The following is a 72089-nucleotide window of genomic DNA, read 5'->3' as shown; positions in this document are numbered from 1 at the left end:
TATCCTGAGACTGGCAGATTGTGGAGGCATCCTGGGTAAACTTGCTCCAGCAGCATCCAGCACCTAGTCAGCTATGAATCCCCCGTAACCCCCTGTCTTGGTAAGTTGTGACCGTGTTAAGTACCTGTGTTGCTCCCTGTTGGCTTTGGCCAAAATAAACCTTGTTTTATTTAACACTTATGTTCTCTCTGATGATTGCAATCTTGGTGTAATAGACTGGTTTTCTGTGACACCCAACTATTGTATTTTTGAGACATAATATTTACAATTACAAGGTACAGCAATGGGCATGACATGAGCCCCCACCTACGCAATTTATTTTTAGGATGATGGGAATCAACCGTTGTATTTTCTGATTAGAATTCCTATTGTACCAACAACATATTCATTCGGGTGCATTTCATAGATGATTGATTTATTTGATTTAGGATGGACATAATTCTCTATTGAAAAATTTATTGACGACCTCAATAAAAATGTTTTGGATTTAAAACGTACCTGTAATTTTTTTTAGATGACTTTTTGGATATCCTTATTAAAATAACTGGAGAATGATTAACCATAGATATATTTCTGAAAAAGACCTGCAACAAACAGTTTATTAGTATTATCACATGCTAAAAGTCAACATATGTCCTCTTTAACTAGAGCTATACCAGTTGAACAATTTTTAATACATAAGAAAAATTGCAGGTGGGACTAAGTTTTTGAAGCAAGATCACGTGAAATTAAGCAGTGATTTAAGATGGGGTTATTCCAATTAATCAATTAACAAAGGTTATCTACGAACTAAACATGCCTCACATTCTGACATTCTATATTCAGCTAGGTCTACTAAATCAAATTTCTCTATTAGATTAATCACTGTCTGTTGAACACATTGGTATATTCTACGTACTATATTAAATAAACATTGGGATATTTTATTACAGTTTCAGGTGACGTTCCACAAGTGACAAGTAGACACTGCTCAAATTTGAGAAATATCTTGGTTAGAAGCAATTTTATTAAAGTGTCTTAAGGTCGTTAGTCTAAAAGTATATTTCAAGGTAACTTCTCCTCTGGTACATGTAAAGCATGTCGATACTGTATATTAAACTAACGATAAGGAATTCAACACGTACAAAAAAGTCATCAAATCCCTTATAAATTGTAAGACAATAGGGATCATTTATGCTGCAGTTTGCAGTACAGTATGTTGGCAAAACTGCAGTACCATACAATTTAAATTCAAATTAATGCAATCTTAAAAAATTACCTGCGAAATTCTATTGCAAAATATTTTAATAAGATTCATCAATGGGTATTTAAGAGGGCAATCGTGATTGTACAGTACTTTGCTGCAAAAAGAATCCAAATGGATCTATATGTTAAACACATGATCTCAAAGGGGCACTCTGTTTTTCTATGTTTTAATTATTTCATTGTATTTAACGCTGTTTTTCTATGTTTTAATGATTTCATTGTATCTAACATAATTCATATATTGCTCACGCTATTTAATAATGTACTTTTGCTTACTTGAATGTTTATCCTCCGGCTTTGTTAATACTGTGTGCCTTGAGTAAATTTGAAATGAATGTATAGGATTGAATGAATCCTGTGTGAACACAAAATCATGTCCGATCTAGGAACCGAGGCAAGGTGCACAGAACCAGGACTGTGAGTAACAAAACGTATGGTATGACCTTGTTGTATGGAGGCTGAGAAACATAAGACATAGGACATAGGATCCATGCAAATGTATGACCCATAAAGTGAAGTTTTTGTGGTGAAATTGAATGCATCTAAAAAAGAAAAATGCAAATAAGTGTAAGCCTTGACACACGAAATCTGGAAACATTGACTGTTCACATCACTAACTCCATCAATTTTGGAACCAGAGAAGCGAGCACGGAACCAGGATTGGGCGTTACAGACAGAACTGTCTAATGCTGATCAATTCAAATGTAATACTCTGAACATCAAAACAATCTATCTCCATTTGGCACATTCAGGTTGTGGTAAGACAGCTGTGGACCAGGACTGTGAGTAACAAAACGTATGGTATGACCTTGTTGCATGGGGGCCGATAAACATAGGACAATATACTGTAGTGTAGAGCCATGCGAATGTATGACCCATAAAGTGAAGTTTTTGTGGTGGAATTTAATGCATCTAAAAAAGAAAAATGCAAAAGAGTGTAAGCCTTGACACGAAATCTGGAAACATTGATTGTTCGCATCACTAACTGTATCCAATTTTGGAACTAGGATTGGGCGTTACAAACGGAACTGTCTAATGCTGATCAATTCAAATTTAATACTCTGAACATTAAAACAATCTATCTCCATTTGGCACATTCAGGTTGTGGTAAGACAGCTGATATAAGAATTTGACAAATGTATGCGTAAAACAAAAGCATTACTGTATTATACGGTGCAGAAGCAAGATTTAAAACTTGGGTTTGGTCTCTCCCTCATGTATTTTTTACTTTTATTCTGTCTCTGCCTCCGGTACGGTAGTGGATATATTTTTTGTTTTCTTTTTTTTATATACAATCTAAATATTAATATGTTCATGCAGGTGTTTCTTAGCACAAGAAGAGGATCGTGGGTAATGAGCCGTATCCTGGATAAAGGTTATCCTTGGGATATCTGCTTTGACACACGGCTTCAGAACTGGTTGAGGAATACTCTTCCATCATCTGTTATCATGTGGATGACCGAGAAAAAAATGAATGAGTGGTTTGACCATGCTAATTTTGGCCTACAGCCCTGTGACAGGTACAGTAGAATCAGTGATACTCATTTCAGTGAGGGGAATGTCATAAAGGTGCTGTTCATAAGCCCAAAATATTACCTTTACTGAAAGTGATCTCGGTATCATACCCTTTAAAAGCAGATTGTTAACCTTATTTCTGTTTCAATTTATTCTTTAAAAGGGCAACTAAAGAAAAACATTCATGCACGGAACAAAATGTTATTATTGTAGGTATTTACTCAGCACACACCCTTTTTAGGGTTTTTAAGCTAAAAATGACTGTATTAATTGTGCTCCGAAAATGCCATAGCCCACAAAGGCCCAGAAACACTAAGCACCGTTAGGCTATTTAACGCAACAATAACCTAAATTAAATTAATCATAATGCTTATCCACTAAAGGGAATAACATTACCCCAGTTTCACTCCTTCAAGTGGCGTAAGGTTTAATAGCATAGCATTTAAATAATAATAATAATAGCATGTTCTTGTATAGCGCTGCTAGTTTTACTTAGCGCTTTACAGAGACATTTGGCAGACATAGTCCCTGCCCCGTGGAGCTTACAATCTATGTTTTCGGTGCCTGAGGCACAGGGAGATAAAGTCTCTTGACCAAGGTCACAAGGAATTCACCAGGTTCCCCTGCTTCAAACTCAGTGCCAGTCAGTGTCTTTACTCACTGAGACGCTCCTTCACAAAGAGTTTCAACAAAGTACTGGAGGAAAGCGTGTTTCAGAGAAAAATAACTACTAGAACTGGAGAGTGGCTGAGGGGAAATGTGCTGAAGTACTTCTTCACGGAAAGAGTGGTGGATTATGCTTCCAACGGAGGTGGTAGGCGGTGATACTGTACAGGGAATACAAACATGCTTGGGATAGGCGTAATGCTTTCTTTAATATAAAAGAGTGCCCGGGATCAAGTAGAGACTAGAGGTGGGTGGAACAGTCCAAATCTGTGTCCTGGAATTCCCCAGATAGTTGAAGCACACACACTGCTGCCCCTCCAAACACACACAGTTTTACTCTCCTCCCTCCTCAGTCTCTTCTTGCGCGGCAGTCTCTTTCACACAGGGAGGAGTCAGTCTAGCTGCTGCTTAAACAATGGCCTAAAATCAGCTTTCAGAACTGAAGGGATTGCCAGTCTTTGCCTATAATAGATGTTAAAGCACCTTAAAAGTGGCTGATTTTTGTTGACACAGGGTAAAGAGAAAAAAAAGTGACATGCATAGGCGCACAATTTGATGCATCTCATTGAATTCTGTGCATCATGTAACTCCTCCCTATCTCCTCCTTATGACATTCCCCAAGGCACAGAGACATACTGTATGACCCAAAAGTGGAAAAAGGCCTTGATACATATTCACATATGTGCAAGCTGAAAACGATGCTCCAAGTGTAGACCCCATTATTTGAAGAAAAAAAAAACAATCCAACTGTGCACACAAAAATTGGGCAGGTCATCAACACTCTCTGCTCTACAGATTAACCTTTCACAAAAGTTTGTGAATCTTGCGAAATTGGCCCTTTTGTAGTCGCAAAGAGCACAGCAGCTAAGTCGAAGTTCGTAGAAGATTCGCCATGCATTACTGTAAGTCACTGTACATTGCAATTTTTTTAAATTTGCTAATTGGCAAAAATCTCTAAAATTGCTAGATTAGCTCGAGAAATTCTGTAAAATCGCTAGATGCTGAGACTCTAAATAGGACACACACATCATGTTTCTCTCACTGTCAGGCAATATATAGCTGAAAGCTTACTACAGTATTTAGCAACTTTTTAAGTTCTCTGAGAATTGGTGAAACATTTAGAGGGAGTTACATTTTCACGACTCCTTAGTGTATAGTGTATGATCAAGTGGCCCTTTTTTTAATATGTTACTATACCACCTTACTACTTTATCCATTTTTGTATAGAACTAAATTTAAGGAGCCGTTGTTTAATGATGAACTGCCAAGCCGTATAACCTGTGGTTTTGTGGTGGTGAAGCCAAACGTGACAGAGTTCACCGAAAATTCTGTGCGATTTGATGATGGAACTGTAGAGGAAAACATTGATGTTATCATCTTTTCCACCGGATATCTCTACTCCTTCCCCTTCCTGGATGAATGCATTATTAAAGTTGAAGGCAATAAAACAAATCTGTACAGAAACATCTTTCCTCCGAGCCTGGAGAAGCCCACACTGGGTGTCATTGGCCTTCTACAACCTCTTGGTCCTGTTATGTCAGCTGTAGAAGTCCAAGCTCGGTGGGTCACTAGAGTCTTCAAAGGTACGGTGAATGGATGACATGACATATTGGAATTGGAATAGAAAGCTGATTACACTGATTACATGAATGTCCATGAGACTTGCATATAATATAGAAAAGGGTCACTTTGTGTCTAATAATTTGAACCCCATCTTGCTTTTTCACTAATAGAACTTGCCCTAACAAAGCAAAAACAATATGTTACTAGTAAGCTAAATAATGTGTATTATATGTACAATATGGTAAAATAGACCACATAATCAATACCAAATAAATGTGCATACAATAGCATACTGTATACTGTATAATATTAAAAGTCCACAATGGTTATCTTTTAAATACATAATAAAATGTATGAAAAATACTCCCCAGTTAAAAAAGAATCCAGAATTCCATATAATGTACTGTAAAATCAACAAAACAAGAGAACAAAAACCAAGTAGCACAAGCTTAAACAATTACTGTACATTTAAATTAATTTGGGTAATAAATTATTAAACAAATATATGTGGCAAAATGTGGCAGTTTAGAATGACCTTATCTTCACCTACAAAGGGATTAGCCTTTTATTCAAGTAAAATACTTCAATAATAATAATAATAATTTCTTCATATATGTTTTGTCAATGGGATGTAGTATTGGGCACTCCCTGTCTCTTGTTGTATACAATTGCCACGCTCAGTAGCTCTCTGGTTGACATAAATATATATTCATCATGTGGTGGGTGTGGGAGTTTGAGCTAGCTGGGAATGTGTGTTAATCAATGTCTGACTGGTAGCAGTCAATTGGAGACTGTGGCACCTCCCCCCAGAGCTCACTCCTCCTCCTTCACCTTTTTAACTTGGGAGGTCATTTCACTTGCTGCAGGAACAAGACCTATAATGGTTCTTCCCCTCTTACAGAGGTAAAAGGAAGGGTTCACAATGTAGTGTAGTGTAGGACCTGCATTATTTTGGTTATACCTTGACGTTGGTATGCAGGCTTATGACGCCTTTGGCCAAAGGGTTAACTAAATAACCAAGTATTTAATATTATTATTATTATTATTGAATTATTTTACTTTATACTTTTCATCATATATGTTTTGTCAATTGGATGTAGCATTGGGCACCCCCTGTCTCTTGTTTTATTCAAGTAGCCTAAGGTGTCATATAAGTACTGTACATTTTCTGATGGTAACTTTACTCCTGTCCTGTTACCCATTAGGTTTTTATTTTGAGGTAACACAATAAGAGATAAATGCATGGAAAACCACAATGCCACCAAACACTACCACAGAACTACCCTCATTTAGTGGCATCTGGAGTTCCTTGTATCATGACTGCTATAAGCGGTACTCTTTTTCACTGTAGGTTTGTGCAAGTTCCCGCCACCAAATGAGGTTGTGGATGATATTGCAAAGAAAAGAGAAATCTTGATAAAAAGGTATTTACTTTTATTACTTATTACTTTTTTGCTTCACTTTCTGCACTGATACTGTGGAGTAGATACACTGGTCCAGATCCACAAAAGGGTGCTGAGTTTTATCACGCTTTTACTCCCATGTATATGAATGGGAGCTGAAGCGTGCTTAAGCTTAGCACCCTTTTGTCGATCTAGGCCCAAGATGTGATCATCATTATCAGGTGAATGAACATTAATGAATGATTTAGGCACTGAAAGGGAGGTCTCTGTTCAAAATCACAGGCCAACTATAAACAATAGTGTTATAGGTGCACACCTGGACAAATGAAAACATAACTTTTAATACGGTAGATTAAATTAAAATGGGATGGTAATCATAAAATAAACAGGCGCAGTGTAATACTTGTGCAGTGAACTTTAATAAGTGTCAAAATAAGTTTAAAAACCCAGGTTAGAGCATTAGCATTAGAGCACAACAGCTTTAACTATTCCAATCACCGGGCATTCTGGATATGGACATGAAAATAGTAACATACAATATAGAATTCTATTGTAGTTGTTTGAAAAAGGCATATTGAGTTAAACCATTTGTTTATTGCTAAAGTAAATACAAAATATCACTTGTGGTGCATTGCATGTACCAGACAGGTCTGCAACAGTCTTTCCCCATTATCACTTGGCAAACAATGCTTCCATTGCAGCCAGGGATTCTGGGTAATGACATGCAAATGAGCACTCACAGTGAGTCACTGAGTTTTTACCCACTATAACTTTTTTTTAATGTCTGTTTATTGTTAAACTAATTTTCTGTGAATTACAACTAATTTTGTTGAAAATAGAATGAAGTTTGCATTAAGTTTCACTGTCAATAAGTTCTTCTTTAAATGTTTAGAACAGATATACTATTCTCTCATATAACAGTAACATTTTTGTATACAGCAGGGCCCCTGGTATACGGCGGGTTCCGTTCCAGAGGCCCGCCTATAGTGAAAATCGCCGGAAAGCGGATCCGGCGATTTTCACTTCTACGCATGCGCAAACCGGCATTTTTGCCGTTCTGCGCATGTGCAACCTAAGGTATGCGTGCGCAACCTATGGTATGCGCGCAACCTGCGGTCTGTGCATGCACGCCGGGCGCGCCCGCCCGTTCTGCGCATGCGCGATTTAGAAACAAAGATGGCGGCCCCCTTCTCGGTGCCGCCGTATCAGCGGATCGCTGAGAAGTGAAGCGCCGAGAAGCGGGGCCCTGCTGTACTCCATTTGCTACTCAACACAGAATGCCATTAATGACTACATGATCTCTTCCTTATATTAATAAATATAGATGTTCAACCCTACTGTTAAAATTCAGAAATTGATGGCTTCTGCTATTATGCCAGACTTCAGATTAACATTTATTGGCCTATAACTGTACATTCCCCTGCTCCTTTCAGGGTTAGTGAACTAGAGTGTTATATCTGATTGATCAGCTTTCATTTACTTTCATTGTAAACTTTGTGTTACCCTGGTTCTCACTTTATTGAATATGGGAGTTTGTTAGATATATTTCTTTGATCTTCTCCTTCTTGTTGATAACAGTTTTGGTACAGAATTAGACAACAGTTTACGGCTGGATTACATTGAATATCTGGATGAGCTGGCCTCTGATATGGGTGTTAAGCCCAATATATTGGGACTGTTTCTGACGGACCCCGTCCTAGCTCTGACACTCTTCTTCGGACCCTGCACACCAGCCCAATATCGTCTGTCCGGGCCTGGGAAATGGCCTCAAGCCAGGAAACAAATCATGACCACTTGGGATCGTATTGTGAAGACAACTAAGACTCGGGTTGTGAAAAGTCATGAACCCAAATCATTGTCAATAACACTTGTAGTAGGTGCTCTGTGTGTTCTGGCTCTGCTGATAGCTGCAGTTATGTACAGGTATTAACAGTATGTGGACCAAAGAGAACACATCTATCGTACTAAGCTTACATTTTAAAACATCGAGACCTGAGCGTCAAATGCATAGCAGAGTTTATATATAATGTAATGTAAACCACATTTTACTTTCATGTGATATCTTTGAGTTCACAAGATTCCAAACATCTCTCTCATCGTATACTTACTGTTAATTTGATAGTCTATATATACACATTAAAAAAATAAAAATATATACTACAGAACGTGGAATTCTTTATTAATATTTATAAAGTATTTTGAAAGAGTGATAAAATATGCATTAAATAAAATGATATATGTATGTATGTATGTCTTTATTTATATTGCACCATTAATGTACAGTGCGCTTCTCAGCAGTAATACACATGACAATCATATAAATAAAAAATAATACAGATAACACTTAATGGGGAAGAAGTACTTCAGACATAAAAGTAACATTTAGGAAGGAGTCCCTGCTCCGAAGAGCTTACAATCTAACAGTTCATCTATTCATCCCTACCCTCACTCCTGCAATCCAGTCCAAAGTCTCTGATTGCCTCCTGCCTATATCCTCATGGATGGTGCCTGCCACCTTAAACTTAATATGTCTAAAACTGAGCTCCTCATATTTCCCCCTAAATCTTGCCTAATATCATAATTTTCTATCGTAGTGAACAATCTATCCCAGAGGTGACCAACCTTTTTCTCAGGCTGGCCAATAAATGGGCAAAAGAATTCTGTCCTCTGGGTCACTTCCGTAGGGGGGAAGTAGAATTGCAGTGTTGGGGACAATGGTAGACTGTGTGGAGAGTGCAGGGTGGCCGACAGCTTTTCCGCGGTCCAGGACTAGACTTTCTACTTTCTAGACTTTCTACTTGGGCTTGCCCCATTTGTCAGTGGCCCAGTCAACCCCCCTCTCTTTATCTTACACCCGCCCTTCTCTTTCTCTCACCTCTTCTCTCTTACCCTTCTTTATTTATCTCTCACCCTCCCCACATGTATTTCTCTTCTCCCACTCATTGTCTCCCTCTCTCCTCCCCTCTGTTGCTCACTCCTCCCGTCTCTCTTCCCCCTCCTCTCAATCTCTCATTGCCATGCAATTCTTTACTAACTGCTATAGTAACAAAGGGGTTAACCCCTCCCGCCAACTGTCCAGGAGGCCTAACCACCCTCCCCTGGGCAATAAACCCCATCTCCCACCCCCCTACCTCCAAAAAAACAACACCCTCCCACAGTAATGGGCAATAGCCCTTTTAGCCAAATGTGGCTAATAGGGATATTGCTCATAGAAAAGCATTAAAAAAAAATACATTTAACAACATACTGTATACATTACAATAAAATGAGAATATACTGTAATCACACATTAACCTTTTAATCTATTGATTGCCACTGTGGCTACCTAAGCCCTCCAATGGGGCCTAGATAGCCACATTGGCAATCATTGAACACCCTAAATACATAAAGATATTACTTATCGATGCTGGGATGAAGACCATTCTTCTCATCCTCAGGGGAACCAGCAGATAATTCTAATAAAGGGCCAAGTCCCAACCATTACATTTTTTTTAAAACAAATCGTAGCCAATGGCCAATAACATAAATTAACATAAAATAAAAAATAAAAAAATATGAAAAACTCATCCCTGCCAAATGGAACAAAAAGAAAGAAATAAAAAAATATCAAGCAGAAACAATAACTCCAATCAGGAAGCAATGGATCCAGTGTTGATTTAAGAGCAGTCTCCGGTGAGTAGTTCTTCTTTATTGCTTTAAAGATATCTTCTTGATTTCTTTCTTTCTTCCTATCTCGCAAACGTTGACTCGACATCTTCCAGTCAAATGAGACGTAACAGCCCATATATAAGCCATGAAATGCTTTACTAACCCCATAGATGTCACATTTGATCAGTCACATGTGATCCCCTAATTTTTCCCTGAAAATTACATCTCAGGTAAAAATTGAGCAATCACATGGTATATCGAGCAACCTGATTGGCTGATGTACAATGTGATTCTTTCCCTTTAAAGGTAACCTCACACACAGCACCAAAAACTGGAAGGAATCATATGGTACAATGAAACAACCTGAATGATTGATGTGCTATGTGACCCCTTCCCTTTTTTAGTGCGATGTGACGTCACATTTAAAGGGTAGAAATCACATGGTACAGTACATCAAACAATCAGGTTGCTTGATGTACCATGTAATTGCTTCATTTTTGTCTGAGATGTTAATTTCAAGCAAAAATGATGGGATCACATGTGACACGTAAAATGTGACGTTATAGGCCTTCTAGAAGGCCTGTTATGTCTCATTTGACCGGAAGAAGATGACAAGTCAACATTTGGAAGAAAAGAAAGAAGAAAAGAAAAGCAAGAAGCCCACTTTAAAGCAGCAAAGAAGAACTTTCCCTTGGGCTTCCCGCTTTCTTTCTCTAACCTCTTCTTTTGGCCTTCAACAGTGGACTGAAGCCAGCACCCACAAGGATGGACACTACCTAGACCTGGTTTTCACTAAAAACTTCTCTCTCTCCGATTTCTCCATTTCCCCTTTTCCTCTCTCTGACCATCACCTCATCTCATTTTCGCTCTCTCGCTTCTCTCCATCTCCACCTCGCCCTCGTTTTTGCAGAAACCTGTGCTCTATTAACCTACCAGCTCTTGATTCCACTTTATGCTCCTCCCTCTCCTCTCTCAGTTCTGCTTCAGACCCTGACAACCTGGTCAGGGACTACAACTCTGCCTTATCTTCCTCTCTTGATCTTCATGCCCCGCTTTCTCTCTGCCGTCCTCGCCCTTCTAACCCCAGACCCTGGCTAAACTCCCACACATGAAAAGTTCAGTCCGCGCTCTGGCTCTTTAAACTTGGAGTGTTGGTCCCTCTCAGTTCTCTTGCTGCTTCTGTGTTTATGAGGTGTCTCCCCCACCTCCAAATGTGGTCTCCACCGGAACCCAGATGGTGATACCAATATCAGCAAAACAAGAAAAAACACAAAAGCGCACCAAGATGAGAGATAGATATTGTATTAGCAACAAATAATAAAATTAGTAACTTACATATAAAATTTCTTTAATAATCCCCGATCTGGTGTCTATCACAGGAGTAGGGCATCACATAGGAAGTATGAAGGGTAATCTCAGTTCTGAGAGATCAGACCCGCGCGCAGTCGACTGTTGTGGCTGGCGGTTTTACTACCCACCACCAGTACACACTCAAGTGTACCGTTCCTGCTTATTTCCGATCGTTTCTATGCTATCAAAAACGGACAGGCATCCTAAGGACACCTATTGAAGGCCCCGGTTCCTGCACATGTGTGCTACACTCTGCACCACGCTACCACACGTGGAGGACAGGAGAGTGAACAGAGACAGCCCCAGCGCGCGGGTCTGATCTCTCAGAACTGAGATTACCCTTCATACTTCCTATGTGATGCCCTACTCCTGTGATAGACACCAGATCGGGGATTATTAAAGAAATTTTATATGTAAGTTACTAATTTTATTATTTGTTGCTAATACAATATCTATCTCTCATCTTGGTGCGCTTTTGTGTTTTTTCTTGTTAAACTCCCACACATGCATGCTGCGTTCCTCCACTCGTTCCTCTGAACGCCTCTGGAGGAAATCTCATACGCTCGCAGACTTCATGCACTACAAATTTATGCTATCCTGTTTCAACTCTGCCGTCTCTCAGGCTGAACAAACCTACTTTTCATCACTAATCAACACACACAAGTCTAACCCACGCTGTCTCTTTTCTGTCTTTGACTCTCTACTCAGACCACCCTCAGCTGCCTCCTCTTCTTCCTCCATCTCACCTCAGGACTTTGCTGACTCTTTTAAGGAAAAGGTGGAATCCATACGGCAGAACATCCCATCTGTTGCCTCCTCCCATCCCACAATGCTTCCCAACTCGCCTCCTGCCTTTCTTGACTCTTTTTCCGCTATCTCGGAGAAGGATATGTCACTGCTGATCTCCTCTACTCCCTCTACCACTTGCCCTCTTGATCCCATTCCCTCCCGTCTCCTAAAACATCTTGCTCCTTCTATAATCCCTATGCTCACACAGATCTTTAACTCTTCCCTCTACTCTGGTACCTTTCCATCCTCCTTCAAGCATGCAACCGTTATACCATTACTCAAAAACAGCAAGCTTGACCCTACCTGTCCTTCTAACTATCGACCTGTCTCCCTCCTGCCTTTTGCCTCCAAACTCCTTGAACGTCTTGTATTCTCTCAATTGCTACACTTTCTCAACACCTATTCTCTCCTAGACCCTCTACATTCTGGCTTCCGCAATGCTCACTCTACAGAAACAGCCCTCACTAAAATAACTGACGACCTCCATGCTGCCAAAGACTGAGGTCATTAAACTCTGCTCATATTACTCGACCTCTCTGCAGCATTCGACACCGTGGACCACCCTCTTCTCCTTCACATTCTCCATACTCTTGGTATTCGGAATAAAGCTTTATCCTGGATCTCCTCTTACCTCTCCCATCGTACTTTCAGTGTCTCTTTTGCCAACACCTCCTCCTCTATTGATCTCTCTATGGGGGTACCCCAGGGCTCTGTCCTGGGACCCCTTCTCTTTTCTCTTTACACACTCTCTCTAGGTGACCTAATCACATCTTTTGGGTTTAAATATCACCTCTATGCTGACGACACACAAATTTACCTTTCAACCCCTGACCTTACACCTGCTATACAGGCCAAAGTTTCTGAATGCCTCTCTGGAATATAATCCTGGATGGCCATCCGCCGACTGAAACTTAACATGGCAAAAACAGAGCTCCTTATACAGTACTTCCTCCCAAACCTGGCCCTACTACCTCCTTCCACATTGCTATTGGAAATACGATCATTCACCCAGTAGCCCAAGCACGCTGCCTAGGGGTTACACTTGATTCCTCTCTCTCATTCTCCTCTCATATTCAAAACGTTTCTAAAACTTGTCGCTTTTTCCTCCGCAATATCACAAAGATACGCCCTTTCCTCTGTTACTCAACTGCTAAAACTCTGACTTAGGCCCTCATTCTCTCACGTCTCGATTACTGCAACCTCCTGCTGTCCGGCCTTCCTGCCTCTCACCTGTCTCCCCTACAATCTATCCTAAACGCTGCGGCCAGAATCACTCTACTCTTTCCTAAATCTGTCTCCGCATCTCCCCTCCTGAAATCCCTCTCCTGGCTTCCGATTAAATCCCGTATCTCACACTCAATTCTCCTGCTCACTTTTAAAGCTTTACATTCTTCTGCCCCTCCTTACATCTCAGCCCTAATTTCTCGCTATGCCCCATCCTGACTCTTGCGTTCTTCTCAAGGATGTCTTCTTTCTACCCCCTTTGTATCTAAAGCTCTCTCCCGCCTTAAACCTTTTTCACTTTCTACCCCACACCTCTGGAATGCCCTTCTCCTCAATACCCGACTAGCCCCCTCACTATCCACCTTTAAGACTCACCTTAAGACACATCTGCTTAAAGAAGCATATGAATAGCACTGGATAATCATGGACACATGATACATAAAGCTTGGCCCCCTGCTGACGCACTTACTAGAATTCCCTCCTACTGTCTCTGTACGTTCTCCCTACCTACTGCACCGACACACTTTATCCGAGCAAATACCCGGTATGTACCTGGCAGATACCTGGAATGCGCCGCTCCTCACCTCTGACAAGCCCCGTTGCATTTGCCTTCCCAGCCTGGGTTCATGCCTGGCTGATGGGCGGCTGATCTGTTAAATGATAATGATTAGGATTTAATAGGCTGCAATGCTTCGCGTGTCTACCAGATGGCATAAATTCATGAATTGTAATGCAGTATATATATATGTAGTGTGCAGTATTGCAGCCAACGGGAATAAAATGCTTCAATCCCTGCCGGAAAATAACTCAATGCACTCGGGCAGAAAACAGTCACAAACCTCAATACACCCGGGTATACCCGAATTCGTGGGACTAGCCGAGCTCGAATAAAGTGTGTCGCCAGTGTACCAATTAGATTGTAAGCTCCTTGGAGCAGGGACTCCTTCCTTAATGTTACTTTTACAGTATGTCTGAAGCACTTATTCCCATGATCTGTTATTTATATTATTTGTTATTTATATGATATGTATTACTACTGTGAAGCGCTATGTACATTTATGGCGCTATATAAATAAAGTCATACAATACATACAATACAATACAACTACTCAGTGTAGTGTCTACTGACTGTCTTTAATCAATGGAGGATCCATTGCTTCTGGATTGGATTTATTGATCCTGCTTGATATTTTTTCTGTTTATTTTTGTGCCATCGGGCAAGAGTGATTTTTTTTCATGTTTTTTTGTATTTTAAATTTTTAATGGAGGATTGTTTCTTTTTTTCTTTTTGGGCATCAGCCCTTTATTGGAACTATCTGCTGAGGATGAGGAGGATAGCCTAGTCATTGTATTAGCCAAATGGTGTATTCAGTGACACAATGGGAGAATAGGGAGCAATGCACCCTCTTGCTGGAAGAGTACACATTCCAAGGCTGTAGTATTGTTCTCCCCAGAAGCACAGTGTCATAGCCCCATCGGCATGGTTCCTATCGGTCAGTTCTAATTTCCGACGCTCCAAGGCCCTTTCTCCGAGATGGGCTGCCCTCATCGCTTGTGTTTGGCTCATCGGTTAAAGGGACACAGCTGATTGGTTGGCACCCGGTCCTCCATGATTCTGAATGGAGGCTGGGAAACTATACAAGTCGAAGACAATCTGAGCTCCACAGTTGTTTCAGGCTAGTCTAGGTGACTAGAATCTATTCTACACCAGGAATGTACAGACCTTGGAGTGGTCCCCTTTGCTACTGTTGTGGGATAGTGTCCTGGTTTGTCACTTATAACCTACTGTTAGCTTCAGCTAAATAAACTTAAGTTTATTAACCTGTTTTCTGCATGGTACTTGTTATCCCAAGTTAGTCTGGTCAACCCCAGTGACAACAACAATGATTTGTTACTGAAAAGTTATCATGCTGTGATATCAAACAATAGTATTGTCACGGTAGCTTATGACAAGATATAATGAACACCAAATATCTGGGTTGAACTGAACGAGGCTTAGATATAATAAAATATAATTTATTCCTTAAAAAAGGTGAACACAGCAATATAGTACAATTAACAGACAAGAAGGTAATACTTACTTAGGGTTGGGGGATAGTGAAGTATCAGCTAGCAATTCTCCAGCAATCCGGTGACATTCAAGATGGTATCAGAAGAAGAACTAAAAACTGTAGGGTTGACACAGTTTATATACCTGTGTAACCCTATTCTTAACATTGAATACAGACTATTGGTGAACAATTATCTGTATCCAATCCCTAACGTGGAGACACAGATTAACCCATGCCCTCCAGCTAGTTAGCCCATGTGTACTGGGACTCTGAGTGTCTTATTTCTGTAGCCCCATAATTAAATCAGGGGCGACTATCGGTCTACAAAATGAAGTAGCTGGCAGGAGCTTCATTGTTTGTAGGTGTAGACATAACACTTACAAACCACTCCAGTTTGATGTTCCTCCGCCCTCAGGTAACAATTAGAGTGGCAGAGTCGTTTGACCAATACTTGGTTCCTAGACTTTGGGTATACAATCAGGGCAGTTAACTTTTTGATCACAGTGCTTAGGCTCAATCAGCCGGCTGCTCTTCATGACCTATTAGCCTAGCAGATGGCGTCTGCATTTTCAGAACAGATCCAAAATACCATACATATACACTTTAATATCTACACATATTAATAAGTTCCATTCTGGTGGGCTCAGAGGGTCGAACTTTGCCAGTTTTTAATGCCTACAGTGACTCCACATATTGGCCAAATATCAACTCTCTGCGACCTCCAGAACTGGAGATACAGAAATGCACTTTAAAACATTAAAATACAGGCTTATAATGAAACATGGGAACAGGAGAACATACATTTTCATGACATGACAGGGTGTAAACCACATTCCTGGACCGCAGTCCAGTTAACCCCTTGCCTCCCTGGTGAGGTCTGGGGGTGGCCATATGGGGTGCAACCCCATTAATACTGGGCCAACCCCCTTTCCCTCTACACCTCCCCTTCTTAATGGGTGACCTGTGGCTCACTGGCCCTAACGGGGAGTGGGGCACTGCTGGCACCATTAATTAACTCAGTCTCAGAGTGATAGTCCTGACGTGAAAGTCCATCAGCATTGCTGTTTTCACTACCCTTTTTGTGCTGAATGGTAAATTCAAACTCTTGCAAGGCCAAGCTCCACCTTAGCAACTTGGCATTCTCCCCTCATGCCCTCTGCAGCCAACTCAGGGGGTTGTGGTCTGTGAGGACTGTGAAAGCCCTTCCATACACATAGGGCTGGAGTTTTTTGAGTGCCCACACAATGGCCAAGCACTCTTTCTCAATGGTGGCATAGGCCACCTCTCTGGGAAGTAGTTTTTGGCTGGGGTACACCACAGGGTGCTCTCTACCATCGTCCCCCACTTGGCTCAACACAGCCCCAATGCCATAGTCCGAGGCATCAGTCTGTATAAGGAAATGTTTGGTATAGTCTGGGGCAGCCAGTATGGGGGCCCCAGCAAGCGCAGTTTTCAGTGTCTGGAAAGCAGTTTCACAGGCAGGAGTCCAGGTGATAAGCACAGGCAGTTGCTTCTTAGTCAAATCAGTCAGGGGTTTGGCCACGGCGCTGTACTGTGGGACAAACTTCCTATAGTACCCTGCGGTGCCCAAAAATGCCATGACCTGTTTCTTGGTTTTTGGAACAGGCACTGAACTATGGCTTCTAACTTGGCTGGCTCTGGTTTGAGGTGCCCTCCACCCACCCTGTGCCCTAAGTACAGGACCTCTGCCATCCCTACCATACACTTAGTGGGTTTCAAGGTAAGCCCAGCCTCCCTGATCCTATCCAGCACTGCAGCTACATGTCCTAAATGGGAGTCCCAGGAATTACTAAAGACAGCAATGTCATTTAAGTAAGCCCTGGCATAGCTCTGCATCCCTTCCAGTAACCTATTGACCAGGCGTTGGAAGGTAGCCGGGGCATTCTTCATCCCAAATGGCATCACCAAAACTCATAGAGGCCACTTGGAGTGATGAATGCTGACTTCTCCCTAGCCTCCAGGGTCAGTGGGATTTGCCAATAGCCTTTGCTCAAATCCTTAGTGGTCAGATACCTTGCCCCCGCGAGTTCATCCAGTAACTCATCCATGCAGGGCATGGGGTAGGCATCTGACACCGTCCCAGCGTTGAGCAAGCGGTAGTCCACACAAAACCGGGTGGTCTTGTCCTTCTTAGGGACTAGAACTACCGGGCTTGCCCAAGGACTCTGGGACGGAGTAATTACCCCTAGGGTCAGCATCTCCTCTGTCTCCCTTTCCATACTGGTCTTGACCTCTGCTGACACTCTATAAGCGTGCTTATGCAGAGGCTGCAGATCCCCTGTGTGCACTGGGTGTTTTGTGAGATGTGTGGTCCCTGGCATGTCAGTGAAGAGGGCCCTAAACTTAGCTAGCATGTCCCTGGCTTCTCCCTTTTGCCTAGCACTCAACTGTGCCCCTATCTCTACCTGCTCCACAGTGTTTCCCTGCCTTGCCTCGCCTAGGAGATCAGGCATGAGCATTGCTCGCCGGATCCTCCAGCAGTGGGCTACAAATGGCCATTACTGCTCCCATACTCGGTGCTCTGTATTCTTTCAGCATGTTAACATGATATGTCTTGTGCCTCTCAGGCTCTACCTGTACAACGTAGTTGTACTCATTCACCTTTCGGATGACCGGGTACGTTCCCGACCAGGCAGCCATCAACTTGTTCTCCCGAGTGGGTTTGAGAACAAGCACCTGCTGTCCTGGGATGAATTTTCTACTACGGACATGCCGGTCATAACATTGCTTTTGCTTGTTCTGCGCGGACCTGAGGTGGTCCTGGGCCACCCCCATGAGCATCTCTAACCGCTCTCGGAGATCTACTACATACTGGATCACTGAAGCATCAGTAGCAGTAGCCTCCCCTTCCCATCCCTCATGGAATAGGTCCAGAGGTCCACTTACCCTGCCGCCATATAGTAGCTCAAAGGGGGAGAAGCCTGTAGATTCCTGCAGTACCTCTCGGTAGGCAAACAGCAAGTGCTGTAAATGAATCTCCCAGTCTTTCCCTCCGCCTCTATAAAGGTCCGAAGCATCTGCTTCAGGGTACCGTTAAACCTCTCACATAATAATAATAATAATAATAATTTGTCTAAGGATGGTAAGGGGTAGTGCGCCGGTGCTGTACACCGCATGCATCCCAGAGACAATGTAACAGTTCACTCATGATCTGTGACCCCTGATCGGTTAGGATCTCACTAGGGAAACCTACCCTAGAAAAAATGTTCAGCAAAGCTGCTGCCACTGTCTTAGCATCTATGGTACCAAGCGCTACCGCCTCAGGGTACCGGGTGACAAAATCCACCACCGTGAGGATGTAGCGCTTCCTTGACCTGCTAGGAATCATAAGGGGTCCTACAAGGTCCATCGCTACTTTCTGGAAGGGTTCCTCTATTATCGGTAGGGGTTTCAGTGGCGCCTTCACACGGTCGCCCGCCTTACCCACTCGCTGGCAGGCATCACAAGAGCGGCAGAAATTGCCCACATCTCGAGATGCCCCCGGCCAGTAGTAACGCTGTAATAACCGGGCTCACGTTCTGTTGACCATCTGATGTCCCGCTAACGGAATAGAGTGAGCTACTCGTAACAATTGCTGTCAGTACCCCTGGGGCACTACTAGCTGTCGCTTACCGGTCAATCCCTCCTCTATCCCTGGGTTCCCTTCTTCTCTATACAGGAGTTCCTTATACCATAGGCAGTGCTCAGTGCCTTCCCCTGCCTGAGATTCGGACGCCCGAAGTCTCATGCCGGCCAGGGTAGGGTCTGTCTTCACTGCCTCCCTAAACTGGGCTCCTAATTCTGGCCACCCCCCAGTCATGTAATTGTCTGGAGAATGGGGAAGGGTGAGGGGAAACAGTAAGTCAGTCTGTGGTTGCAACTGATCCTGGCTTACCTCCCCGGGCTCCTCTGCGCCCTCCGCTAACGTTGGTCCCAAAGGCTGGGGGACTGGCGCCGCCGCCATTGATGTCTGTCTGGCTCCGGGTAACCGCCGCCACTGCAGCGGGCTTGGGCACTCTGTCATAGGTGCAGGTCATTGGTCCCAGGTCGTTGCCAAGAAGAACATCGGCATCCAAACCGGGTAAAACCCCCACCTCCCGCACACTCTGGCCCTCCCCCCAATCCAAAAAGATTCTGGCCACTTGCAGGAAATGTGGCTCTCCGTCGGCCACAGTGATCTGTATCCCAGGGCCTGGGATCAATTCCTCTGGCCGGACCATATCAGGTCGGACCAGGGTCACTGCAGCTCCTGAATCCAGCAAGCCGACTGCTTGCCGGTCACCGACTGTGACCGGAGTGAGATGTCTGCTCCGGCCGTCCGTCTGCTACAGGTCCGCGCTGAGATGTCCTCCGCTCCTGGCTGTAGGCAACGATGAAACCGGGATAGGCGTTGCATGGGACGTCTCGCTGGGAGTTGGTTCCATGACCGGTCCGGAGTCTTTGGTGAACACAGCAATATAGTACAATTAACAGACAAGAAGATAACACTTACTTAGGGTTGGGGAATGGAGAAGTATCCAATAGCAATTCTCCATCAATCCAGTGACATTCCAGGTGGAATCAGAAGCACAACTCCAGCAATCCAGTGACATTCAAGATGGTATCAGAAGCACAACTGCAGCACAACTAAAAACTGTAGGGTTGACAAAGTTTAGATATCTGTGCAACCCTATTCTTAACATTGAACACCGCCTATTGGTGAACAATTATCTGTATCCACTCTCTAATGTGGAGACACAGACTAACAGACTAACCCATGCCCGCAGGTAACAATTAGACTGGCAGAGTTTGTTGATTGACTAATACTTAATCCCTAGACATTGGGTAACAATCAAGGCAGTTACTTTTTGATCACCGTGCTTAGGCTACTCAGCCATCTGCCCTTCATGACTTATTAGCCTAGCAAATGGCGTCTGCATTTTCAGAACAGATCCAAAATAAAATACATATACACTTTAATATCTACACATATTAATAAGTTCCATTCTGGTGGGCTCAGTGGGTTGACCTTTGCCAGTTTTTAATGCCTAGAGTGACTCCACATATTGGCCAAATATGAACTCTCTGCGACCTCCAGAATTGGAGATACAGAAATGCACTTTAAAACATTAAAATACATGCTTATAATGAAACATGGGAACAGGGGAACATACATTTTCAAGGTATAATAAGGTGCAAAACTCATCCCTGGACCGCAGTCCAGCTAACCCCTTGTCTCTCTGGTGAGGTCAGGGGATGGCCATATGGGGTGCAACCCCTTTAATACCGGGCCACCCCCTTTCTCCCTCTACATCCCAGTACACATGGGCTAACTAGCTGGAGGGCATGGGTTAATCTGTGTCTCCACTTTAGGGATTGGATACAGATAATTGTTCACCAATAGTCTGTATTCAATGTTAAGAATAGGGTTACACAGGTATATAAACTGTGTCAACCCTACAGTTTTTAGTTCTTCTTCTGATACCATCTTGAATGTCACCGGATTGCTGGAGAATTGCTAGCTGATACTTCACTATCCCCCAACCCTAAGTAAGTATTACCTTCTTGTCTGTTAATTGTACTATATTGCTGTGTTCACCTTTTTTAAGGAATAAATTATATTTTATTATATCTAAGCCTCCTTCAGTTCAACCCAGATATTTGGTGTTCATTATATCTTTTCATAAGCTACCGTGACATGGGACTCTGAGTGTCTTATTTCTGTAGCCCCATAATTAAATCAGGGGCGACGATCGGTCTGCAAAATGAAGTAGCTGGCAGGAGCTTCATTGTTTGTAGGTGTAGACATAACACTTACAAACCACTCCAGTTTGATGTTCCTCCGCCCTCAAATAACAATTAGAGTGGCAGAGTCGTTTGACCATTACTTGGTTCCTAGACTTTGGGTAAACAATCAGGGCAGTTAACTTTTTGATCACAGTGCTTAGGCTCAATCAGCCGGCTGCCCTTCATGACCTATTAGCCTAGCAGATGGCGTCTGCATTTTCAGAACAGATCCAAAATACCATACATATACACTTTAATATCTACACATATTAATAAGTTCCATTCTGGTGGGCTCAGAGGGTCGAACTTTGCCAGTTTTTAATGCCTACAGTGACTCCACATATTGGCCAAATATCAACTCTCTGCAACCTCCAGAACTGGAGATACAGAAATGCACTTTAAAACATTAAAATACAGGCTTATAATGAAACATGGGAACAGGGGAACATACATTTTCATGACATGACAAGGTGTAAACCACATTCCTGGACCGCAGTCCAGTTAACCCCTTGCCTCCCTGGTGAGGTCTGTGGGTGGCCAATGGGGTGCAACCCCTTTAATATCAGCCAACCCCCTCTCCCTCTACAAGTATGCCCCATATTTAGTAAGCATTGCTGTTCTCTTACACACCATTCAACCCATACAACTAAATGAGCCATAAGGTGTCCTATAGTGCTGGGAGGTGTATTATAGAATAGCACAAACTTTTAAACATGATCTTCAATTTCTTGAAACATGAGCTTCAATCCTTTGCTTCAATTTCTAGTAGTTTGGATTTATAGTTTTAGTTAACTACTGTATTAACTGCTTTAAGGGGTGTTTATATCAACTAGTCGCTGAACATAACCAATAATTGCCATTAAACCCTTTGTTATTTTATTAGCATGATAACTCATCCCTCCACAATGCTCAATAAAGTCCTGTTGGTAAAAGTAGGAGAAACTTGTTTTGCCTCTTTCCATATATACAATGAAACACAAGCTCACACTGATACATACATACACTGGAACACAAGCTCACAATTATACATACATACAGTACAATGGAACACAAGCTCATACTGATACATACACTGGAACCCAAGCTATCCTGGACCAGTCAGTCAGGGGGCCCAATTGGTGACACTACAGTTTATGGTTGGCACCTCCACTTTGCTGGCTGCGAGCAGTTTAAGCCTCTGGCGGGCCCATTGGGGAGGATAGAATGGGCACTCCCTTTAGCTAGCTGCCATCCATCTGCCCCCCCCCCTTCCTTGGGCCCTACTGCATGTCTCTGGCAGATCTAAAGGGCCCTCTCCTTTGCAGTTCACCACCCACCTGGCCCCCACTTCCTTGAGACCTCCTTCTGTGGGCATTCGGAGGGCAAGCAGGGCCATCCCATTCACCAGCTATTGTTCTTCCAGCATGGACCCTTCTTTCCCTCCAGTAGGCCCACTGAGGGATCCAGGTTACATGTTCACTATGCTTCTTGACCACCAGGCACATTACTTTCTTATACCACTTGCAGGCCCATTACCCCCTTACACCCCCCAGGCCCATTGCCCCCATATACTCCCAATCCCATAACCTCCTTACTGTATATTCCTCCCAGGTCCATTACCTCAATGCAGGGCCACAGACAGGAGGGGGGTGGGGCAGAAGGGACAAGTGTCCTGGGCCCGGTGACTGCAGGGGGGCCCGGCAGTCGGTGCTGTAAATTGGCCCTGAACTCTGACCATCCCAAGCTGCTGGTCATTGTCGGACCCCAGCTCTCCATCAGCTATAGGCCTCTCAATGTGTCCCATGTGAGCTTCCAACCTCTGGCTGCGTGTGATGGCCCCTCTGACGACCCCTTGCTGACTTTGGAAGCTCAGCCTGGGACATGTTGTGAGAAGGCCGGCAGCTGATGGAAAGCTGGGCCCGGCCATGACCAGCAGCCAGGCCTGGCCTGACCAGAGGTTGGCCCCAACTTGTAGCGCCGGCTACCGGACCCCCGCAGCCACCAGGCCCGGCCATCCCAAGGTAAGCCTACTTTTTTTTTTATATGTATTGGGGGGAGTGGGCGTCTTTTTATATGTATTGGGGGAGTGGGGGTCTTTTTAATATGTATTGGGGGGTCTTTTTGATATGTAATCGGGGGGTTGGGGTCATTTAATATGTATTGGAGGGGAGTGGGGTCTTTTTAATATGGAATGGGAGGGTTTGGTATATATTTTGTGGTGGGGTATGAGAGTGGGATAATTGATGGCAGGTGGGGCGAGTGAGAGGAGAGGGGGTGAGGGAGTGAGTGAGGAAAAGAAAGAGTAAGAGTGAGGTGCAGGGCAGAGAAATACATGCGAGGCGGGATGGGGTGAGTGAGGAAGAGGAAGTGAGACAGAGGGAGAGAAAGACATGGAAATAGGGGAAGAAATAGAGGGGGCTTGTGAGGTGGGAAATGGGGGGGCTCACAATATCGCCGACACGGGGCGGCGGATGTAACTCTGGTCCTGGGTTTCAGGAAATCTGTCAGCGGCCCTGCCTCCATGTACCCCCTCTCACCTACACACTCCCCCCCCCTCCCCAATGTGGTCATACCGGCTTTTTCCTCCCCTCCAGGCCCAGACCTTCTAGACCCCTCCAGCCCCCCTCGCAAGGCACAGAGGGGGAGCTGCTTCTTATATTTGTCTTGGGCCCAATGATTTCTGTTGATTGCCATAACTGTAACACAAGCTCATACTGACATCCAGTATACTAGGGTTGCCAGGTGTCTAGTATTTAACTGGCCTGTGTTGTATTTGGAGACACTGTCCAGTAAAATATTTGAGGTTATACTGGACATGTATGTGTCCAGTATTACCTCTCTGGACTAGTGACCAGACCGACTTGGGTGCTGCGGGATTGCAGACAGTCATGAGGAGGTGTCAGGAACCTGGGGGAGGGTCCAAGGACAGGAGGAAACAGCATGCAGCAGAGAGCAGATAGAGAGGTGTGTGTGTGCACGTGCACATGTGTCTCGAGAGCGCATGTGTGTGTCTCAAGCATTTGTGTGTGTCTCGAGCACATTGCACCTTTCAACATTGTGTCCAGTATTTTTGGAGAAGCCACCTGGCAACCCTAATAATATGTGTAGCTACCCTGGGCTACTAATTCCCTGCCTAACATGTAAATCCTGGTTCCAGCGCAGGCAGTCTTAGGGTTAAATCTACACCCTGCTGCAGTAAGTAGCTCCCTGGAGTGACAGGGGGGATGGCCTAAGGCCTATGTACCGCGAATACGGGACTGAGACCTGGGTCCCTTGTCCTGGTAACAAAAAGGAGCTGCAGCCAAGTTTAGTTGTGATACCCTCTCCCCTCCTGGGAGGGGGTTGTGTTTCTTCCCTCTCCCTCCTAAGGGAGTGGGACTGTTGTTGTTCTACCCTCTCCCCTCCTGGGAGTGGGTTGTGAGTTCTATACCCTCCTTCAGAGCAGTGGGAGCAGCTACCCCATGCTCCACCAGGGAGTGTGGGAGATTGGGATAGACCATTGGGGCCTCAAGCCCTAGGGGTTGAGTCCAGGAACAAGAAAAGAGAGATCTTGTGGTGTTAGAAATGCTGTAATGGATTGTGTACTTCTGTACAAGAATAAAGAACCAGTTATCTGTTTTTATACCCCTGCCTGAGGCTGCAGTCTGTCAGGGGGAGGGAAAGAGATGTTTTCTACAGGGGACTGCACCTATCTGCGATAGGCCCTGTGGGAATGGAGGCGCTGTACCATAGGAGAAGAGAGCTGTGGATCACCAACAGCCTGTCCTGTTGATTCCCCAACTAACATCGGCGGAAGTTCAGGGCCTTCTGTATACCTGCAGGTGAGCACCACAACATCGTGTATCAGTGAGATCTCCCGTCGGGTACGGGAACACCAGTTACATATGTATACGGTAGATACACTGGCACACAGAGGACATACAAACACTTGCATGTGCATACAAAAATAGACGCAAGCAGCTAGGGAGGCATACTGGCTCCAGCATCTTTATTGACATGCTAACTCATACACTGATATATAACGGCAGGAGCTATAATGTATTATGCCTGTTAACCAAATGTCCACCACATTCGTTGGATTTGACTAATTTATTGTACTCTGTATTCAGTACTCACAAGTCAAAGTTTCAATTACATACACATTGTTTAGCTAACAAAATTAGTTTCCGTATTTGAAACCACATAACAAGACCTTAAGTTTACACTTTGCTTTGGGTACATGCAGCAATGTGAAATTATTTGATGGCCACATAACTCATCGAATGGGCTTCCGTTATAAAGCTAAGGCATGAAAGTTATTTAATATCAACCTGAGGCGAAGCAACTTTGACACTATTGCTGCCACAAATTAGCTCTTTACCAAAAAAGCAGCAATCAAAGCTACAAAGCAAAGAACCCCGAGCAAAAGTGATGACAAAGATAAATATGACTCTTGCTTTATCACTCTTAACCTAATGGGCTTATCAATACGATCCCATTGGTTCAAGATGGCTTCCCTGGCTCCAGCCCACTTTCCAGGCCCAGTTAGACGGTATTGGTAAGGATTGCAGGGCCCAAAGAACATTTTCATGGCCAGAACAGGATCTGAAAGAAATAGTCTGAATATGTTCGGCTTGACTCCTATCAACGAGGCCAAATCGTCCATGTATGTAATGTAATCTGTACGCCGGGCATTCTCCTTAGATGTTGCAAACCTTAAGAAGCAAAACATTTTATAATTAGATTAATGGAAGGATTCATATATTTCTAATTAGGCGGGTGGTTTTTTGTATCTATACTTTCCAAACTTTTCTTTAGTTATTTGCCCCCCACCCCCCATCCCATTGTGAGTTGCATTAAATTGCACTAAATAATGGTAAATGCACTTTACACATGTGTGTGAGATCTGCCTCTTTTATGACCCACAACCCATCATACCATTTTTCTCTCTGCTTCACTTCTCTGGCCAGATCATCCTGTATTTCTTTGGTATTTGGCAGTTTGTGTAATCCTGGGGGGAAAAATATACAATTTAGTTACATTCGTTTTTTTATTCTGAAAATCTGTATCGTACTTCTCTGATAGTCCTGTACTTCAACTCTAGCACATTGTAGTCCAAGTTCTGCCCTCAAAGAAAACTAACAAGCCTCATTTTCTGGACAACATAAACAGGATGTCAGCAAGTTCCCTTAGTGATAATTAAAGTAGATTTATTTACTAATTATATGTTAAATAAAGTAATCTTAAATAGCTGACCTGTTGGACCTGCTTGATCTACGATGTTTCCCATGTTAATTCAGTGCCCACAAAGAATAATAATAATAATAATAGCAACTTTATTTATAGAGCACTTTTCTGCCAATGGGACTCAAAGCACTTCACAGTTACAAATAGGAAGATAGAAGAAAATATTTAAGGTTATAAAAGAGACCAAATAGAAGGTTAAGTGTAAAAAGCTTATAAATCAAGTTTCTTACATTTTATGTAAAATATTAGAGCCAGGCTAACTTTTGACATGAAGAATTTGATTCATCCCATTGTAATATGTCTATCATGTAACCAAATGAAGCAAGGCACCTTGATGCATAAATGACTCTGTTTGCATTAGTTTTCCTCCAAAACTGCAGTGATATATCTTTTAAACTATTTTGTGTTTGTAAAACCCCTCAGTTTTTCAGGTGGCTATCTGTAGTTACAGATAACCTTGTGATGCACCCTGTCTCTATTACTAATGGAAGGACAACGCGCAGAAATATGTATAGCCATGGCTGGTCCTGGCTATCTTTCTGCCTCCCTGTCACGTAAGCCCCAGTAGCTACAGGCAGTGACAGGCTATCCTGTCAGTTTACCCCTCCTCATGCTGCCTCTCTGAGTAACGAGGGTGGAAGTGAACTGGAGTCTGTGAACAGCCAATCATGGTGCAGACCCTGTGCCCTCCCCCTCTGTGTTTTAGGGAGGTAGTGTCCAAATTATAATCAGTCAAGCTCAGCCCCTCCTGGGGTTGAGACTTTCAGTTCAAGTTCCTCCCGGCTGGGTGTGAGACTGTAAGGAATCCGCTCCGCGGTTTACTGGTTGCCTTACCTTGCAGACCGGTGCAGTTCTGGAACAGCTCTCCTGATGTTTGCTGCAGCCTGGATTCACTCACTAAAGCAATACACACTCCCTTTGGTATCTACTGCAGCTGTGCAGCCTATCACTGCAACCTAGACTGGCATTCACTCATTGGAGCAGTACCTTCACACCCCCGCCGGGGATTGGCCCGCTGGCCTTTAAGTATTGCTTTCCCACAATGCTCCTTGCCGAGCATAGTCCTAACTGGATGCCACTACTGTTTTGCCACAAGCCCTCGCTTGATCTCCTATGCTGATACCAGGTTCCGCCCTGCGTCCTTCAGCTTCCTTCAAGCCGCTTGTTCTCCTATGCTGATACCAGGTTCCGCCCTGCGTCCTTCAGCTTCCTACAAGCCGCTTGTTCTCCTATGCTGATACCAGGTTCCGCCCTGCGTCCTTCAGCTCCCTTCAAGCCCGCTTGTTCTCCTATGCTGATACGGAGGTTCCGTCCTGCGTCCTTCAGCTTCCTGTTCTCCTGTGCTGAAGCAGAGGTTTCGTCCCTGCGTCCTTCAGCCTCCTGGATTTCTGCACTGAAGCGGAGGTTTACCTGTGTATCTACAGCTTCCTGGTTCCTGGGGCCTACTCTTTCCCTAATCTAGAGAGGTCGTGTCCTGGTTCCTGCACTGTTACAGAGGATTCCCCAGCCCGCTCAGGACTCTTGCGCTGTAGCACTGGTGCACCCGTGCAGCAAAGCGGTGTGCTACTCTGGTCTGCCTACCATCTCCTGTGACCAGTACCATGGGCCATGGTCGTCGCTCGCGCAGAGGCCAACCCCGCGCTCCTAAGCTGAAGCGGGGCTCTCCTGACTACCTGTTGCCGAACTCTTGTCTGAACAATGTTTATCCTGACGTCTCCTTTCCTGACCCTGGCTTGTACAACGACGATGCTGACTTCTCCAATCCTGATCCTGCTACATATGACTACGAACTGCGCAATCCGGATCAGCCTGCGCGGTCTCAGGTCGGTGCTTTTACAACCCTACCTCAGCCACGCGGTCCGACCCTGGTTTGTGGTGAGCAGAATCCTGACAGTATGCTCGGCCTCACAAACTCGGACCCCGCTGAGGTAAGGGTTGGTACATTTTTTTCTGAAATCCTGTCCCGACCTATGGACCAGTTCCAGTATCAAGACTGGTATCTGTGCGATATCCTACCCCTAATGGAGGATCCATGTATGTTTGATGGTTTAACTCTTTTGCAAAAGAAATGCCGTAATGATCTCATTAGTAAGGCTTCCTGCCTCAGAGACTTAAAACAGTATTTTGCCACTTGTGTCCTCTCCCCTGATTCCCCTTCTCCCTGGGATAAGGTGAATTCTGTGAAACGGGCCAACGCCTGTAGGACTCTCAATGCCCTGGCTTTGTCATTGGACATTCACGTAGTACTCCCGGACCCTTTCGTCATGGTGGCTCTCGCTCAGGGTACGCTGCATTTACTTTCCTCGGTATTGGACATTCGCCTGTTAAAACAGGATCGCCTCCTGGCCGCCTACGCCGCCATTTGGCAGTTCCCCTCTGCTGCCAGTCCTGTCGCTAAACCGGGGGACGTATCTCCCTCTCCGGGAGATGATCAAACGGACCCATTAGCAATTTCTCCTAACGTTGTAACTGCCACGGTTCCTAGCCCTGATTGTATGCCCGGGTTCCTTGACTCCAATGATACGTCTACATTAACCCCTGCCAATCAGGTCTGTGAAGCTCCCCTGGAGTATACATGTGTTTCGCTAACCAACACTAAGGTTCGAATATCAGAGAATAAGTCCCTTAGTTCTCCTATTTCTAGCTCTGAATCCCTCTCTCTAGGTCTTGAGGGTTTTCCAGCTTTAACCTCTGCTAGACAGTCCTGTGTGCTTTCCCCGTCAGAGAAAGAATCCCTAAGTTCTGTTCCCAGGGTCATTTCTGTATTAACCCCTGAGGGGCAGCTCTCTGAGTTTCCTTTGATAATTCCCTGTTCTCTGCCAGCCACGGTCACGCCCCTAGCTCCAGAGGAGAGATCCCTTGTCTCTCCTAATACAGAGAAAAAATTTCCTGTGTTTTACTCTCAGGCACTGTCTGTATTAACCCCTGTAAATTCTTGCTGCCTCCAAGTTAATGCCTTCGTTTTAGCCTCAGAGAATGAATCCACGAGTCAGACAGCAGAGGTTGCATTGAGGGATTCCCATAACCGTACGGAGTCCTTAGATATTCTTTGCTATAAATCCCCTGCTTCAGCTCAAGTTTCCGCAGTTTCGCCTCCGGAGACTTCGGCTAAAGTTCTGGTTCCTGTTAAATGTATTCAGGAGTCAGGTTTTTCCCTAAGCTTGGTCGCAGAGTTCCTTCTCCCGGGTATTTCACTGAACCAGCCTGTCACCCAGAGAGCGGTGATCCCTGCTTCAGCGTATAGTCCCCACATTATGGAATCTGCAGTATTTTCTGGTTTCCCAGACATTCCTTACCAAATACCTACTTCAGAGACCAGTACAGTTAGGATTAACCCCTGTGTACTGTCTGAGTTCTCCTCCTCTTTAAGCTTAGGGTTAAAAGCATACAGTTCCTCCTGGGGTTCATATTGTGTTCCCAGGAATGTTTGCTGACGCACGGTTTTCTCCCAAAAAGTGACGCTTTTTCATATAGATTAGTAAAAAGCCTGCCCACTGTTTCCCTTTTCGCTGAATTGTGTCTTACTGGTTTTGAGACTCTGAGAGGTAGTGATTCTCCTTCAGATTCTGAATCTCTTCCTACGATGGTTGTTCTGGCTGAGGGTTCCCCTGTGTTCTCTCTCCAGGTTAATCCTCCAGAGATCAGCATATCTGGGGTCACTCCCTTTGTACTGTCTGAGACCATCATGCTTATATTACAAGTCCTGGGGTTTAAATCTGAGCTATTTAGCTGTCCTGCCTTTGCTGAAACTCAGTCCCTCAGTACTGTGTCTAAATTTGCCCCAGCAACCATTGGGTTACTCTGGGAAGAAATTAAAGCTCCTGTCTTAAAGGGTATTTTTTCTCACATGTCCAGCAAATCTAGAACCTCAGTAATTCTTTCTATGTCACTTATCAATACATCTGATTTTTTTCTCTAATCAAACCCAGACACCCTCACTATCGGTTAGGAGTTCTGTGATCAGAGATTTTGCACTAGAAAACACACCTATTCATGTTTTTGTCAGGTTAGGTACCCCTGTGGTTAGGGTCATTGCAGTTTCGGAAAAGACTCCTTGTACTCCTAAGGTGCCTGTCATTAAGAGTTTTCATAGTTCATACTTGCTGCTTGTTGATTCTCAAGGCCCTGTCACTGAGGTACAGACTTCAGCTTCTGATGTTAGCTTCCCTCCCACCACTACCCTGGCTCTGCCTTTTTCTCAAGCTACTGATTTGAAAATCCCAAGGAGTATTCCTGATTCACTGACAATACTATCTTCCTATGAAGATTTCCCAGTATTGGAGAGCTCTACTGTTGTTTGCTTCTCTGCTCCTGCTAAACCATGGTTTTGTCCCTCGGAATTTTCAGTTGCCCCTGTTATTTCCTCTCAGTTGGAAATACTCTGTACGTATCCCAAGATTTCGGTCCCTATGCCTGGTTTACTGCTTGCCTTGTCACCTTCCATACCAATACCGGGAGATGCTTCCAACCAGCCTATACCTTTACTAACCATTACCTGGGAGCCTTCTAGAGAAAAAATTCCTCGCAAATTCCAACATGCAGTGGTCTGCCAAGACTTTTTCTATTACAAAGTTCCTCCTGGTGTATTCGATCAACTATCAGGGCCGCTGATCCTAGATTCAGGTTCCTTTATTAAAGACTGGGCTTTCAGTGGGGGTTCTTCTGCCATTTCTGCTCTGGAACTCTCTGGTTCCTCACAGCTCTGGATTTCCAAGACATTTTGCGAGGCGAGCCATGTACCAAGGATGTTTTTTCCATCAATCTCATATCCTAGAACTGTACTCACCAAAAAACTGCTCGTTTACGGATGCCCTTTCCACCTAAAGAATTTTAGGAACAACTCAATGTCCCCAAGGCCCATGGATGGTCCTGTCTGGCCACAGTTCTCACCGGGGGGTGGGGGTACACTAAGGACTAACCACGAGTCTCTGGACCACGACTCTAACACCAATCCTAGACGGTTCAGCAACAATTCCCGGTCCTCCAACTTTATGAGTGCTCATGTTCGCCCGGAGGTCTCGCGTCAAGGGGGGGGTACTGTAAGGAATCCGCTCCGCGGTTTACTGGTTGCCTTACCTTGCAGACCGGTGCAGTTCTGGAACAGCTCTCCTGATGTTTGCTGCAGCCTGGATTCACTCACTAAAGCAATACACACTCCCTTTGGTATCTACTGCAGATGTGCAGCCTATCACTGCAACCTAGACTGGCATTCACTCATTGGAGCAGTACCTTCACACCCCCGCCGGGGATTGGCCCGCTGGCCTTTAAGTATTGCTTTCCCACAATGCTCCTTGCCGAGCATAGTCCTAACTGGATGTCACTACTGTTTTGCCACAAGCCCTCGCTTGATCTCCTATGCTGATACCAGGTTCCGCCCTGCGTCCTTCAGCTTCCTTCAAGCCGCTTGTTCTCCTATGCTGATACCAGGTTCCGCCCTGCGTCCTTCAGCTTCCTACAAGCCGCTTGTTCTCCTATGCTGATACCAGGTTCCGCCCTGCGTCCTTCAGCTCTCTTCAAGCCCGCTTGTTCTCCTATGCTGATACGGAGGTTCCGTCCTGCGTCCTTCAGCTTCCTGTTCTCCTGTGCTGAAGCAGAGGTTTCGTCCCTGCGTCCTTCAGCCTCCTGGATTTCTGCACTGAAGCGGAGGTTTACCTGTGTATCTACAGCTTCCTGGTTCCTGGGGCCTACTCTTTCCCTAATCTAGAGAGGTCGTGTCCTGGTTCCTGCACTGTTACAGAGGATTCCCCAGCCCGCTCAGGACTCTTGCGCTGTAGCACTGGTGCACCCGTGCAGCAAAGCGGTGTGCTACTCTGGTCTGCCTACCATCTCCTGTGACCAGTACCATGGGCCATGGTCGTCGCTCGCGCAGAGGCCAACCCCGCGCTCCTAAGCTGAAGCGGGGCTCTCCTGACTACCTGTTGCCGAACTCTTGCCTGAACAATGTTTATCCTGACGTCTCCTTTCCTGACCCTGGCTTGTACAACGACGATGCTGACTTCTCCAATCCTGATCCTGCTACATATGACTACGAACTGCGCAATCCGGATCAGCCTGCGCGGTCTCAGGTCGGTGCTTTTACAACCCTACCTCAGCCACGCGGTCCGACCCTGGTTTGTGGCGAGCAGAATCCTGACAGAGACATGCCTTCAGCCCCTCCTGGGGCTCGGTGCAGCCCAAGATCTGTGCAGAGCACAAGGCCTCAATATTGCAAGAAGGCCAGCACCATCCAGAGGTCTGGGACCCATCGTAAAAAATAAGATGCATACGCTGTAATACCAATTGCAGGGGCTGCTTCAATAAAGAATCATTTTTATATACTTCTGCCTAAGTAACAGTCTATTGGTTAGAAGTATGAGAGAAGACTGTCATGGTGGGGACTGTTTGCAGCTATGCTGGAGCTCGCTGTGACTGGAGGCGCTGACACCAAGATGAAAAGAACCTGAAGGATCACTAAAAGCCTGTCCTGTTTCCACATACCATCGCAGACCCTCACAGGTAACAAGCACCACAACACCTGTAGCTTAGGCAAGATCTCCCAGAGGGGTGGGGGGAAGCAGCGCTACATATGTTTTTCATTTTCATCGAGCAGCTAATGCATATTACCGAGAACCCCTGTCTGTGTAGCTGTTTATTTAGTGAAGTCTGATTAACAATGGTTACTGTTCCTCTGCTGTTATGTGGTGCCCCGCACTCTTCCCAGAGGCATTAAAATGAAATGCCGGGGGATCGTGTGAGGCCTCTACAACAAACTTACCGGGGTTCAGATGCATTGGTGTGACGCATCGCCATGGCAACGTGGCGTCAAATGACGGCACGGTGTCATGCGGAGTGACGTCACACGGTGTCTCTATGGTAACGTGGTCACGTGACGTCACTTGACTCTGCTGATCGAGATGAGGGGGCCGCAAGGGGTAGCAGGCAGGGGGGCGCAGCTCAAAAAGTTTGCGCTCCCCTGATCTGAGGAAGATACCTCTTGCAATGTGTTATCCAAAGGAGTGAATGTGGAATATTAAACCCTATGGCTGTGATGCATTCTGCTTCTATTATTAATAAATAAAATGTTTACAGATACAGTATATCATCTACCAGTTCTTCCAGATAATATAGCACATAAACACAGTCAAAGTCTATACAACAATGACATCTTTGTTGACCTTATGGAGAACATTAATTCTACAGATGACAATGTTGTTCTTACCCTTGAAGACTTTAGTGGCCCACCGACTCTGAAGTTCAGCAGTTGTCATAACTGGCCCAATCGGCAATATAAGACCAATGACAGCAAGCGTGGGCTTTTGTAGGTCAGGAGGGAAGATCATTTTGTATAGAAATCCATTGCTATTATCCACTTTGATAATGGATTCCTCCAAGAAGGGGAAGGAGAAATTGTATCCTGTAGTAAAGATAACAACATCAAGGTTCTCTGCGGTGGTGCCATCTCCAAAACGGGCAGATGTTTCTGTAAACTCTATGACCTTGGACTTTAGGACCACCGAACCGCAGAGAATGCGGCTTGGAAGCTCCTCATTCACCAAAGGCTCCTTCCACATGATTCTAAAAACAAATGTGAGATTATTTCTAACATCATTAATAGCAAAGGTACAGCAAATAGCAAACACAGCATATGATATATATAATGCTTAAACAATATACTGTGATGTACAACATAACATCAGTCCCTGGTTACCAATGTGCATGTCACATCTGGGATAAGCCACATGAGAATTGTCTCTCCTTTGCTGTCATTGCAGATATCATTCTTAAAGGTCCTATCCTTAGGGGCTTATTCTAATAGCTTCGAAAAGTGACTTAACGCATGTAAAGTGCATTTTACAAGCGATTTTGCATGTGTAGCTATTCAGTAAGCCGCTTTCATTTTTAACACCACGTGAAGGGTGGTCAGATAGGATTTGAGATTTACATTAGATGGCATATCATTTATTTTTACTACGTAGGATTAAAGCAGGGGGTTTCCGAAGCTGAATCGCATTCATTTCAGCTCAAGGGATCCACTGCTTCAATGCTATGTAATAGAAATAAAATAGCAGCAGAGCTTCATTACCTTAGTGGCTAACCACTAAGGTAATGAAAGGATTAAACAGCAGTACCTGCTTTGTTGGTGATAGATGGGGTGGGTAAAGATGGGTAATGGGTAATGCACATCCCCCCAGGATGTCTAACTACCCACCCCTGGACAACTACCTGCTTCACCCACCCCCTCTACCACCAACACCACACACGGGAATTGGCAATAGCCATATTAGGCAACTATGGCTAATAGCGCTTTTGTGCATTCAAATATACAGTACTGAACATTACTGTCCTAAAAATGTAAATAAAATCAGCGCAATCGCCTGTAACAGCTGTGCAGGGAGATGCAGCTTCTCTCTGCGCAGCTCTTCCAGACTGGTCAAAGAAAATCGTATCTTATGTCATTTCACTTGTGATGCAACTACAAACTTGTGCGGTGTGTCATTTTCTTAAACGGCATGTAAAATTCAATTTGCAATAGTGAATATCGTTCTATCACAAATTTCATACCATGAGCTATGAACATGCCAACACATTCAATGTTGCGATTATAATATCAAAGCTACTAGAATAGGCCCCTTAACCTTAATGATATTAAATAAAGTAATTTTTTTGTATTGCGAGTTATTGTTTAGTAAATTCAAGTAGTAAAGATACCAGAAACCCAGCAAGCATTGTGAATAACATTGTATAAGAGGCTTTGCAAAGCGAAATGCGTAGGTTTCAGTCTTTGGACTCCTGCCGTATCCCTGCACAGCCTCACAAGTACCGTCCCATCCGCTGACGTCATCAGGCAAAGACGAGGATATCAGGAGGAAAAGACTCGGAGACAACCATACAAAGCCTACGCTACAGAGCTAACATAGCATCCACTGCTTGTACAGTATGCTGTACATTTCTGCCAGGATTTGTCCCAATATACCTGCTCCAACTACCAGATTGCAAGCGGCTTTCCTTTTTTTGCAGAGTACTTCACTATGTCCCGCTTTTGAATCTAGTGTGACAAATATTAGAAGAATTGGTGATATACAGATCGACCTTCCTGAACATCACCTACTCATGTGGAGCTATATGCCTAGAAAACAAGCAGAAAATCTGTGAGTGTATTACTGATACAGAGCAATTTCCCTTTATATCACATAGACATACTACATCATGATGGGTTTTCCTCCCTTCACTGTTTGCACTTAGATCATTCTCTTGGACACGGACGGACACACACACACGTCTCCCAATAATATGTTAAAGATGAGTGGGCTATACTACACACATGTATTGTATTATAAAACAATGTATAATTAATTTATATCAGCGGCAGCAGCCCTTGCTGGATCAAGGCCTCCCCAAAATAAATATTAACACGTTGTTTCACATTGGTCTTTAACTTCGAGTTACGGCCTAAATGTTTATTCTCGCTGGCCTAGTTTGTTTACTGCGGTTGCCTAGCGACCTCATTAGTGGTGAGTGGCAGCTGTTTTGCCAGCGCTTTTTGGTAGGCACAGTGTGGGCAGAAGAGTATTTAAAGTTGTGTTTAGTCACAGTTTCTTTGTCTTGAGAGGTTTAGGTGGTAGCCGAAACGTTGATAGTCTCTAATAAATATTTTTTTTTGTTGCAAGCACTGGTGTGTTTCTCCATTTGATTTATCTATTGATCTTTTATAGTTTCCACCTAGGCAAGTATATGCGGATTCTGTGGAGTAGTGGCAGTGACCCGTTTCTCCATGGTGCTGGCTGGATGGACTTCCATGCTACAGGTGCGGGGATGTCACTCCTGGATGTTCGGGGCTTAGTAAGGATCACCAACGCGGACAAAACTCCTCAGGTTCTTTCTCCAATGCACTTCGCAATTGTAATATGTTGCTTCATCAAGGGAGTGAGATTTGTCCCCATTGGCGACCCTTACTAAGACCAGAGCATCTAGGAGCTGATCTCAATTTATTTTTCCATTTTATTTTTGCATATACTTTAACAGTTCTGTTGTTGCCCTTACCAACACTGATTTTATATTAGAAAATTGAATGATTTGTTTAGGAGATTTAAGCGCTTTAAATATTAAGAATTAGCAATGTTACAATTGAGATCTCCCCAGAGCTCATGCTAACTTCTGAAGATAGAGATTAAGAAGAAGAAAAAAAACTCCAAGAGGTGGATATGCTCAGGGACAAGATACTAACATTATATGTGCAACATGATATGTCCCATAATACCTCTCTTTCCCCACAGTGTATCTATGATGTAAGTCCCTAGTAGGTTCAGGGCCTTCATGGGTTAATCTATGGGCCATTGGCCCCCCTTTCCGCCCGCTTGTAAGTGATGGAAGTAAGGTGGTGACTCATGGCCTGTGTAAGCCTATCAGTGATGGGTACAGTCCATGAGCCTGCCCCTTCCTGAAGCTAACCAGTGGGTGTAGCAAAGTTAGATGAGCCTTGCTCTGCCTCCCAAAGAAAGAGAAAGGGCTGTCAGACTCTCCCATGGCGCAGATGAGCTGGCCCACCTTAGGCCTAAGGGCCTGGGGACCACCAAGACTCCAGGCCTCATACTATCGGGGCAGCACCATCCTGAAGTCCTGGGACATTGGACCTCAACAATTGTGCTGTATGAAGAACTGCTGCAGCATGTCCAATAAAGCTTTCTGTTCACTATACCTCTGCCTGGGTGTCAGTTCCTGGGCAGGCGGGGAAAGGAGTGTTGTGGTGGGAGCTGACATCCTGCATCCCAGGAGCCCATCACAGCTGGAGGCGCTGAACCAATGAGCATGAACTCAAAGGCCATCCTAAAGCCTGTCCTGTTGCCCCTTACCATTTTGGCTACTCAGCGCTCCTAAACCAGCAGGTATGCCTCAGCAACACACTAACCTAGTAATTCAGTGTACCTCCCAGAGGGGGGGGGGGGGGGCGGAGCATGGGTTACATATGATTGGAACATATAGGATTCTGATGAGATTGCAGCTTTAAATATCAGAAAATGTTCCATAACAATGGTTTTCAACTGTCTCTTCATTAAACCCCAGACACACCAACATTTCGGAATGACCAATGATTTCCCAGAAATGATAATACACTTAAAGGGTTATTCATTGAACTCTGACAGTACTGCCTAAATTGAGGTAGATGGTAATCCATTGTTTAAATATGTGTTATGTTATTCTGCAATAACATTGCAGTGGCACCCACATAATTAATTATTTTCTAAGTGCTATGAAGTGTGATTTATAGTGAGTCTAACTTACAGGTTCATGTTTTTTTGTTCTGAAGAAAATTAAATTATTGACACCTTAAAACAGCCCACATCATGTTAGTGCATATTGATGAGAATTGTGTATTGTATTTAGAAATTAAATCAAAGCACATAGTGTTTTGGCAGTACCCGCACACTTTGCAAACATCAATTTACCCTTCAGGTTGTAGACCATAGACTTCATGGTTGAATTGGTTATTTAAATATCTCTTCATTAACCACCGTGCCATAGCAGGTGGTAGTGCGTTTCTGATCCAGTTCTTGAAACGGGTGACGAAAAATACATCCCAAGGATATCCCCCATCTCCTAGACGTCGAAGAACCCAGACACCTCTCCTGCTGCTGAGATATACCTGTATGGTAAGACAGAGAGGCGAGATATAAGAAATAAACAGCAGTGCAACTACTCAGCTAATTTTACTTAAGTTAATGAACAGTAATCAAAATGTTAGGCCATTGAAACCAACACACTTTGATCTTTGGTATTGGTTGTTGTTTATTGCAGAGCACTAAAATGTTTTGGCAACAATACCAGCAGGTTACACATGTTCCATCTGCCATGGACCCAAATAACACTAGGTGTATTTGAGAGACTTTAATTTGTGCATGGAACCCTATACAGGAGAGGTGCTTAACTCCAGCCCTCAAAGGCCACCAACAGGTCAGGATTTAAGGATATTCCTGCATCAGCACAGGTAGCTCAATCAGTGACTCAATCATTTTGATTGTTGCATGTACTATATACTGTACCATGTGGTTCCATCATGATTGGTAGAGAAGTCATTCTCTGCCAAACTTCACAACTAGACACAGGGTCCACCCACCAATCGGATTGGTGGATGACCATGTGTCTGTCAAATGTGACGTGATAGGCCTTATATAAGGACAGTCACGTCTCATTTGACAGCAAGAAGACAGTGAGTCAACATCTCCTGAACCTGTTCAAGAGAAGAAGACTCCTCTTAAAGTAACTGAGGATCATGTACTTCTGTGGATCATGCTGTACTTCAAGTTGAGGATCATTGCTTCGTTGGTAAAGAGTTGTTGGTGCCGAACTTGGATGAAGAGGATGAGCCTTCATCTCGGCAAGGGTAAGAGACACTTTAATTGACTATAGGGTGTCCATCGATTGCCAATGTGGCTATCTATGCCCCTGTTGAGGGCATAGGTAACCACAGTGACAATCAATGGGTTTCTTGGCTAGTGTTCTTTTAATTGTTCTTTTTGCATCATAATTGGCAAAAGAGCTATTATACCTCGAGGACCCCGTAGTATTGCCATAGCTGACTCCGGAGAGATGTGACATCATCAGTAAGAGCTATGCAGAGGCAGCTGATCGAAGACGCCACGCCAGCAGCAGGAGCCGAGCAGAGAGGGACCTAATCTTCAGCCGCACCAGCTGATCGGAGTTGCCGGTCACGGAGAGGGACCTGATCCCAAGCCACACCAGCTGATAAGAGACGCCGGTTACATGCAGCTCTGCATGTGAGGACAGCCACAGTGAATCCTGTTGTAAAGAATCCTACTTATAAGGTGAAAAGTCCTAGTGACTAAGTAGGATTTCAATTTTAACTGTGCTGGAGAGTCAATGCTATTAGGATCCCTTGGAGCGGAAGCACAACCACTGCTCACTTTCACAGCTTCATATTGTTAATGCAGCATTTTTATAATTTCAGCTAGTTTCAGCTATCATTGTACCCTGCAGTCTTGTTACCCTGTACTGCTTATTAGGAGATAATGCACTATTAGTGCTTGTATTGTCTTCTCTTTTCTTCTTCATATACATCTACAAGTATGATGTGGTGATCCTTAAAGGATTCCTCAGAAGTAGCACAGCAGCGGAGCAGACATTGATGGACAATCCACACAAGGGGTGGTTTGCTGTGTTATATTATCATTGAACTGTCTTCCTAGGCGCCATATAGGTATTTTTGCCATACAATTTTTTTCTGGTTTGGAGATAACCAGCTAGACCGGTTATACAGGCTTGTGGACTATTGGAACCTGAATCACTATTTACTTTGTACTAAGTTATATATATAATATATATATTTTTTTTTACTTAACTAGCGCTTGTTCACTATTTGTTTCACGCAAAAGCACTATTAGCCATATTTGGCTACTGGGGATTTTGCCCATTTGTGTGTGTAGTGATGGGGGTAGAGTGGTGAGGGGTGAAGGTAGTTGCCCTGGGGAGGGTGGTTAGGCCTCCTGGGTGGATAGTGGGAGGGATTAACCCCTTAATTTCCATAGCGATTACTACCCACAAAGGTAATTAAGTGGTTACTGGCCAGTAGCTAGTGTTTTTATTTTAATGTTGGTGCCACGGAAGAGGAGGAGGATAATGAGGACAGCCTTCGTTCCTGGCAGGGGTAAGTACAACTTTTATTTACTATAACTTGGCTGGCTATTGGTTTATTTTTAATGGGCAAAGAACTATTATATGGCTAATAGGGCTTTGGCCCATTACTGTGTGTGGTTTGGTTGGGGGAGTTGTTATGGGTAGAGCGGGTGGGCAGTAGAGTGCCATTGGTTGCCAATGTGGGCCTACAGTAGATTGCCACAGTGACAATCAATAGATTAAATGGGTAGGTTTTTTTTATAGTATTGTACCATTTTGACACAAAAACAGTAGGAACATGCCAACCCGATCGATGCAGCAGCAATCTTATCGAAGCTACCTGAATAGGCCCCTTAAGCTGAGATTGAACATTGATTCAGGAATCTATGCAAAATCTTTTTCACACAGATCTGCACTATAATCTCCTCTATCAATTTACCCTGAGGTTATCCCCACATGGAACCTATCCAACAAAGGAAGGATAACTTGCCACAATTTGGGATATATGCCTTTTTTAATTAAGCCCACTGTGAGTAGGCATTATATAAGAGTGAAGATTTCCTGTTGATCATTCAACTATTTCAAACGTTTTTGCACTATTACCTTTTTCGTATCTCTTTTGGGGGATATTTGTTTTGCTCCCTCTGAATCTTGGAGGGGAAAAAATGGTCACAATGAATGTTCAGAGCCTGTACACCTCTACACCACATGATGGGTGGGTGCGGCTGTTGGAGATATAATTTGTGATACTGTGGATCAGGATCAATGTTGGAATTGATATGTAAAAGCAAGGAACTGCAATGGGCTCAAATGTTGCCCCAGAATACATCAGTGTGTTCATAGCGGCATTTGAAAACCAACATGTGTCTAGAGATTGGGACTTTATGCTGCACTTCCTACTTTCAAAGAGATATATTGATGACGTGTTTCTTTTGTGGCAAAGAACATCAATAAGGCACATCCAACAAATAAGGTTTACCATGACAGCTGATTATACATCTATTAACTTTTTGGATGTTGCCATATAGAAAACAGAAGACATATTGAGTATGGATCTATTTGTCAAATATTCAGAGATAAATAATCTGTTATTGGCAGTAGTCTCCATCCTCCTAATCTCATTGAAAATCAAGTCAGCTGTTTAGGGTCAAGTGAATTGTATCAGATCCCACACGCTTGGAGGATCGACTGCATCAGATGGCTGAGGAATTCATAGAGTGGACACAAACAAACAGAGCAACTTTTGATGGCATGAATGAAGAATGAATGTCAAAATATGGATCTGATTGGTAGGAATCCATTTGTGTTGAAGTACTCCTCTGCCTAAATATATTAAAAGAACAATATTACATCACTGGCATATTTTTTAACAGTGACCCGCTATTATGTAATATTCATAAGTCTCCTCTGCTGTTTTCTTATAACAGTGGTAGATATTTATGAGATTTCTTAGTAAGAGCAGGTTGATTTGCCACAGGAGAATCACAGATAGTTCTATCTACCAGGCAATTTGGGACAATTCCCTGTCTAAACTGTATCCATTGCCATTCAGTTATTAAGGGGGAATATTTCCAGCATCCCATAATGATAAATAATTTTTACACAGGCAACTCAGATTATGTTATTCACCTGTTGTGGCATCTCTGTGGTAAGGGATACGTGGGAAAGATTATTAAACCTTAAAAAAAGTGTATCACTGAGCATAAATACTCAATTCGCCAAGCCTTACATGATCCATCAAATATGTCAAATGATTCTCCAGTGACCAAACAATTTTTACTCCACAACCATGGTGTTATTAAACTAAGATTTCAAATATGTGTTTGTATTTTGCAACTGAAGAGAGTGTTGATGCACCCAAAGCAATGTCAATTAATTAAAGAGCTGGATTGTTTTTCACCAAAAGGTTTAAATGCAGTATTTGACTTTAGAGTATTTTTGTGAGATAATTTACAGTAGGTTACATTCTTTATTGAGAGATATGTTGTCATACAACATAACAGGGGAATTATTATTTCTTGTTTTTAATTGTGTATATATAGTATATTATATTGGATTTATGTTTGCTGAGATATATCTTAATATATAAAATCCAAGGTTGGTACTAGCTGCGGTGAATCTGATTGGTCCTCAGCCTGTGGCCAATCAGATTGGTGGGTGTGACGTCACCCAACTGCCACTCTCTTCCCCTCGGCTCGCACACACACCCCACACACCCGGCGCTCATCTCTCCCCTCACTCCGCTCATCTCTCCCCTCACTCCGCTCAATCTCTCCCCTCACTCCGCTCACCTCTCCCTCCGCTCCGCTGATCTCCATCCCCGGCGGGGGAACAGGCAGCGGCCAGGCAGGCTGCAGCTGCCTCGCGTCACCTCTCCCCTCCCTCCGCTCACCTCTCCCCTCCCTCCGCTGATCTCCATCCCCGGCGGGGGAACAGGCAGCGGCCAGGCAGCCTGCAGCAGCCTCGCGGCGTCTAAGATGGCGGCGGCAGGAAAAAACCCCTTCCTCCCTCGCGGCGCCTACAGCTGCCTCGCGTCATCTCTCCCCTCCTTCCGCTCATCTCTCCCCTCACTCCGCTCACCTCTCCCTCCGCTCCGCTGATCTCCATCCCCGGCGGGGGAACAGGCAGCGGCCAGGCAGGCTGCAGCTGCCTCGCGTCATCTCTCCCCTCCCTCCGCTCACCTCTCCCCTCACCTCTCCCCTCCCTCCGCTCACCTCTACCCTCCCTCCGCTCCGCTGATCTCCATCCCCGGCGGGGGAACAGGCAGCGGCCAGGCAGGCTGCATCTGCCTCGCCTCATCTCTCCCCTCCCTCCGCTCACCTCTCCCCTCCCTCCGCTCACCTCTCCCCTCCCTCCGCTCACCTCTCCCCTCCCTCCGCTCACCTCTCCCCTCCCTCCGCTCACCTCTCCCCTCCCTCCGCTCACCTCTACCCTCCCTCCGCTCCGCTGATCTCCATCCCCGGCGGGGGAACAGGCAGCGGCCAGGCAGGCTGCAGCTGCCTCGCGGCGTCTAAGATGGCGGCGGCAGAAAAAAAACCCTTCCTCCCTCGCGGCGCCTAAGATGGCGGCGGACGGAAGTAGAGGTAGGTGTCGCGTGTGTGTCGCTCTAGGTGACGTGTGTGTGTGTGTGTGTGTCACTGTGTGTGTCACTGTGTGTGTCACTGTGTGTGTGACACTGTGTGTGTGACACTGTGTGTGTGTGTGTGTGTCGCACCCCCTGCCTTTCACACACCCCCTGCCTTTCACACCCCCTCCCCCTGCCTTTCACCCCCCCCTGCCTTTCACACCCCCCCCTGCCTTTCACACCCCCCCCTGCCTTTCACACACCCCTGCCTTTCACACACCCCTGCCTTTCACACACCCCTGCCTTTCACCCCCCCCTGCCTTTCACGCCCCCCCTGCCTTTCACGCCCCCCCTGCCTTTCACGCCCCCCCCTGCCTTTCACGCCCTCCCCTGCCTTTCACGCCCCCCCTGCCTTTCACGCCCCCCCCCTGCCTTTCACGCCCCCCCCCCTGCCTTTCAGGCCCCCCCCTGACTTTCAGGCCCCCCCCCTGCCTTTCACGCCCCCCCCCTGCCTTTCACGCCCCCCCCTGCCTTTCACGCCCCCCCCTGTCTTTCACGCCCCCCCCTGCCTTTCACGCCCCCCCTGCCTTTCACGCCCCCCCCCTGCCTTTCACGCCCCCCCCCCTGCCTTTCACGCCCCCCCCCTGCCTTTCACGCCCCCCCCTGCCTTTCACGCCCCCCCTCCTGCCTTTCACGCCCCCCCCTCCTGCCTTTCATGCCCCCCCCTCCTGCGCCCCCCCCTGCCTTTGACGCCCCCCCTCCTGCCTTTCACGCCCCCCCCCTCCTGCCTTTCACGCCCCCCCCCTCCTGCCTTTCACGCCCCCCCCCTCCTGCCTTTCACGCCCCCCCCCCTGCCTTTCACGCCCCCCCCCCCTCCTGCCTTTCACGCCCCCCCCTCCTGCCTTTCACGCCTCCCCCTCCTGCCTTTCACGCCTCCTGCCTTTCACGCCCCCCCTCCTGCCTTTCACGCCCCCCCTCCTGCCTTTCACGCCTCCCCCTCCTGCCTTTCACGCCTCCTGCCTTTCACGCCCCCCCCTCCTGCGCCCCCCCTGCCTTTGACGACCCACCCCTCCCTCCTGCCTTTCACGCCCCCCCCCCTCCTGCCTTTCACGCCCCCCCCCCTCCTGCCTTTCACGCCCCCCCCCCCTCCTGCCTTTCACGCCCCCCCCCCCCTCCTGCCTTTCACGCCCCCCCCCCCTCCTGCCTTTCACGCCTCCTGCCTTTCACGCCCCCCCCTCCTGCCTTTCACGCCCCCCCCCTCCTGCCTTTCACGCCCCCCCCCTCCTGCCTTTCACGCCCCCCCCCTCCTGCCTTTCACGCCCCCCCCTCCTGCCTTTCACGCCCCCCCTCCCTGCCTCCGGGCAACGCCGGGTATATCAGCTAGTTATATCTATTAGAGTTGTTTCTCTATATTACTTTGTGACTTTCGGGTGGGTGATTCACTAATTACTTTGAATTTTTATTTTTTATGTTGCTGTGATCTGCAGTGTAGGGATTTACACTGATATTAATAAACTTTCCGCTTGCGTTCCAACTAATCACTGGGTGGTGCGCATGACATCATCACATTCAACACGTGATAACTTCCAGATTGGGTGTTTTCCAGTTCCAGTTGATGTTTCGGTGGAGCGCACGATGTGATGACTTGGGCACCTGATGATGCCAGCCTTGTCATAAGGAAGATCACATTTGGACATTTACAGTAGGAGTTTTAATATCACTGGTTACGTTTAAGTAACCTCATGTCCGGGGTGTATACTTTGAGAGGATTTAAATACAGTTATATGTATGATTATTATTAACTCACTTGCCTGGAGAAAAGCCGTTCTGGTCTTGAAACATCATTCCTCTTGCATGCTCCACAATTGAGGGCAAAATTTTTTACAAAATGCATTGAATTGAAAGTCTTCATTTAGTGGAAAAAACAACCTAACAACGAGTTTGTTTTGGTTAAATGGTGAGAATGGTTCAAATTAAGTCTAACTGCCTCAGAATAATATTTTGAGGTGGCTTGAATACCTTCTCCTTGCTATTTTGTTTGAGAGGTTGTTTATTGCCATATTTGTATCACGTCAAGTGTCTCCAGGCCCTTCAGCGTCCATACAATGGGATGTGATATGAAATGTTTTGTGCTTATGCTCCTCTAGTGTCGTTTGCTGCTTGGCCCTGTTGATTTCAAAGGATTGCTTGTTTTTCCTATCCCAAATATATCATGATTTCCCCTCCCCTCTGCTATCTGAACTGGCTCTTCCCCTTCTACTGTATTTGATAATCCTCCCAAACACTTTGCCACATCTAAGGCCCTCTATCCAAATCATACAGTATGGGGTGTTTCCCCAAGCTATCTTTTGCCAACTGTGAAATAGGTGGGCCAAAGTCATTTAAACCTTAAAACCCTATAACTACTTAATCAAATTGGTAAATATTTGGAGACTGGCATCTGTTTTTGATGCCCAAATCCTTTCTGGGCCAGGCTGAATGCAAGTTTGTTTTATGTAAGGGATGTAATGTTTGGATCCTCTGAAACACCCCAAAGGGGGTGCTGCTAGGAACGGTAGGTTCCATAAGTTATGTCAAGCAAGTCAGCCCCTGGGTGTACCCAGGTTGTACCTGGTAGGCTATGTATCTGGCACATGACATCAAACTGGTGACATCATAATTCACATAGCCTGATGGCAAATAGGGAGAGCCATATAGCTATAAAGTTTACCCAGAAAGCAGATGGAGAAAGAAAGGGAGGAAGTCAGTTGGCACATGGAGAGAAAGTAAGAATGCTGGAGAAGGCGAGAGAGGCAGAAAGAATTGGGCACATCATACGATATTAAAGGAAAGTGATGGGAGGGGGGAGAAAGATGAGTGAGAGAGAGAGAAGAGAGGGAGAGCGCAAAGGGGAGTGGGGGGGGGGAAGTGAGAAGAGAGGCAGAAAAAAATTGGGTGCATAATCAAACACAAGGATAGAAACACACAGACAGATAGATGCACACAGTGATAGAGTTACACAGATAGATACACACACACAAAGTTGAATACACATACACACAGAGAAAGATAGATACACACAACTAGAAACAGACACACACACACATACAGATAGATACATAAACAGATTGATACACACATAGCTAGATCGATACACACACAGATAGTTAAGCACATGTTTAGCTTTAAAGTTGGCACAAAGCAGACAAATGGAGAAAGAGAGGATGTAAGTTGGCACAGGAGGAGAAAGTAAGAATGCTGGAGAAGGAGAAAGGAGGAAAGAATTAGGGACATCATAAGATATTAAAGGAAAGTGATGGGAGGGAGAGAGAAAGGGGAGTAGGGGGACTAGAGGAGGGAGGAAAGGAAGAAGGAGTGAGAGAGGGGGAGGGAGAGGCGGAAATAATTGGGGACATCATAAGGTATTAAAGGAAAGTAATGGGAGGGAGATGATGGGGAGAGAGAGAGAAGGGGAGTGCGGGTGAGGGGTTAGAGGAGGCAGGAAAGGGAGGAGGGAGGAAAGGGGGGAAAGATAGAGGGAGAAGGGGAGAGGGAGGGAGACCTGTGAGACACCAGACTTTATTACTCCAGAGTACTGCAACCCGTGCGAAGCCGGGCACTTTAGCTAGTAATACAATAAAGTATGATATAAAGTTAAATCAATGGTGATAATAGTTAAAGTTAAGACTATCCACCTTAGAATAATATTTATTTTGAGATTATTTCATTCCCATCGGCTGGATGCCAAGTTTCTTCCAAGCTTGTCTATTATTTTTCTGTAGCTTTTAAACCTTTGGAAGGAGATTAATAATGAACTCCAGGACAAACTGCAGTATCTTATGTGCTGCTGTGGTAGAAATTTTAAAACAAGCACCAACATTTTGCAACATATATTGAAAAACAGGAGAGTTGCAGGTCGCTAGGGAGCTACCTGAATTTTTAGGAGTCTCCCTGAAGTTCACAAAAGAGCAAAAAAAGGTAATGTATAATTTTTTTAGAGAGGAATATTGTGCCGATGTCAGTGTGTGTATTTGTGTGTTGATGTCAATGGAATTTGTGTGTATACAGTATGTGTGCTGATAGTATGTGTGTATATATTTGTGGGCTGTGGCTCAGTGTGAGTGTGCATATACTGTGGGCACTGTGTATATGTGAAGGTGGGAGTGTGTGTCACTAAAACACTGAAACTGGGTTGCTCGCAGAATCAGGGCCGTCCCTAGCGTGATAGTAGGGGTTAACAGACTCACATAAATGCAGGATCAAGACAAAGGCTGGGAGTGGTTAGGTGTCAGGACAAATGGTGAGCGGGGAAGTGTGGACGATCAGGTCCAGGGATAGGCTCTCAGCAGGATAGAGTCTTTGTTCCCCACAGACACTGAGGTGCCTATCCAATAGGAGGTATAGGGCTGGCCAGGGGAAGCAGTTGGCGGCTCGGAGCCGCATAGGCGCGATTTCCATTGGCCAGTCCAATGTCTTGCTCGCCAGTAGCCCTGTCATCACGGGGTGGTCCTGAGTGCCTAAGCACACCCCCTCCTCTGATTGGTGCAGTCGGGCAAGCCCCCGGCTAGGGATTGGCGGCACCATCTCGATCCGTACTCTGATTGGCCGGTGGCTCCTTCTCCATAAAAAGAATAGGCACCGAGGCCTAAGTAAGGAACGCTGCCGATCTGAGTACCAGAATAATGTTGGAGTTTGATGGAGACTCAACTGGTGGGAGTTTCAAAGTTGCTATTGCGAGAATAGCACTTTGAGGAACCGGGACGTGAAGAAGACAGGGTAAGCCTACCTGAAGCAGGCCCCTGCACCTAGTCGAGACTGGAGTCTCCCTCCCAGGCCCCCAGTTGGTGAGTGTGTATGCTGTAATTGTGTATTTTGTATGTTTGCTGGCTTGTCAGAATAAACGCCGTTTATTCAACTTCTTTGTACCGTCTGGTGAAAGTGATCCCAGTGTTAAAAGTACGTGTCTCCCGTGGCACCTAGGCAGTAAGAAGGTAAGGCACCGCCTAGGGGTGGCAATGTCACTGGGGACGGCGGCGGGAGAGAAGGACCGCATGAGCAGAGCAGCCAAGCAGTGCAGTAACTGAGGAGGAAGGCGCCAGGAGCGTTGAGCAGAGCAGGGTGGCAGAGAAGTTGGAGCAGGGTGGCAGTCAAAATGAGGGGGAGGAGAGCCACGGTGAAGCGCGCTCCAGTGGTCTGACTCAGAAGCCTTCACTGACTTCCGGTGTCTGCCATGATGAGGAAAGGGGTGAAAGATGAGAGAGGAGGGGAGATATGAGAGAGAAAGAGAGGAGATGAAAGCGGAGGAGAGGGGATGAGAGATGAGGAAAGGGGTATTGTATTGTATGTCTTTATTTATATAGCGCCAAAAGTGTACTCAGCTCTTCACAAAGAATACAGTACAGGGAATTAAAATGAAACAATCAATGCAGCAAAATCAGACAATAGGAAAGGAAATCCCTGCCCCGAAGAGCTTACAATCTAAGAGGTATGGTGGGAGACTTACAGAGACAGTAGGTGAGGGAATAAGTGCTGTGATGATGAAAGATGAGGAGAGGAGATGAAAGCGGAGGAAAGTAGATGAGAAAAGAGGAAAAGTTTGCGCTCTGTTTTTCTATGTATTGAATAAGTGTTACCATTATTCCCAATGTACAGACAGTACTGAACAAATAACACAAAACATGGCATTTGGAAGGCTAGTGTACTCCCACTCATTATTTTTCTTGCAAGGGTTTTCTTTCGGTAGGGACCCTAAATTACTTTACTTAAAGCCCAGTCTTTGTAAGGCATACCTTTAGTGTATGGACTAAACTTTATAAGACACAGGTGCAGTACATTTGGGGCACCACTAGAGGGTACTGTATGCTGAGTTTGGTGTCTTTGGATTATTTCCTTTTAGGAGTAGCTGTCACCAAGTGACACAAAGCACAATGGGGCACCTGTCTGCTTGCAATGTACGATATCTACTGATGAATACAGAGTAGCGTCATAGACATTTGTGGGACCACTGTGGGCTATATCACGTGACTAGGGGGCTGAATTTGGGGAGGTGAGGGGAGGAGAGGGGTGAGGGAGGAGGAGTGGGCGAGAGACTATGAGGGGGTGAAAGAGGAGGAGGAGGGCGGCTTTCCCAAGGGAAGCTCATACCCTAGGGCAGGGCCTGCTGAGTCGCAGTACTACCATTGCCATGAATGCTGGTAGCGTGAAACAAAAGAGCGTCGGTGTTAATATCCAGCCGGTTTCCCCGGTTCTCCAGAAGGGGAGGGAGAGAAAGAAGAAAAAGAGGGGGCTAAGAGAGAGAGGGGAATACAAAAAGAGAGGAAGGTGGGTTAGAGAGAGAGAGAGGATGGGATGAGAGAGAAGGGGTGAGTGAGAGATGGGGAATGGAGAGGAGGGAGGAGGGGGGAGAAAGGGGAGAGAAAGGAGGGGGAGAGAGGGAGGATGGAGATAGATAGAGAGAAAGATGGGGGAAGGGAGGGAGAGGGGAAGGGATGGAGAGAGAAGTAGAAGGGAGAGGGAGGGGGGGAGGAGAAGGAAGGGAGGGATGGAAGAAGAGAGGGGAGGGAGAAAGGGATGGAGAGAGGGAAGCGCTATCATAGGGAAAGTGGAGGGATCTAGAAAGAGGGGGAGGGAGAGATAGGGCTTTGGGAGAGAGGGGAAGGGAGAGGGGTAGTAAGAGATGGGGGAGCAGAAGGTGGAAGAAGAGATAAGGGACAGGAGGAAGAAGGCAGAGGGAGACATGGGGACAGCGCGGAAGAAAGAGGGTGGAGAGGGAGGGGAAGAAAGAGGGGGGGGGAGAAAGTGAGGGGAGATATGGGACTAATAGGGGGAGAGGCAGAGGGGAGAGTGGGAGGTTGAGGTGGGGAGGAAGAGAGTGGGATGGGGAGAGAGAGAGGATGGGAGAGAGGGTGGGGTAGAGGCGGGGAGAGAGGGTGGGGTAGAGGGGGGGAGAGAGGGTGGGGTAGAGGGGGGAGAGAGGGTGGGGTAGAGGGGGGAGAGAGAGGGGAGTGGTTGGTTAGAGGGGGGGCGAGAATTAATAGTCCGCTGATGTCAAAAATGCTGCACTGTATAATGATGCTGATTATCTATTAGCTGCTAACTAACATGTCGCAATGTATAATTACGCTTGGTATCTATACACTGACAATGAACACACTGCAGTTTGTGAGGCACAAAGTGTCACACTATGCATGCCACTATGCCACCCTGACTTGGCACCAAAAGCTTACATTAGGTCGGAGAACCTGTTAATTGGGATGTTACCCCTGTCAGTGGCCCTTTTTGGCAGGTATGCAATTTCTATCTCACCATATCTACAAACATGTGATCCTAGGAAAGACTGCACCTTTGAGAGATGAGCAACTCTATTAATAAAATAGCAGATATTTTGTATGTTTGTTGGAAAATAACATTTCTTAGTAGAAATAAGTACAATTCAAACCTACCTGTGCAGCTCTGCTAAGTTCTGTAGAGAGATCCACGCCACTGTTACCCATTCCAACAATCAATACTCGTTTACCATCAAACCCAACTGGCATCTTGTATTCTCGACCATGTAGAATTTGGCCCTTAAACTTGTTAATACCTTTGTGGAGAAAAAGCAAAGCCTTTGGGTTTAGAACTGTTTATTTAGCATTATCGGACCAACCATGATAAACTCAACTCGTACAAATTAGATGAGCACCGATATGCTTAAGGCTAGGTCCCCAGTGGCTGTGGCTGCGATAGCGTGTGCGGTGCACACAAGGTGCGGCCCTCTATGGGGCCGGCCCTGCTACAATGCGCGACCACATTTGTAAAGACAAGGATTTTGTCTTTTCTTGTGGGGACGGAGCGCTGGCCACGTCACGGCGACGGTTCAGCCAATGAGGGTGAACCAGCCACATGATGTCATGACTGAGCGCCCGCTGTGCCTGGAGTCCACCAGGCCATGCTGACTCAGGTAACCAGCGCCGCCAGGCACCCCATCACACACGAAGCGTGCACACTGGGGCCTTAGCCTAACCCGTCTCAATCATCTCATCACAGGCTGAGACTGTTTAAACTAGAATAAACTCAGTCCAGATTAATCAGATTAGGCGTCAAATTATAATAGGATTGTTTTAATCAATTCAGATTAGCCAGGATAATCACAGCCAATCCAAATTAATTAGGACTATGGCTCATTCAATTAAACAAATTAATTAATATCATTCACCATTACCTATCGTAATCATTGCAATTTTCAACATAAAAGATGGTCTGTTAGGGTTAAAGATTTAATGGGCTAAACTGGTTTAGCGTGTTTTCGTTTTATAAAGCAATATGATACTGTACTGTACGTCTAGCATTAAAACAACAAATTGTAAATGGCACAGATGCTTAATCTTACGAAACTATTAATTTCAATGCACTCTGGTGTGCTGGCATCAAGTTTATTTAGTAAAAAAAAAAAAGATAGCACACAGAGATGGCAACACACACACACACACACACACACACACACACACACACACACACACACACACACACACACACACACACACACACACACACACACACACACACACACACACACACACACACAAACATATCTGGCATTAAACGTGCAATGGATAGAAGGTAAGTAAGCATAATTATGCCCCTCTATAAGGCTTTAGTAAGACCACACCTTGAATATGGAGTACAGTTTTGGGCAGCACTTCATAAAAATACATAAGAACTATTCATCCCAAGGGCAGTACAAACAACATAGGGTCATCCCTTAAGGTTGGAGGAAAGGAGATTTACTGAGCAACAAAGGAAAGTGTTCTTTACAGTAAGGGCAGTTCAAATGTGGAATTCATTACCCATGGAGACTGTGATGGCAGATACAATAGATGAGTTAAAAAAAATGTTGGATGTCTTTTTAGAAAGGAAAGGTATACAGGGATATAACAAACATGTAAACATGGGAAGGATGTTGATCTATTCGAAAATTTGATATTCATTATTTGGAGTCAGGAAGGAATTTAATTTCCCTCTTAGGCTGCGGCCACGCTAGCTCTGGGCATGCTGAGCGCAGCGCTTACTGAGTTTAGTTTCTGCCATTTAAATTTCACGGGCACACAAGCTCTCCCAAGCTTGGCGCTTGGGGAGACAAATAAAGAGAGTCTGAAGTGAGCTCAACAAGTCCCCAATGCCCCCCTGCGCGCGCTTGCCAAATACACAGGACACCCGGCGCTCATGCTTGGAAAGCTGTTGACGTCACCGCTCTCAAGCATGGGCGCGGTCAGTGCCAGTGGGTCTGCAGCCTTATGAGACATCACTGGATAATGTTTCACTGGGGTTTTTTGTTTGCCTTCCTCTGCATCAAAGTACTATAAATACAAATATAGGATAAAGTATCTGCATTTAGCATAGGTTGAACTTGATGGACATATGTCTTTTTTCAACCTCATCTACTATGTTACTATCTAATTGGAGATCCGGATTGTGTGCCCATATTGGCCTTCTTCACTATAGAAGTTTAATCTTTCTACTGTGTACGGAAAGTATGTTATCTTTTTATTAGGCTGTAATTATTTATTAAGAGTTTTTACCTTTTTCCAGAATTTTTATATTTTTTCTATGCGCCATTGTTCCACCCATAAGCAATTTTCCAGACCCACACTAGAGCCTATTAAGTCATTGTATATACTTTCCCTCCTAGTTATTAAACTCCAGTGTAATATTCTAGTACAGCTGAATAATGCAAACCCCACCCCCCAGTCCCCGGAAGCTAACAATGTCTGAACAATTATCCTGATGTCTCGGGAGGGGAATGTCAAAGATTTTTAGCTAAGGTACATACCATATAGGGATTACAATGCAATGCTCTGCCATAGGAAACCTTCTGGCTCTGGAATACACCTTACAGAGTCTTATAGAATTACACCGCTTGGTAAAGATGGGCCAAAGTGTCTTTCGTGCAAAGGGATACTCAGGATCTTTTAGGCTTGATGATTTAAGAGAAAGTTGATTCATCAGTTGAGTATTAAAATACAGGTAAAGAGACCCTGTTGTAACTTTCCAGCGAGAAGACAATGCTGGGGACGTCTGAGTCTTGTTGGATGTTTTTACTTCACTCGCTACGTAATAAAAAGTTGAAACAAACACAACAGGGGATCTAATTTCTTTACACTGAAACATTAGAGATAATTTACTGCCCCTTCCATATATTATACCTTTACTGAAGCATTACCTGGATACGAGTCCAGGGGCAAGAAGGGTTTCTCGTGTTGACCAGTACAGATCATAACTGCATCAAAGATGGCCGTCTCCTTTTCTCCATTGGTTTCTGTCACAATAACCCATTGTCCAGTAGAGGGGAAATCTGAGTGTCTCCGCACACTGCAAACCACTGTCTGAGAGTAATCATAGAAAACATTCAGGGGCAGATCCATAAAGCAATATTGAATGACTTGCAGGGACTTTAACCTACGATAACGTCACTTCAAGCCTTGCCGAATATCTTCAATGATTAATTAAAGGACTTTAAGTCATATTTTCTCCTGAAAAGAGCAATGAGTTAACTATAATGGCAATTAGTGATAATGAGATAAAAAAAGAGGCAATCCCTTTAACAGAGCATATCCGCTAAAATCCATTAAAGGGAGAGAGATTAAACTCTCTCTCTTTCCCACCCGAGATAGAGTACCTAGAAAATATACTAATGTAAATCATTTCAATATACAGTACTTTGCATACTTAAATTAAGCCTATGTTAATGAGATATACAATAGACATTGTTTTTGCATACAATTTCCTTTGTGGATACGCGTTAACTAAAGGGAAAATAACAGTCGTTACTGTTTTAGGTAACATCGCATTATGAGCTTTTAAACTTGACAGATATGGACCTCCGGGCCTTATTTACTAAGCAGTGCTTTTCCATAAGACATCTTTGGGGCTAGAAGACACCTCACGACCATAAGATGTCTTATGACAAAAGACTTCTTAGTAAATATGTGCCCAAATCAGAACCCACACACAGTGTTTGTTGTTTATCTTCCTTGATTAATGTACAGTCTTTTAGCCCTTCCCAGATGAAAAGTTCCACATTTAACCATTCTGCTTTCTAAGTTACTGATGCCCTTCCTCTGCATAAAAAAAACTACAGAAGGCACAAGAAATATTTTAAAGGCTGTGTCAACCTAATCGTGAATTTTCATGATCGCTACTTTACCATGCAAAATGTAGCTGAACTGCTTTCTCCACTGACACAGCCCCACCGCTCCAGCGGACTCTCCACCTCATGTGTTTCTGGCTCTTAATAGATCAAATATCTCTCTGTCCAGTCTGAACACACCAAAATGGACGGAAGTGCTTCCACCTTGTGTCTTCCCCCAATCCAATGGTCCTGCGTGTTTCATTGCAGTGAAACATGTAGGACCATTGGATCACTTTGATCAGAGTACCGGGGGAAGTCACATGGGGACGGACTACCCATGTGGAACCACTTCAACCTATTCTGGTGTGCGCAGACTGAACAGAGGGACATTTGATCCTTGAAAAGCCAGGAGCACACGAGGTGGAGGGTCCTCTGGAGCTGTATTGCATCCCCAGTCTTCTTTGACATGCTTGAAACCCACAGATGTATGTGTCTCTATGGAACTCTCTGTACTGTAGGTGTACTTCAAGGCTCAGTTTTAGTCCCCTTATTCTTTTCTATATGTAACAGAGTATGTCATTCTACCTATCTTTCCCCGTCCTGTTATGTAAGTCCTGCTAGCTGCAGGCTGTAAGGGGTTAATTTTGTGCTCCTCTATGATGGACCGGAGTAAGGTGGTGACTCATGGCCTGTGTAAGCCTATAAGGGATAGGTATAGACCATGAGCCCGCCCCTTCTATCCTAATTAGGGGACTACCGAATTTAGAGTGAGTCCTGCTCTGGAGGAGAGAGGAAGGAGAGAGCTGTCAGTCTCTCCCATAGCGGGAGGAGCATGCTCACCCTTAGCCTGGTGGCTTAGGGAACATCAGACCATGGAAGATGACCCATACTATCAGTGTCAAGTACCATCCAGAGGTAGGGAGCCTCTGAGACCTTGCATCGCTGGGAGTAGATCTGCAGTGGATGTCCCCAATAAAGATTAGTGGGGGCTGACCTCTGAACATCCTGGAGCCCACTACTGCTGGAGGCGCTAAGCACCATGAGAAGAGCTCAGAGAAGAATCTAAGCCTGTCCTGATCTCCCACCATCACAGATCAGCTCAGCTCTCCTGACCTTAATAGGTATTTGCACCACACATTATGTAGCAGAATCTGTGTATCTCCCACTGGGGGGGGGGGGAGGAACAGTGCTGATGATTCACAACTACTCTATATTTAAACCTGCTCTAACACCTGCAGCCCAGCCAAAAATGACTGACAAATCTCTGCTTGGATGGCCCTTTGTCACCTCAAACTTAACATAGCTTAAACAGAACTTCCCATTTTTCCTAAACCAGGTCCTATTGTTTCCCATCTCCATTGCAGTCAATAACACTACTATTCACCCAGCCACGCTGCATAGGGATTACATTCGACTCCGTTTCCTTGTCCGCACATACTGTATGAACAATGTTTCTAAATCTTGCTGCTTCTTCCTTGTAACATTTGTGACAGAGTCACTGACTCAGTAGGCTGGAATAGTGAATGGAGAGACGCTGCAGCCAGTTCACAGAGTGTTAATCTCCTCAGACAGAAAGAAGCACACCTGTAGCCTAATTAAGTAGGAGGCCTGAGAGACTGCAGGTTTAAAAAGCAGGAAGTTGCTCACACAAGGTGAGCTTGTTTTTCCACGTGAAGGTGGAGAGAACTCTCCCGGCTAGGAAGCCATAGCAGCTGCTGCTGCTCTGGTCCCCCAGTCCTGTGAGGAGCTTTGCTGCTGGGACCAGCTGGGACCCCAACCCAGGATAAAGATAAACATTGCTGCGAGGCTGGACACAGCCTGCTCCCCGGAACCGTGTTCCTGTTTGCTGTTTGGAGCTTTACAGATAAGACTTTATTATTACACTTATTGGTTATACTTTGTGTTGCATATGTTTTGAGCATGACCAGATTAGCTGGCTGTCCTGTTAGTAAGGGCTCAAGAAGTGAGTTAGTTTCCCTAAAGGGAACAGGCTTTAATTTCTAGAAAGTAGTTTTTAAAGGGACAGTGCACCCGTACTTTATTTTGGTTGTGGCTAATAAACCACTATAGTTGAACGTTTCCCATCGTGTCTAGCGTCTTACTGACCCCACCGCGAGGCCGTCCTGCCACACATTGTTATGTTCTACTACACCTAAAACATTAAAGCATGCCTTTGTTCTATCCCCTATTGATTACTGTAACATTATTTTATCTGGCTTCCCTTCTTCATCCCTCCCTCCTTTACAGTCCATTCAAAATGTTGCTGCTCAAATCATCTGCTGCTCTTCTAGGTGAGTATCTGCTTCCAACCTCCTGAACTCTCTGATGATTTCCTCTTAATTTCTATGTAAACTACAAAATTCTTATCTTTTATTTTAAGGCTCTACACTCCTCTACATCTCCATATATCCCAACTCTGATCTCTCGTTACACCCCTACTCGTCTGTTACACTCAACCCAAGGTTGTCTCATCTTTGCACCTTTTACGTCTTCAGACTTATCCCATCTTAAACCCTTTTCACTAATCTCTCCCTGCCTATGGAACTCAATATTTGTCAAGCAACCTCACTTTCCACATTCAAAATCCAGATGAAAATCCACCTCTTAAAAGAAGCATCTCATTAAACGTTCTACACTTCTACTACGACCTCCAGATGTACTTGACCTCCCCTGACTGCACTTCTAATAATGCACTTTTACTCCTAATGTGGCTGTAAGCCTCCAAACATAACACTTAGATTGGAAGCTCTTTGGAGTAGGGTTTCCATTGTTGCCTTATGTTGTCATGTACCTGGTGCACTTATTCCCATTGATGTTAAATTTATTTACAGCTGTAGCTAGACTTAACGTCTTCGGTGCCACAGCCGTTCATGGTCACGCGACCGCGGTGGTCACAGCACCAAGGATTAATGCTGCGGTTGGTCCCATTGAGAAGCATGGACCCCGGCAGCGCGATCTCGACAGACACTTTCCCCAGCCTCGCGGACAGTGTCTTTCTACATCTGTACCTTCGATTGTAAGTAAAGAGCTGCATACATTGTCGGTGCTACTGTATATACATACAATTATACATACATACATACATACATACATGCGAAAGCCTTTTCTGTCCCAAGGTAAGCCTTGTAAAGTTATAATTGTACTATGTACTATGTAGTTAACCAATGCAGCTGTCCCCCAAGTCTAATGTCAGATGTTATGGGTCAGTGTTATGCATTCAGTCAAGAGAGGCGTTGCTGTACTGTGCTACTCACTTGAAACTTGATATGCTTCAGTAAATGAAACTGCTCTGCATACATCTTGCAGTATTCAAAGACTTTTCTGTTGGGAAGGAAATTGGGGAAGTCCTCTGGCATGGGGAAGTCACTGTAACACATGATCTCCTTGGAAATGTTGCTGACCATAGACTTGTAGATGCTGGCTCTACCATCCTCCACCTTTTCCTGGAATAGATGTGCCACCGCTAGTTCATAAACATGCATTTTATGTGTTTATGATATAAGACAATGCAGACAATTGATTGGATTAGGAGTGAGATACAGTACCATAACACAATGTCTTCCAATTAATGTAAAAAGAAACATATACTTATTGATATTTGACTTGTATTCCTATTGTTTCATGAATATTGACCCCAAAAGTGCTCAAATCGAGTCCTCAAGCCCCCCCCCCCCTCTCCCCACCAGGTCAGGTTCTCAGAATATCTCAGCTTCAGCACAGGTGGCTCAATCAGAGGCTCAGGAGCCACCTGTGCTGAGGCAGGGACTGATTGAGCCACCTGTGCTGAAGCAGTTATCGATTCAGTCCCTGTTTCAGCACATGTGGTCCAATCACTGCTTCAGCACAGGTGGCTCATTGAGCCACCTGTGCTGAAGCAGGGATATCCTGAAAACCCTGACTTGTTGGGTGGGGAACTGGGTGGGGGGCTTGATGACTGGAGATGAGCCCCCTTGCAACATTGAAGCAATTTCTGCTATGTCTCCCACTTGCTTCAGATCATGGCCTCCTGTTCTCTGGCATTTCGTTTACGGCAAAATATTTCCAATTTGTACCTTATTCCATTAAGGTGGGAAATAAATAAATAAATTGCCAGGCCGTTTTCGCCGCCTGTTTTTTGAACGTTGCTATCACGGTATTCAGAAAGCCTCGATTACCTGTGTCAGCAAAATTCCGGGAGAGACCCTGGCGACTTGATGATCGCCTTTCAAAAGGCCTCACCAGGCGATTTGTTTTGGATGGCAGAGGGAGCTGCACAGAGAGAGTCACCTCTCCCTGCGTATATCTCGCCAGCGATCAAAAGTTTTAAATATAAATTGTAATACTAGTGTAGATGAGCAGGGGGTCTCCGGAGCAGAACCGCGTTGGTTTCAGGTTCGGGTACACCCTGTTTCCCAAGATACAGACCCCGTTATGGTTTGCCGGTATCTCCTATGCATTTTATTCCAACGCGAGACATTTAAATGCATAGGAGGTACCGGCACCCCATAATGGGGCCTGTATCTCGGGAAGTAGGGGGTCCCCAGACCTCAAATCAATGTGGTTCTGCTGTGGAGACCCCCTGCTCATCTACACTAGTATTAAAATGTATATTAAAATAGCTTCATTACTTTAGCGCCCAGCTGCTAAGGCACTAAAGGGGTTAAATCTCCACAGCCTTTTTCTTGGGGCAGAGGGGGTGGATGAAGGGGGTAGTAGTCCCAGGGTGGGTGTTTAGGCCTGCCTGGAAGGTTGTGGGAGGAGTTTACCCTTTCACTACCATAGCGGTGGGAACCACTATGGTAATGAAAGAGTTAACCAGTCCCGCTACCCCCTGGAAGGCCTAAACATCCATCCTTGGGGCTACTACTCCCTTCACCCAATCCCACTACCCCCAAGAAACAAAAATAAACACAACAACCCTACTACCCACCTCCTCTACCCCCCAACCACCCCCCAAACACATAGAGTACAGTAATGGGCAACATTACTATTATCCACATATGGATAATAGTGCTTTTGCCCATTCTAAAATCAAACATTAAACAAAAGGGGGTAGTCAGGCGGTGCACAGCTGCCGTCTGGATATGAATAATAATTCATTCATTATTCATATCCAGAAGGCAGCTGTGCACCGCCTGACTACCCCCTTTTGTTTACTTTACCTGCATTGGCTGGAGCACGCGTCGCTACACTCCCGGATCAGAGCAGCTCTTCTCAGCATTGGAGTTGGACTCGGCATGTCAAGTCTGTGAGTAATATACCCCCTTTTCCCCCCCCGGCGGGGATTCCTACCGTGAGTGACACCGGGCTTGTGAGGGCAGTGGCGGAGGATCGAGGTGAGTCAGTGGCCGGTCATAGTCTCCTTGCTGGAGACACGGCTCCGCTGTTTGCTTATATCCTCCCTACCACATCATTACCCCGTCCTGTGGCTGAGTCATGAACACACGGAGCTTATAAGCTTAAGGGTTTCACATTTATCAACATTGTTTCTATCAGTGAGACGCTGAACGGGAGTGTTTTCATGTGATTATTGATCCATTGGATTTCTTTTGGATTGTCTGTAGAATTTATGTGTGCACAATTTTGGCAGCATTGGTCATACCTTGAAGCAATTCTGGGACACTTTGTAAAATCAAACATTAGCCAGCCAGTATTAATAAAGTAAATAAAAGGTTAAACTTACCCCTGCCATCATGAAGGGTGTCCTCGTCAGCTTACCTCAGGTCCATGTCCTCCGATGCCAGCAAGAAAACAAGAAAAATTACAATCTAAAAGTCCCTAACCCCTTTATCACCTTAGTGCAGCGGTGCACAAACTGGGGGGGGGGGCACGAGAGATTTTTCTGGGGGGGCGCGGGCGGTTGCAGAGGCCCTGCACTCTTCCCCAATGTATTTAAATTAAATGCCCGGGGATCGTGTGAGGCCCCTGTAACTCACTTACCGGAATTCAGACTCTCTGTGACGTGTCGCCATGGCAACATGGCGTCAAATGACGTTACGGGTTCATGTGAAGTGACGTCACTGACGTGAAATGACGCTGCGGGTCACATGATGTGACGTCACATGACCCCGCAAAGTCATTTGACGCAGCTCTAAGGTAGGGAGGGGGCACGAGCATCAAGCCAGGTAGACAGGGTGGCGCAGCAGCAAAGATTTGCGCTCCCCTGCCTTATCAGTTAATAACAGCTATAGTAATTAAGGAGTTAACCCCCTTCCCCTCTACCCACCCACCTAACCACCTACCCCGGCCCCACTATACCCATCCTGTACCCATTGATTGGCACAGTGGTATATCATACCCATATAATATGGGCATGATAAGCCACTATATCACTCAATGGTCAACCTAATAAAAATAATTAGGGCCCAAAATACACAATAATCAAAGAAATACACAAGCACCTACACACCCCAACAATAAAAGAACTAAATAGCCTAATATTACACACCGCAAATAAATATCTATCAGCAAAATAGCAAAATTATTACAATTATGTTATTCCAAAACAATACAATTAAATAAACAACTATCCAAGCAATCAATGAAATAAATAAAAGCACTAGCCAAAAAAACAAAAAAATTATTTAAACCACTAGCCAACAAAACAATTAATTAATTCAAAATGCTAACCAATCCTCAAATGTACTAATCCAAATTTAAAAACAATTGAATGTAAACAATTAAAACAAATAGAAAAAATTAATTTAGCCCCCTCCCCTCCAAGGCCTAAACACCCACCAAGGACCAAATACCATCTTTACCCACCCCCACTACCCCCAATAAACATGACAGTGGTAGTTAACCCCTTCATTGCCTTAGGCCGCTAAGGTAATGAAGTTGCCTGTAAATGCATTTTAATTGCAGGGGATTCATGTCGGGGGCCTCCAGTGCTGATATTAATAGGTATCAGCTCCGCAGACTCCCAGCATGACTATGATGCAGGAAAAATGCATTTTTCCCCTAAGTGCTCTCTCGCCACCTCTCAGCAGCTTCTCTCCAGCCTCATGGCAACTTTTCCTGGCGTGAGGCTTTTGGGAGAAACTCGCCACTTCTAGAGCCATGATTAGCCTCAATCAGCTAATCAAGGCTTCAAGAATTGCACGAGTTTCAGAACCTGCCGATAAGTGGCTTATCGCCGCTCACCCGGCGATCTTTTTTTGACAGCTGAAAATTTGGGTGATTTATGCCTTTATCGCCCACTTATTGAGGCTTACTGAATAGCAGTAGGCATTTTGGCTGAGAAGTGCTCGATAAGTGGCTTATCGAGGCTTATAGAATAGTACCCTAAAGGGTTTGCCCTGAATTTCTGTTCTTTCCTCTAGTGCAGTGTTTTAAAAAAAAAAAAATTGGTTAAGGAACACTATAATTATATTGTAAAATTCTGAGGAATCCCCAACCCTCTCTAATACCGCATCTGAGATCATATGCATTGTAAGGAACCCTCGACACTCTAATAGCTTGTCTGAGATCAGATACATTGTCAGGAGCCCCAACACTCTCTAATACATCTGATATTGGATGCATTGTAAGGAACCCCAAACCTCCCCAATAGCGCTTCTGAGATCAGATGCATTGTAAGGAACCCCAACTCTCTCTAATAATGTGTCTGAGATCAGATGCATTGTAAGGAACCTGAACCCCCTTTAATAGCACGCCTGAGATCTGATGCATTGTTAAGTTTTCTGTATTTGGTACAATTTTCAAATGACCTGAAAATATCAGGGACCCATTTAGGGATACAAAAGGAACCCAAAGGTTCTTAGAAACCATTGTTTAAAATCACTGCTCTGGGATTTGGAAAACAAGCATGGAAATTCAGTATAAATCCAGAGACATACAGTAACCCTGCACTTTTTCTTCTGTTAATCATAAAACCATCGCTCGTAACATTACATTTCCAATTTTGGATATTTTTGTGGGAGACCTGTACTATTCTGATAACAAAATATACACATGCTGCCCATTTCTCAAATTGTAATGACTCAACTAGGTGTAAATTAAGCACATTTACTTACAACTCTGCCAGGCAAACATACCAGTAGAAGGACACTACTTTACATACCCAATACTATGGGGCTTATTTAATAAAGTATGATATCCCTGACTACTCAGCACCACATGGAAAGTCTCATTGACTTGAATGGGAATGTCCTTGCTGTAGCACTAAATCAGTGATTTCACATTGTATTGAATAATACTCTATGTCCACTGAGAAAAAACGAATCCAATAATGATGAACACAAACCCACAACTCAAGTGCAGATAATGTTGGATCACGTGCTATATGGAACATACCTGTAGATTTAAAAAGAAAAATCCATAGCAATTTCAGTAGTCCTCAAAGTATTTTTGGCACTTCCAGAGTACTCCATAAGAATACAGTGAGTATTACATTTAGAGGATTTTATATAAATGTTCATTTGACACTATGTGGTTTCCACTTACAGTGAACCTCCAAAGACCCCCAATGTCAGTGCTTCTCTCAAAGCAGGTGGGCTCAAGATCCTCATCCAAGCAGGATTTGAGGGCACTCAAACCACTGACTCCAGCTCCAATCACAGCAACCCTCTTAACCATTGTGTCCTCTGTGGAGTTAAGAAAACAAGTATTCATGTCCTCTGTTGTGCAAGATATATGTTATTTACTCACCTGTATTGATTCCTAACATGACAATGACGCAGTTCCTTTGAAAAACAAACAAGGAGAAGAACAGGACAAAGTAATAAAAAAGTCATTTATTATTATATACTTATAATTAGTAATAAACAATTCTTTATTGTTTCATTTTTATACTTGCGTAGCATATCTATATCATTATATACTGTACCACTTGTAGCAGGGATGTGCCATTTCCCCAAAACTATGTCAGTGAAGAGCACCAGACACAGTGATTGCGCTTCTCGGAGATCTCATGAAGGTAAAACGAATGAAGGTGAACAGACAGAGCACAACAAAAAGAAGGGCTGGAGGCAGTGAAGAAAATGAACTAATTAACGGGCATATTAGCAAAAAAAAGGAAGAAAAAGGTCCTCTGATACGTTTTTTGCCGAATTACGCCTTTTCGTTGCTAGCCCTTCTTTTTGCTGTGCTCCATCTTTCACCTTCATTCGTTTTACCTTCATGGGATCCCAAGACTGAAGGAACTAAGATTTTTCTTAGAATGGTATTGTGAGTACCTGAAAGTCTATGTAATAGAGCGGGACTGTTCATTCATCAGCCAGTGTGGGCATTGTCAACCACTCGCCAACGTGTGGAATTGTGGGACTTGGTCTGGATACTCACAGGGAGAGCTCCATCATGCAGGGTCCGTTTCGGTGTTATGTTCCTTTCCTCCCCTCTCCCCCTTACCCGGCACGGGACATTAGGTGAGGTGGAGACAGGTGAGGTGGAGACTGCATTTATTCCACATTTAATTGGGCTTTGCTTACACATCAGCCCCACACTTTAATACCTACAATAATTTAGAGTTTCTTTGCTATCCCCAGAGAAACAGAATTTATTGTTTATCTTCAACAATATATCACAGCGAAGAGTTGGAAGCACCAATTAGGGATTTTTCCCAATTTTTGCATTTCTGAGATCTTAGATATACTAAAATATTAACGCTATACTGGACAGCATTTCTGCCTGCACATATTGCTTTTGGTATATAAAATGTTAGCAAAACAAGCATACTTCAAATTGTCTTTAAACAGCGATCGCTCTGTGTTCAGTTGTAGATATTCCATCTATCGCAATACAGACTAGTCAGAACAATAAGTTAAATCTCCAATACAAGTCTAAAGAAACTGCCTCAGCAGTAACTTAATACAGCGTATTACTGTTATCACACTTATATCTCCTATACAGCTAGAGTTTAATAACAGTGACTAGCTTTACCTGTAATTACCCACCAAGGAGGGACAGCATACGGTGTTTTTGTGTTATTAACCCCATATAGGAAGCAATTAAGCTTTCCAATGCTACAAACCTTATGACTGCTTTATCACTTGCTTTACACCTTAAATGGCAGAGAACCTGCCTAGCAACCAAGATAGAACCTGCAGAACCCCCTTTTCTAGGCAGTGATTTAACACAGGCAATTTAGTGCTGTCACCAGGCAGCTATATCTGAGCACCTTTTCCACCATGACTGCTTGTGGCTAAATCACGACTTTATCACATGCTTTGTACTTATTACCATAAGTACAACAACAATCTGTGTAAATAATTAAAGATATGTTGCAACTTCTCTCTATGCTCTCCTTGTATTTTACCATGGACACATAAATTACTGTTGCTACTAACTGTTGCTACAGCTATTTAAGCTAACTTAATTCAACATGGTATGTCTCTTGTCCAATAAATATATATATATACAGAAAAAAAGAGACTGCGCCCTTCAGGTGCTATAATCTGACACTTAATTACTAATGATCCTTAACTATTTTCACGTCTGCAGTATTAAAAATAGCAGAAAGATGTATGTTATCCTATGTTAACTGAAAGCATACACACCAATAAACTTTAAAAATGCAAAAAAAAAAAAAATGTATTGCATAAATATAATTATATAGCTAAATATTGTAAGCTACTGACTACCATGCTAAAAAATATAATGAGAGAAAAATATAAAATAATTTTGTTGCGACCAATGTATACCATAAAAAAATAATAAAAATATTATTAAAAAACCACGGAAAAAAGTCCTGTATTGTATGAAAATAAAAATAAAAATAATGAAAGGTCCATTGATTAGGATCTGGCTGCTTTCTGCATGGAACCAACGACCTCCCAGTATTTTGTGGACAACAACAGGTGCTGTAGGACTGCCTTGCAAATTAATTTTCAGCCACAGCAAATAGAGGTAATTTATTTTAATAAATATACCCATTAAAATTATTTTATGTACACTATATATTCCAGGAACCGAATGATCTCTATTATTTCATTCTTCAATGTATACTCTTCACTGAACAAATCTGTTGATCATACTCTCTATCGGACATGGAAGTGGGCATTATCCCCTATCACTAGAATACCACAGTGTAGGATCTGAGTGCATACAATTGGGACCTTTCTTGGACTATCGTTCCCTTCATCTGTGAGGGCTGATTGTCCTAATTGTTCTACGTATATTATTCCCTTAGTGCACCGCCTCACATGCATTACTAAGGGTGAGCGGGCACCACATTTTGTTGTGTCTACCTGGTGACTAAACCCCCTAATTGGCATATTCAACAATAAAGAATAAAACAATAAAAATATTAAAATATTAATGCAGGGGAAAGATGAAGTGGGGGTTAATCCTAAAGACTTCCAGACTAAGAATGTGGGCTCCTTGGTTTTGAAATTAAAGTAGTGCTGTACAGATGCAGCAGCCATTCTTTTAACAAATCACGCGGTGTATACCTCGGAATACCCATGTCATGGCGCGGGATTTCTTCCAACCGTACCGCCTTAAGAAACAAGTGCAGGCGAGTGCATAAAATGGCATTTTAGTGTTGTGGCTTTTAAACACCTGAAATTGACACTGTAGCACAGTACTGTCTGTACACATTACAATTCATTAATTTCATTGCATTTAATTGAGCATAATCCATGAAATTCAAACAAAGCAACTGCAATAAACACGTGTGCCTGGGGCAATTGGCCGCGTTCATGCCGCGTGGAGTACAACAGCGCACACGAAAACAGCGCCATGATTTCTTAAAATAATGGCGACTGCATCTGTAAGTTAGTAACTGGTAATATAAATTCAATTGCATGATTACTGAATCATTGCATTTCCATCATGTTCTGGCTGCTATATAGTTCTATCATCACTACTATTTTTGATCCAGAATTAGGTAATACTAACAAGACAACAGACAACATTAAAAACAGATTCCAGTGTTGAGTAAATAAACCCCTTACTAATGAACATAGTATAATTGTACAGTATGCTTATGAAGAACTTGTAATGTCCCATAACTATTGTATATATACACTGTAGAAAAGATACATATCAACATTTAAAGCAAATACATAATTTCCTTCACAAATATTCAATGACTGGATAAAGGAAACCATCTACTGTAACAGTGAAAACGTGTCATAAAGGAGTTAAGAAGGATTGTTACAGGAAAAGGCTCCGTTCCAGAAATACTCACTGTGGGGAACAGTGAACCTGCTTTTTTTCTTTCTTGTACGGTGCTGGTCTTTTATCTTAAAGTGCAGTGGTCCAGATGTCCCAGGTTGTAAGGAGAGGATTGTACCGTAACTGAATAAGTTGATGAGCTCCAACTTGAGTTATTGTTTAAAGAGTTACTTCCAACCCGTACTTATTTAATCCCGTGAAGGCACATCCCATTTAACATCATGCCAACTCCTGGCTTGGCTGTTTTTCAAACCATAATTTGATGTGCCTGGCCCAAGACGTGAAACTGAAATCTGAATTTAGCAATGGCTTGGGAGGCTTTTTGAAATAAACAGATTTTTTTAAGACTGTGCCTCAGGTGCATATTTTAGATAATAATCTCTTGGAACTGTGTGGCTTTCTGAATCCCCAACTAATTTTATGTTGGTAACAATATTCTAAAAATGTAAATTCATGTAAAATATGTAAATGCACAATGGGGGCTATTTTGCAAAAGGAGGAAATGATTTCATATGTACCCATGTAGCGCTGTGGTCGGTCTCTGTTGTAAAAATGTGCGTGCGTTTTGCGCACAATGTGACAGAGGGCTGAACATAGCATTTTAGCGTTGTTTGCATTACCGTCCAGAAACATAAGTGGGCGATCGTGAGCTACAGGTCCTGTACAGGTATTGTACTGTAGTGCAGACGAGTATTCTAAAACAAATCTGGGGCAATCACCAACAAGACCCAGGCACATGCTGGGTACATACTGGGTACATGCTGGGTACATCCTGGGTACGTGCTGGGTACATGCTGCAACTTTTCAGTGACATTTCTGCAGACAGACTAATGGCCCATCGGATTAACAGCGGAGGTCCCTGGCAGGCCCATTCAAACTGAATGGGAGTGCCAGGGACCCCTGCTGTTTTAATCTGATGGGCCATTAGTCTGCAGAAATGTCACTGAAATGTTGGAGCATGTACCCAGCATGTACCTGGATCTTGTTGGTGATAGCCCCAGATTTTCCAAGGCAAGTTTAAGGCAAGTTTTAGAATACTCGTCGGCGCACCTGTATCTTAAAAATCAAAATGCAAAACCCGTCACTTATTATCACTCATGTTCACATAATCCTACTTTATACTGTATCACGCTGTATATACTGTGCTGTAAGTGTCTAGAATTGTATGTAATGGTATTGAATAGAAACTTGAAAACACCAATAATGAAATTTAGAGATTTTTTTTTATACTGCCAACAAAAAGTTTAAATCAATAATGCAATCCTACATATTTTCTTCCAACTTTATAATGTTCTTTTATTTTTCTACTTCTACCAGGCTAGCTCCTGGATGTATTGGCCTGTAAAGAGAAAATATTCAATATTAATAATCGCACATACCCTACTGTAGTGTGCTGTACATGGTTGAAATGGATATGCGTATCATTGAATTTCTGGGCATGCGTGTAGCTATGGAATCTGGTTGAAACGCATATCAGTGAATTTCCACACATGCATGTAGCTATGGAATCTGGTTGAAACGCATATCCGTATAATTTAATTTCTACGCATGCGTGTCTCTATGGAACCTAGTTGAAACACATATGCGTGTCAATAAATTTCTGCGAATGCATGTCGCTATGGAACGTGTATGAAACGCATATGTGTGTCATTGCATTTCTGCACATGCATTGGCTCTATGGAACCTGGTTGAAAATAAAACTTGTATACAGTAGATGCATGAATTACAGCACAGTACTGTACATTACCTGGCAGTATTGATGGATGGTTTTCCTGTACGAAAACAGTGTTGGATTCGCCCAGCCCCAAGTCTTCAAACATAAATGAACAGAAGAATTAAAAAATAAATACAATAGTGCTACATTTACTTGAAAACATTTTTTATTAGATTATCATTAATAAAAAAAAGTAGTCATCATTAATGCCCTGAGAGCTCCAGCCATGTTACCTCAATCCACAAAAGTGCATTGGTTGGGTATTTGCTGGATTTGAAAATGAGAGGTGTTACATTGAAATGCAGCCTCAATTCTTCCACAATACTTTTCCTGAAATTATGTGGAAGCGCCTTCTTTCCTCTTGAGCCGTCACAATTAACATGTTGGTACCACTGACCATACAGCGCAAAACTAACGTGGTGCTTTAAAAGTAGCTAGGCTAATTTGCTTGGGTGCCCTCCGCTGCCGTTGACGTATCTGACTATGGTATCCGTTGGGATAAGACTAAATGGGATGTCACCTAGTGGACTTAACATCAACACTTGTTGCTGTAGCCTCCAGGGTACAGCAGGCGTGCTTCTGTCATCCAGCATAGCTATCTGCTGTGGGAGGAAACTGTCCTCCTGTGGTAATCTGTCCGTGGTTCTCATCACCTCCTCTTCTGGGATATTCTCCAAAACAAGGGTATAGCTGGGAGACATGGAGGATGGGCTTTGTTTCCTCACTGGGGTAAATGGTGCAGGTGCTGTGCAGGTAGATGCCGGTGGTAGAGCGAGTGCACGGGGTGTACATGGTGCCTCAGATGGTGGTAATGGTGCCTCCATATCAGGGGGGGTGGTAAGGGCACCTCCATTTAGGTATCTCCCTCCTGCTGCTGAGGTGGGCATACAGGGACACGTAGCAAGAAATAGATACCACCAATGTCCCTCTTCATCCTCTCTATTTTCTCCAAACTGAGATTCAACTTTCTCTCCACTCTGTCCCTGTATTGCTGTGTTGGGACAGGTGATCGGCAACAACTAAACAGTTCCAACATGTGTGCAACCGTAGTAAAGAAAAAAGCCCGGCGCTACCTCAAAAATGAAATATACGGGGAAATAAAATAAGATATTGCGACCTTAATAAGTATATTAGGGTCCCCTTGGCTTCGTAGTCTCTTCCTATGACTCAGACCCCAATAGGATCGATCCAGGATCCTTAGTGATACAGAAATACAAAAAAGGAAGGGGGAGCACAGGTTAAGGGATAATGGGGGTAATAAAAATGAGGTGATTAAGTTCGAGTGTGTTGATCCTCAAACTGGGAATGAAGGGGGTTATAAAGTAACAGAATCACTTACACGGCCTTGTGCAAATGCTGTCGCATCAAGGTTTCTTATGTTCCTTACTTCTTTGTTCTGCTGGTGTAGTGTTCCTTCTCCTCTGGTCCAAGTGATGACTTCTTCGATTTCTCTGCAGCTCTTGGTTGTAATATCCCCCTCAGAACAAATGAATGAACAGATGTTAAGGGACAGAGCAGATGTTAATAATAATAATGTCTGGCTTTGGTAATTTAAGGAATATAAATAAAGCAGAATGAACTGCTATCACTCACACGGGCAAGTGTGAGTGTGATCTTATGGGAGGTAACTTTCCTCTTCACATAAAGAGTCTCTAAGCCCTGGACTCTTGAGACACTAAAAGATGGTGGGAATGGATAAATCAATAAAGAAATAAATCAAAATGATACTCACACGACCTCGTTTGAGCGCACACCGGAAATTGTATCTTTGTGTTCTCTGTTAGGCTTCAATATTAGCTCTAAAGTGCATTTGAAGTTTGAAAACCCCCTCCGTGAGGTGGTGTAAGTAAGTGATAAATCACTCTTGTGTGGAGTTGACAACCGTCCTCTTTATTTAAAAACTAAACCAATAAAAAATGCACCTAGAACAAAAAGAAGTAGGAACATATAAAATAACAGCCAGTCCTTAGGATAGTGTTTGTAGGGCGCGTCCGGGCATAGTCCTGTGCCTCCGTTGTCCTACTTCTGACGGTGGCTGTGTTAGTCCAAAATGCTTAAAGATTTCGAGCAACGCGTTTTGCCCTTTCTTGGGCTTCCTCAGGCTCCATAGATAGGGAAGGTTAGGCTCTAATACGTGTATGTATACCAGTGCTGAGCTATCCCGAACTTCCTATAAGCATTTGACATCTGATACGCAATTAAAACTGATGGGTGCTGGAGGCGCATGCGCGAAGCCAGAGTAGATGGAAGCTTAGGTTTCTAGCTCTGCTCGCATCGGCACAATAATCATCAAAAAGCGGCAATTAAAGTGACCCCTCCCGAAACAGCCCAGCAAGATCACTTAGGGGAACACCCGGTGATGCCGGCACAAGGGAAATCCAAACAGAAAGACACCTCGGTCATCACATATTATAATAAAAAAAAAACAGCAGCGGGAGACGGCCCCGATCCCCCTACAGCAGGGATGGCGGCAGAGGCTGAGGTTGCCGGGCCAGCTGTGAGAGCGGACGATAACGAACCAGTCACCAGAAAAGACCTCAGGGAGTTCTGCGCAGAGATGAAACAGTTCTTCAACAGAGAACTGTGGAATCTGCGGAGGGACCTCGATGGGCTGGGGGAGAGGACCGGGTCCCTAGAGACCAAGATGGACGCCAACACGAGGGCCCTCCACCAGACAAATAAAGCAGTAGCCCAGTTACAGGATAAGATCCGAGACCTCACAGACAAACAAGAGGACACTGAAAACCGGGACAGACGAAATAATATCCGTATCCGTGGGGTGCCAGGTAACAGATGCTGAGGAATTTGTACAGCAGTGGCTGGAGTATATACTGCCTGATAAATCTGCCCAGGACTTGCACCTTGATAGATGCCATAGGGCCCTCCGCTCGAGACCACAGGCAGGAGCCCCCCCACGGGATATAATAGTCCGCTTTCATTTTTATAAAACAAAAGACTCTGTCTGTCGGATGGCCAGGGAAGCCAGAACCATGGAATATGAAGGCGTCAAGCTTCAGATTTTCCAGGATCTATCCCCGGCAACCCTCCTAAGACGTCGCAGCCTGGGATCGGTAACAAAAACTCTACAGGACAAAGGAATCAGATACAGGTGGCTGTTTCCGTTCGCCCTCCTGGTAGTGAAGAACGGGGTTGCGAACACACTGCGGATGGTCGAGGATGGAAACAGCTTCCTCAAGAAGCTGGGACTGCAGCAGAACCCCCCCAGCCCTGGCTCCTCTCAACCACCTTAACGGGAATCTGAGGCTGATCCGACCCCGTCAACGTCCTGGAGCAGAGTGGGAGCCGAGTCAGAGGAAGCCACGTGAGATCACGAGTTCTGCACAGCTCCGCCGGACTGGTAGAGCACTTAAAGGGACCTGAACCCCGTTTCCCCCCTCGTGTCAAAATGGCCGGCCATAGGTACTCCTGAGATGTCCCCCCCTGGGTGTCTTCTCCAAGAACTACAGCAGCGCGACGCCGGATCCCTTCTTCTGCGACGAACAGGGAGGCTGTGAGCGGGAAAGCAGGCTAAAGGCACGAAGAGGAGGAAGGAGGAGCTACAGACCTGCACACACCGTGACGTCATCACAAAGACTCCCCAGCGCTCGAGCACTTCCGCCCTCTTGGGAGACTTCCGGGTCAGAGGGCGCCGAGTGCGGAGGGATCGACAGCCACCGCCAGATCAGGGCATCGGGACTGGAGGGGGAGGGAATAGAAACTGTGCCGAGGAGATGGAGAGCAGCATCTACGGGAGGCTAGTATTCTCGAGAGCCCTGGGTGGGCCTCAGCATGGGGGCAGATCAACCCCGGCGACCCAACCCCCTTACCGCTCCCCCCTCGCCGCCCCCCCTCGCCACTCCCCCTCTTCACCGTCCTCCCCGCCGTCCCCTCCCCCCCAATGCCCTCCCCCCCCTCACCACTCCCCCACCTCACCACCTTCCCCGCCACCCCCTCCCCCCCCCTTCACCACCACCCCCCCACAACCTTCCCCCCCTCGCTCCAACCCACCACATCAATCCCCCTCCTCCTCCCACCCCCTCATCACCCCTCCCCCCCATCACCCCCACGTCTCCTCCCCCGATAGATGGGTGCCAGT

General features: G+C 44.7%; 2 protein-coding genes across 4 annotated transcripts in view; one reads left to right on the top strand and one right to left on the bottom strand.

The window, feature by feature from the left end:
• LOC142503883 (dimethylaniline monooxygenase [N-oxide-forming] 2-like) overlaps positions 1 to 8576 on the top strand; it is a 21090-nt gene extending 12514 nt beyond the window's left edge. For both annotated transcript variants that reach the window (XM_075616765.1, XM_075616766.1), the window contains exons 6-9: positions 2566 to 2765; positions 4654 to 5009; positions 6341 to 6413; positions 7971 to 8576. In XM_075616765.1, the coding sequence (XP_075472880.1) occupies positions 2566 to 2765; positions 4654 to 5009; positions 6341 to 6413; positions 7971 to 8322 (981 nt within the window). In that variant the 3' untranslated portion in view covers positions 8323 to 8576. The remainder of the gene's footprint in view (positions 1 to 2565; positions 2766 to 4653; positions 5010 to 6340; positions 6414 to 7970) is intronic.
• Positions 8577 to 25156: 16580 nt separating this feature from the next.
• On the bottom strand, positions 25157 to 66495 carry LOC142503882 (dimethylaniline monooxygenase [N-oxide-forming] 2-like). Of its 2 annotated transcripts, XM_075616763.1 has the most exons (9): positions 66293 to 66495; positions 62608 to 62747; positions 57438 to 57626; positions 53275 to 53437; positions 50519 to 50658; positions 37849 to 38045; positions 33624 to 33979; positions 26117 to 26189; positions 25157 to 25893 (listed from the first exon to the last, which is right to left on the bottom strand). In XM_075616763.1, the coding sequence occupies exons 2-9, from the start codon at positions 62737 to 62739 to the stop codon at positions 25548 to 25550; spliced, it is 1596 nt and encodes a 531-aa protein (XP_075472878.1). In that variant the 5' UTR covers positions 62740 to 62747; positions 66293 to 66495; the 3' UTR covers positions 25157 to 25547. The 2 variants fall into 2 exon arrangements, with proteins under 2 accessions (XP_075472878.1, XP_075472879.1); XM_075616764.1 differs by lacking the exons at positions 62608 to 62747; positions 66293 to 66495 and adding an exon at positions 59846 to 59869.
• Positions 66496 to 72089: the final 5594 nt, after the last annotated feature.

Source organism: Ascaphus truei, chromosome 10 (assembly GCF_040206685.1).
Source record: "Ascaphus truei isolate aAscTru1 chromosome 10, aAscTru1.hap1, whole genome shotgun sequence".
NCBI classification, from domain to species: Eukaryota; Metazoa; Chordata; class Amphibia; order Anura; family Ascaphidae; genus Ascaphus; species Ascaphus truei.
This window is presented reverse-complemented; position numbering and strand designations above follow the sequence as displayed.

Coding starts and splice junctions, on each gene's coding strand:
- LOC142503882 (XM_075616763.1), bottom strand. CDS start 62,739: ATGGTTAAGAGGGTTGCTGTGATTGGAGCTGGAGTCAGTGGTTTGAGT. Junction 50,659..53,274: donor GCCCCTGGACTCGTATCCAG/GTAATGCTTCAG, acceptor TTCTCCACAAAG/GTATTAACAAGTTTAAGGGC. Junction 25,894..26,116: donor GTGAAGCAGAGAGAAAAATG/GTATGATGGGTT, acceptor TTGCTTCTTAAG/GTTTGCAACATCTAAGGAGA.